Source organism: Miscanthus floridulus, chromosome 2 (assembly GCF_019320115.1).
Source record: "Miscanthus floridulus cultivar M001 chromosome 2, ASM1932011v1, whole genome shotgun sequence".
NCBI classification, from domain to species: domain Eukaryota; kingdom Viridiplantae; phylum Streptophyta; class Magnoliopsida; order Poales; family Poaceae; genus Miscanthus; species Miscanthus floridulus.
The window spans coordinates 125,692,762-125,763,726 of record NC_089581.1 but is presented as its reverse complement, the minus strand read 5'-3'; the positions used below and the strand labels follow the sequence as shown (position 1 = coordinate 125,763,726).

General features: G+C 46.7%; 8 protein-coding genes and 1 pseudogene across 8 annotated transcripts; 3 read left to right on the top strand and 6 right to left on the bottom strand.

Annotated features, from left to right (window-relative positions):
* Positions 1–25,527: 25,527 nt before the first annotated feature.
* Positions 25,528–29,548, top strand: LOC136539594 (3-oxo-Delta(4,5)-steroid 5-beta-reductase-like; annotated as a pseudogene).
* Positions 27,733–28,966, bottom strand: LOC136513532 (uncharacterized). Its single transcript, XM_066507513.1, has 2 exons — positions 28,862–28,966; positions 27,733–28,708 (listed from the first exon to the last, which is right to left on the bottom strand). Exon 2 carries the CDS (start codon positions 28,699–28,701, stop codon positions 27,733–27,735), a length of 969 nt encoding a protein of 322 aa, XP_066363610.1. The 5' UTR covers positions 28,702–28,708; positions 28,862–28,966.
* A 5,183-nt stretch (positions 29,549–34,731) lies between the features above and the next one.
* LOC136539593 (polygalacturonase inhibitor 2-like) lies at positions 34,732–35,791 on the top strand. Its single transcript, XM_066531556.1, has one exon. The coding sequence runs from the start codon at positions 34,752–34,754 to the stop codon at positions 35,601–35,603; it is 852 nt and encodes a 283-aa protein (XP_066387653.1). The 5' UTR covers positions 34,732–34,751; the 3' UTR covers positions 35,604–35,791.
* Positions 35,792–37,388: 1,597 nt separating this feature from the next.
* On the bottom strand, positions 37,389–38,145 carry LOC136539592 (zinc finger protein 36-like). Its single transcript, XM_066531555.1, has one exon. It carries the CDS (start codon positions 38,082–38,084, stop codon positions 37,476–37,478), a length of 609 nt encoding a protein of 202 aa, XP_066387652.1. The 5' UTR covers positions 38,085–38,145; the 3' UTR covers positions 37,389–37,475.
* Positions 38,146–46,453: 8,308 nt separating this feature from the next.
* Positions 46,454–47,557, top strand: LOC136539591 (uncharacterized). The gene is made up of 2 exons (XM_066531554.1): positions 46,454–46,706; positions 46,824–47,557. The coding sequence occupies exons 1-2, from the start codon at positions 46,454–46,456 to the stop codon at positions 47,555–47,557; spliced, it is 987 nt and encodes a 328-aa protein (XP_066387651.1).
* Positions 47,558–48,984: 1,427 nt separating this feature from the next.
* On the bottom strand, positions 48,985–50,619 carry LOC136539589 (uncharacterized). The gene is made up of 4 exons (XM_066531552.1): positions 50,418–50,619; positions 49,965–50,342; positions 49,640–49,888; positions 48,985–49,558 (listed from the first exon to the last, which is right to left on the bottom strand). The coding sequence occupies exons 1-4, from the start codon at positions 50,595–50,597 to the stop codon at positions 49,307–49,309; spliced, it is 1,059 nt and encodes a 352-aa protein (XP_066387649.1). The 5' UTR covers positions 50,598–50,619; the 3' UTR covers positions 48,985–49,306.
* A 5,544-nt stretch (positions 50,620–56,163) lies between these two features.
* Positions 56,164–58,105, bottom strand: LOC136537016 (vegetative cell wall protein gp1-like). Its single transcript, XM_066529122.1, has 2 exons — positions 58,048–58,105; positions 56,164–56,858 (listed from the first exon to the last, which is right to left on the bottom strand). The coding sequence occupies exons 1-2, from the start codon at positions 58,103–58,105 to the stop codon at positions 56,164–56,166; spliced, it is 753 nt and encodes a 250-aa protein (XP_066385219.1).
* Positions 58,106–58,545: 440 nt separating this feature from the next.
* LOC136539590 (zinc finger protein 36-like) lies at positions 58,546–59,380 on the bottom strand. The gene has a single exon (XM_066531553.1). The coding sequence runs from the start codon at positions 59,281–59,283 to the stop codon at positions 58,597–58,599; it is 687 nt and encodes a 228-aa protein (XP_066387650.1). The 5' UTR covers positions 59,284–59,380; the 3' UTR covers positions 58,546–58,596.
* A 3,686-nt stretch (positions 59,381–63,066) lies between these two features.
* LOC136539587 (zinc finger protein 36-like) lies at positions 63,067–63,972 on the bottom strand. Its single transcript, XM_066531550.1, has one exon. It carries the CDS (start codon positions 63,877–63,879, stop codon positions 63,166–63,168), a length of 714 nt encoding a protein of 237 aa, XP_066387647.1. The 5' UTR covers positions 63,880–63,972; the 3' UTR covers positions 63,067–63,165.
* Positions 63,973–70,965: the final 6,993 nt, after the last annotated feature.

Below are 70,965 nucleotides of genomic sequence, written 5' to 3'. Positions count from 1 at the left end.
TGCAAACCAAATGAAAAGACAAGGATGACATGGTGATTTTTATCCCGAGGTTCACTTGGTTGCCACCAAGCTAGTCCCTGTTGTGTTGACCGTTCACTTGGTGGTTCGGCAGCTAATTGGCACCACACGAAGACCACACGTTGGGCGCCGCAAGAACCCCACGAACCAAGTGAGGGTAGCTCAATGACACGCTCAACTAGAGTTGCTCTTCATGGCTCCCTCGGGGTGAGCACAATACCCCTCATAAATACTTCTCTGAACCACCGCACAATTTTCTTTGCGTGCTTCGATGGAGACCACAACCAAGCCGTCTAGGAGGTGTCAACCTGCAAGAGTAACAAGTACCACCGACTTGCAACACGAACACCTAGTGCCACTCGATGCACTCTCACAATGCAATCACACTAGAATCACACTCACACTCAATCGGATGATCACTATCAAACGTATGTGAGTTAGAGGGCTCCCAAGCACACCTACATAAGCCACCAAGGCTTAATGGTGCTCAGCAACCAGCCCAAGGCCGAGCTCCACCTCTATTTATAGCCCCTAAGGCAAATAGAGCCATTGGAGCATTTGGGCTGCTATCTGTGAGGGCACCGGATAGGGCGGTGCCTGGCACCAAACATGGTGGTGCCCCTTCCAGCGGTCAAATTCCAATGGCTAGGGGTGGCGGTGGCACCGCCCTAGGGGTGGCGATGACCACCTAGGCAAACCCCCGAGAACACTCCTCTCTAGATTATTAGGGCAGTGCACTAGACATAAGGCGACAGTGCCCATGGCGGTGACCCTCTTTGCTCAACACTAAAAACTCTAGCCTCAGAAAAATTGAGGCGGTGGCACCGGACACACCTCGGTGGTGCACCGTCATGCCTAGGGCGGTGTACACCATCACTGGCGGTGCCACCCTTAACCTCGCTGCTCGGGACCAAGGCAAGGTGGCCACCACCCTAGGGGTGGCGGTGCCACTAGACAAGCAGTGGCGGTGCCCCCCTAGGGCAGCACCCAACTCCTTCCTCTTGACCTGGGTCAGTCGGTCACCTCCCTAGGGGTGGCGGTGCATCGGACAGGGGGTGATGGTGCCCCTAGAGGCAGCACCTCATCCCCTACTTCATCTCCTTTGATTCCTTTGCCAACACCTTTACAAATGTGCTAACACTCCAAGTGATACACCACCTTGTGTACGTGTATTAGCTTTTCACAAATATTTCCCAAAGGGTTAGTCACTCCTTTCACCATGCCACTCGATCCTAACATGTATGCAAAGTTAGATCGCTCAAGTGGCACTAGATGACTGATATGCAAACAAGTTTGCCTCTCTTGATAGTACAGCCATCTATCTTAAATCCGATCATAAACTTCTCTACACACCTATGACCGATGAAATAAAATGCCCAATAGGTTATACCTTTGCCTTACGCATTCCATTCCATCTCCTCAGATGTTGATGCAACACATGCACCAACCATTCACAAATGATATGATCCACTTCGTATCATCATGTAACCATATTGGTTCATCGATCTTGACTTCACTTGCTCTTCACCGTTACTTTAGTCCATCGGCTCCAAGTATGGTAGAACTGCCTAAAATAACTCACTTCTGGAGGTGCTTGTCTTTCATTAGACACTAAACACCCCAAGAGTGAGCTAATTTAAACAGTTCTGTCGAGCACACCCCATGGGAGAACCCAAAAATCCACATTTTTCAATAGGATCATATATGGGAGAATAAAGCTTACAATATTATAGCCATTTCTTACATCACTTTCCCATGCAACATCTGAGTATAATATTTATTGTTTATAACAACGGAATATAACCATGTTATTAGAGTTTCAGCAGAAATAAAATCATTTAATGACAAGTTAAACATTAACATGATGATCCGTTATATACATCATAATAGGTTATAAGTTTTTCCATTGTAAAATATTTTGGGTGGAAGTTTCAAATAAACTCTATGTCCGCAACGTTAAGGAAATCCTCGCTGAGCCCACTAGGAGGTTTCCACATATAAGTGTCAGCTCCACATGTTCCTATCACCTGCAATAGGGTAGAACAAACCCTGAGTACTCAATTATACTCCGCAAGGCTTACCCATCAGGAGGAAAGAAAAGACTCCAAGGATATGCAAGGCTATCTAGCTTGTGGGTTATTGCATCTACAGGAAGCATTACTAAACGTGCATCCTTATATTCAATTTTATTAGCAGTCACCATTAGTCCATTATCTAACCATTCTAGGTAAGTACCTATGCTACTTTCAAGCAAGGGTTGAGCAATCAGAACCATTTTATCATCTTGCATATTCTAGTTCTTACTACGATGCTAGACCATAGCCAAGTCATATCGTATCACACGGCGGTTCACGAACTAATGTATCCTAGCTGGGTACCCTGAAACACAAGCCCTATTTGTACTCTGGGCACAAACAAGACCAACTCGTCTCACTCCTGTCAAGGGGTCTAGGTCCTCGTCCAAACTTGGACTCCAAGCCCCTACACCGGAGTCTCGGACTCGGTGTGGTGCTTAGACCTCCACCCAAAAGCCACCCCTAAAAGTTGGTCGGGAAAGAGCTGGAACCCATGACAAGAGAGTGACAAGTTTTCCCGCTCCCATAAGCAAGTATGTGCTCAGGATAGTAAGTCTACGACCTGACTACCATCCACAGCAACAGATGGTCCTCAATCGACATAGGCGAGACAAACGCAACCAGAGCCTCGCTCGGTTACCTAACCAAGTCCAAATCCAAATCCAAAGTATGGTCTCGCCCGGTCTCCAATTATTATCCACATATATTTCATGTGATAGTAACATGATAATAGTAACAATAATATATTTCCTATCTCTCGCGAGTGAGAGGCAATCACTCGACTTCTATCGGAGTCCTGTAGCATAGCAATCTACACAATCCTATCATACTAGTAAGACTCATAGGATAAGGATATATATATATGCAAGTGGGTTTCATTCAACTCCTTAAACTTAATGCACAAGCATAAAATAAAGTGTAGAATAATAGGGGTTATGCACCGAGGCTTGCTTGGGTAAGATATAACCAAAGTTAACATTCCATCATGATGAAACGATCGTCAAGGCACCATCTTCTCTGCTATTTTGGTTGACTTCACGATCCATTGTTGTCCCTATTATGATATTCGTGGATGCAACGCAGAGACGTAAATAATCAACGATGATCGCAACTCTTAAAATACGATTACGCCTCTCAAGCTAATGAGCTAGCTCTGATGACTAACGTACTAGACCACGTATCCAACTTGTCGAACTAGGCGCTAATTTCCCACAATGTTTTAGTTATAAAATCCCTAGGTGTTTCTTTATTTCCTTTTATTTACTATATATATAAACTAGGGCTCATTAGTTACCTCAACAAACTAATTATTCTGAAGCTACAAAAATTACATATGGCACATAATAATACTATGGAGCTACAGTAAAATTTTCAAAGTTAACACTACCATCATTTTATCACAAAAAATCCCACATATTTGCATCTTAATAATATTAAGCATCTTAGTTTAATTTAAGAACTCCTACAAATATTATAGAACTTTGTGGATAAGATATACTGGTGGATGGATCATGATTTTAGGAACCTAACAAGATTAGTTTCACAATTTTTGGTCGACTACACAAATTTATATTGAATTTACAATTTGCCTTAGAAACTAAATTAGAAAATGTTTTAGAATTCGAAACGGGTCGGCGGCAAACACTTTGGCCCAGCAGTCCAACACAGCTCGTGCGGAGTGAGCCCGTGGCATGGAGCCCGCGCGCGTGCCCACGCTTTTGTAGAAGAGTCCCCGTACTACGCGGTTATTTCACGGCACCTTTGCTCACTATTGCACAAGAGGCGCATTTTTCATCCAGCACCCGCAACAAACCCATCCTCACACTGAGCCGGTCCCCAAGACACCCGCTGCTCACCGGTGCCGCTCCGGATGGCGCTGCATGGCCACACCAGCCACCCAGGGACTGACTCGGTGCAATAAGCGGGCCGACAGGGAACTACGAGCCAATGCGCAACGACAAGGAACGAAACGGTGCACCACCGAATGTTATCCACAACAGCGGGTGAAATCGCACGACGGCGCTACTATTCTGATGATCTAGAGTTAGAACAAGGCGGTCGAGATGGTAGGGAGGCATCAGGAGCTCACCACGGTTCATGCTGCGGTGACGGTTGAGTCAGAGGGAGTTCGAGCCGAGCTAGCCACATGTGCCCGGCGACGCGGTGGTGCTATGGTACGGATGAGGTGGCATCAGCATGACGATGACGCACGCTCAGCCAAACGGAAACAAGCATTGGATAGAGGAAGTTAACATGAGCTCAAAAACACCCTCAATTTGATTCTTTTCCCATAGAGTGGGACTTACCCCAAACCTATGGCTACGGCGACGCCTATGGCCGGCGGCAACCAAATTGCCAAATTGGCCACCTACGAGGCGCACCTGTGTCCTGATATGAGTCAACCCGCAAGCGGTCGCTCTTAATTAGCTGCTAGAGCACTGATCTAGGGTGGTGTGCAACAGACCATGAGCAAGGTGAAAATGGCGTAGCTCTACTGATCAAGGCAGGCAGTGACCGCTATTCTTGACCTAGCCAAACCCATTCGAGGCCACTATAAATACACGAGGACAAGCTCACGGCGTGGCTTAGAGGGAGTGGTCGCGAGCTACCAGGATGGGATGGATCATCCAAGCGGACAATGTCTATGGCAGTGAAACAGAGCCAAGCGCAAGCCACCATGTGGAGTCAAGCCACGATGCGACATGAGAGGAGCGACGACATCCCGACAAGGACAAGCATGCAACAAGGTAGGGAAGACCACTAGTGACTCGATGGTAGCTAGATTGGATGGTGAGAAGAGCACCATGTCGATCCGATGGTGGCCGCCAAGGCCCTGGCCTGACCCTGCATGCGGCGCTGCGGCACGGCGTGACTAGGACAACACAAGGGCGCAGGAAGGCGAGGGGCGCGCCACGACATCGGCCGACATGCGGCAACAACACGCGCATAGGCCCGAGGAGAAAGCCATGGTCAACAACAACAGAGCCTGGTGCCCACCATGTGCGTGCACACGGTGACCGTGAGCCTGGACAGGAAAGTGACAAGGGTGATGTGCACGAGTTTTAAAGCAAATGAAAAACTATGCCTAACCCGACCCGAGATCGACCAGCTATCCCAACTCACAACTAGGACTATCAGCTAGCCAGTGAAGTATTCCCTATGCCCCAAGAGCAACTAGAGATGAAGATACAAGCCCGCCAACATGAGCTCATCGCCCGATCACGGGTTCACGAACAGAACATCCATGATGTAGTTCAACATGGATTCTAATGAGTTTCGGGTAATTTTTGTGAGAACAACGTTCTACCCACACCAGAACTACTCATACTACGCTGATGTACTCGCCGTGGTGCAATCAATCATGCAAAAACATAGACATACTGCTTACTCCATTTTTGTTGGAATTTAACCGCCAAAAACGACAATGTCTATCATTTCCCACGTAGAAAAATTAAGGGTTTAGTGTGATCTACAACTTTTAACACTTTTGCCATAATTTCCAAAAGGTCTAAGCCTTGTTAATTTCAACTAACTAACATACCATGACCTAGTCCATACTTCGTACTAACTCGTAGGAACAAAATATTAAAGCACTATTTAAGTATGTTCCACTATATAATTTACCAAAGATAGCACTTTAAACTTAAATTGTTTGTTTGCCGACTTAACCATGAAGAGTGGATTTAACTTCAATTTGATTTCCGAGCTTCCCAAAAATACTATATGATATTATTATCCTCCAAGATTTAAAATTGCATGCCTAGCTACGTAACTTGCCCTCAAATCTTTATTTTCACACTATACTCCAGTTATAATTGGTCGTTGTTCATAGAAATTGTTTCATGCCAATAATTAACACAACTCATTTTATTCTTTTTGTTAGGAGTTTTCATCACCACCTCTTTACGCTAAGTAAACGAACTCACTATATTATTAGATCTATCTCTCAGGCCATAATCTCAGTGCTTAGCGAGCTCGTAACACTAGAGGTGTTACACCAAGTCATCACTCAACTTGCCCTTCACGCTTAACCGGTCCATCAAGCCAAGTCTTGTCTTGATGTTCTCCACTTTAGTCATATGACTCAATGTCATGTCTCATATGCAATGAGCTCCTTCATCACATGCGTGAGCCTTCCAACAAATCCAAGCCATTCTACCTCCATGGCATGTGTTGCTCACATGAGTGTACTTGTGGACTAATCACCTGTGTATCTTACTCGAACACATGTTAGTCCACCTAGGTTGTCAATTACAAAAACTAAAAAAGGACCTTTCACACCTCAATCCACATGTGTTGGAGTGGAATGGAATGGAATTTAGTTCAATTCCTATGGGGGTATGGCCCCCAAGACATGGGCCGCACCATCAGGGGTGGCCCAGCCCACAAGATCAAGGTGTGCAAGCGCTGCTCGGTGTGCACCGCAAGACATTGTATAGTACCAAATAGGATACTTTACTTATAACCCTACCCCTCCAGAGTATATAAGAAGAGGCAGGGGTCCTCTACTCGATATCATGTATTCAATACAATACAACAAAGACATAGGACGTAGGGTATTACGTTGATCAGACGGCCCAAACCTGTCTAAATCGCTGTCTCTGCGCCCTGTGTCACCATCCGGTTCCTAATCACGTGCACCTCCACCGACAAATCTACCATCGCGAGATACCCCTCAATGGACTGTCGAGCATATTCTATCGACAGTTGGCATGCTAGGTAAGGGTGTGCGCTTGATCCCATGGCGAGCCAGATGGACCTCAAATCAACAATGCGTTCTCATCATCAATCTCGTTGAGATCCATGTTGGTCCACGACAATGATTCATCGCTGGCTACACCAGCCCCCACGATAGCAGATCCAATCTCAAAGCCACCTCTAAGGTCATCTTCACCAACAACTCACCGCCCGCTAGGTGCTCGCCATCAACGCCGACCAGGTAACACCATACATCGCCGACCAGACGCTCCATCCAAAGTTAAGTCACGCTTTAATATTTTCTAAATATTCTACAATCTCCGTATATCGCCATAATGTTTTTCCGAACTGTTTTCTCCATGTTTGCTCTCCAAACGATTTTCCGAACCCCCAAACAGTCATGTTAATGCTCGGATGCCTCCAGAGATGGCTCTGTCTTCGGCTCCTCCCTACACGTGCACGAGCGTCTGCCCTATGCGTTATGGGTGGTCAGCAGCAGTTCCTTGGTGACGCATGTTCCTCCTACACATGCACGGGCTCCACGCTCGACGTTATAGGCTATGGGCTAGCTAGGGCTGGAGACTCAGCTACACACTAACTGGTCGGGCGATTTATATTAAACATAAATATATTTTCACGCCAACTGATCGGTGAACTGCATACACCGTTTCATCACCTTGCTGATTTTTCTCTAGAGTTTATATATTTTTACATCATGTACTACCCGTTCTACATGTTTGTATTGCAAGGTCATCGTCTAGGTGATCGGACCACCTAGTGCTCGGACTTCTCCACCGATCAACTGGTCGGACTGCTAGGTTCATGGACTTCGTCGCCGACCAGTTGATCGGACTGTTCGTCGGTCGCTTCTAGTCAATGCTCACTTTGCCGCCGACCAGTTGACCAGACTATTCGCCCCTCGTGCTTCATCGCCAGCTACGCCGGTTACTCCTCAGCGCTCGGTTTCTTCATGCTCGAGGAGTAAGTGGGCACACTTCACAGCATGGACGTCGCCGGCTACGCCGGGGACTCCTCGGTGCTCGGACCTCACCAGCTTCGTCTAGGACTCCTCGGTGCTCGAACATCGCTGCCTACGCCGGGGACTCCTCGATGCTTGGTCATCGCCAACGACGCTGGGGACTCCTCGCTCCTCGGTGCTTGGTCATCGCCAGCGATGCCAGAGACTCCTTGCTCCTCGATGCTCGGTCATCGCCAGCGACACCGGGGACTCCTTGCTCCGTGGTGCTCGGACATCGCCGCCTACGCCAGGGACACCTCGCTCCTCGGACATCACCGCCTACACCGGGGACCCCTCGCTCCTCAGTGCTCGGACATCGCCGCCTACACCGCGGACTCCTCGCTCCTCGGTGCTCGGTCATCGCCAGCGATGTCGGGGACTTCTCGCTCCTCGGACATCACCACCTACGCCAAGGGACTCCTAACTCCTCGGTGCTCGGACATCGCCAGCTTCGCCGGGGACTCCTTGGTGCTTGGACATCGCCGCCTACGCCGAGGACTCCTCGGTGCTCGGTCATCGCCAGCGACACTAGGGACTCCTTACTCCTCGGACATCGCCACCTACGCCGGGGACTCCTAACTCCTCGATGCTTGGACATCGCTAGCTTCGCCCGGGACTCCTTGGTGCTCGGACATCACCGCCTACACCGAGGACTCCTCGGTGCTCGATCATCGCCAGCGACACCGGGGACTCCTCATTCCTTAGTGCTCGGTCATCGCCAGCGATGTCGAGGACTCCTCGCTCCTCAGTGCTCGGACATCGCTAGCTTCGCTGGGGACTCCTCGGTGCTCGGACATCGCCGCCTACGCCAGGGACTCCTCGGTGCTCGGTCATCGCCAGCGACACCGAGGACTCCTTGTTCCTTGGTGCTTGGTCATTGCCAGCGATGCTGGGGACTCCTCGCTCCTCGATGCTTAGACATTGCCGCCTACACTAGGGACTCCTCGCTCCTCGGTGCTCGGTCATCGCCAGCGACACCAAAGACTCCTCGCTCCTCAGTGCTCGGTCATCGCCAGCAACACCGAGGACTCCTCACTCCTCGGTGCTCGGTCATCGCCAACGACGCCGGGGACTCCTAGTTGCTCGGTGCTCGGTCATCGCCAGTGACACCGAGGACTCCTCGCTCCTCGGTGCTCGGTCATTGCCAGTGACGCTGGGGACTCCTTGCTCCTCGATGCTTGATCATCGCCAGCGACACTGGGGACTCCTCGCTCCTCAGTGCTCGATCATTGCCAGCGACATCGGGGACTCCTCACTCCTCGGTGCTCAGTCATCACCAGCGACACCGGGGACTTCTCGCTCCTCGGTGCTCGGACATCGCCAGCGACACTGGGGACTCCTCGCTCCTCGGTGCTCCCTTGGTGGTCGGATCTTGCTATGTCTCATCGGTGCGCTAACAAGCTGCTTCATGCTATTCAGATCAGGGTGCTGATCTTGGGCAGCACGTCTAGGGTCCTGATACGCGCATGTTAGATGACGTTGGCAAGCTTTCAGACTTCTTTTCCTTTGACCTTGCTACAAGATTCATTCTTCATCTTCCAGCAGGATCGGGGACTAAGTGGGCACACTTCACCTTGCAGTGAATGTGCTTGTTCTCATCTTGAGGCTATGCTCGGGGACTGGCTGCCTGCTCGGCTGGTTTTCTACTTTCTGACCCTGGCACCACGCAACTACGTCACCTACTATTAGGCTCGGGGACTAGCTATGGGGGTATGGCCCCCAAGACATGGGCCGCACCATCAGGGGTGGCCCAGCCCACAAGATCAAGGCGTGCATGGCGCTGCTCGGCGTGCACCGCAAGACATTGTATAGTACCAAATAGGATACTTTACTTGTAACCCTACCCCTCCAGAGTATATAAGGAGAGGCAGGGGTCCTCTACTTGATATCATGTATTCAATACAATACAACAAAGACACAGGACGTAGGGTATTACGTCGATCAGACGGCCTGAACCTATCTAAATCGCTGTCTCTGTGCCCTATGTCACTATCCGGTTCCTGATCACGCGCACCTCCACCGACAAATCTACCATCGCAGGATACCCCTTGGTGGACTGCCAAGCATATTCTATCGACAATTCCACTCTAATCCACTTCAACATATGTGGATTGCGATCAATACATGTGCATCCAAACAAGGCCTACAACGTAGAGAGGTGAATCCACAGGGGCATTTATAGGCACCGGCGTCGATCTTGATCACTTCGCCCCTTCGGTGACCTCTCTGGCACCACACAATGTGGAGGGATTAAGGGCAGGCTTAATAATCATCAATTAAGCTAGCTCTAAGTTTTTTATATTTTAATAAAAGAGAGAAAAAACTAGATCTTTTTTAATAATAATGGAACAAAGTTTCATTCTCTACCATCTGTGGATGATAGTCACAGAAAAACACCAAAGCCATAAGACTTACATGACAAAAAAAAGAAACAAAGTTCAGCCCAACTAGTGGGTGCAGCGACGAAGCAAAACACTAGGCTTCAATATGATTCATGAAGTTCTAGCCAAACTTCACAAAGACGGTCATGATCAACGTCTCCCATCTTCTACATCCCTCAAAGAACAATTGTCCCTCCTCTTTCTTGTACAGCATGGACCACTGTCGTATCCAATACGTCATCCTAAAAATTGCCTACATCAATGTATTAGGTTTAGCTTTGTTAAATAACATATCATTTCTATTCAACCAAATCGACCAACACTGTGCAGCAGCTCCCAGCAAAATCTGGTTTCTAAGTTTTAGACTTAAACCATGTAGATCAAGAGCTAAGCTCTTGCGCACATTTTGAGGTTATGTGAGAGTGTCATGTGGGGCTATCCATGTTAAAAGTTATGTGCTAAAGTTAGTATTATTGGAGAAATTGTCTTAGAGAGATAGTAATTAGCTCTAGACATTGCGGGTGTCTAGAGAAATTTTTATACTAGCTACTAATATGGTTCATAGTACAACTTCCAAATGTGCAACTAAGGTTTTTATAGGTGCATTGCTATCTCTACCGCTAAAGAGTTATGCACCCTAGCTAGGTCCCAATCCTATCAACTAGCCTATCAATCTAAGCTAGGAAAGTAAGCACACAACCAAGGTACATAATATAAATGCAGAAAGTAAAGGGCAATAAAGATGCAAACTCCTTTTGTCTAGTATTTTTGTCGAGGTATCAAGAAGCTCCTGCTTTCCCTTAGTCCTCGTTAGAGCCCCTCACAAGGATGCCCTCACATGGGCCAAGCTCCCGGTCAAGTAACTCAGTGGATAGCCCCTAGGTCTTCCCCATATGTAAGGGTGTCTTTGAGATGATCTCTCCTGGACTGCTCCCTGTCGTCTTCACTATCGAGCTTCCGGCCAAACTGTTGTGGGCCTCATTCTCAATGGTACATGGTGATGATTACACCACAAACACGGTTGGTATGATCTCACAAGACTACGTGCCTCTCTAATGTACAACAATGGTGCGCGCAAAACACTAGGCATGAACATAGAGCAATTGCATTAGTGGTGGTCTAACCAGCCTAAGCACTTCACAAAAGCACCTACACTAATCACCTAGTATTTTCCTAAGCACTTTTGGTCACTAAAACACAAATGGATGGGTCTCAACTCTCCACTCACTTCCCTCGGCTGTAGCACCCCTTTCTTAGCCAAATGGTGGGGGTATAAATAGCCCTAACTCCAAAAACTAGCCATTACAGCCTTTTTTGTCATCATCGAACAAAATTCGTGAGCATTGGACAAATAGGTGTTTTGCATCAGACTATAAGGGGTCATTGTTCATTTTAGTTTAGTGAGCATCGAACAAAAGGTGTGAGCATCAGACTAAAAGCATTGGACTATCTGCTGCTCAATTTTCAGCACGACACACTTTTATATTTTGGACATAACTTTTAGCTCTAAACTCCGATTTTGATGATCTTGGACCTTTCAGAAAGCTAATGAAAAGTTCTACAACTTTGAACTAGTATCATAATTTGTGAAGATAAAAAATTATGAGACAAATCTAATTCATCCACCTCTTTGTCTCGGCTTGAGTGGCTTCAACATTGTTTGTGTATTTGCGTTCGAGCTTCTACTTCTCGGTGTCTTAGGCCCTGTTTGGTTGGGCTTTTGGCTTTGGCTTTTGGCCCCAAAAGCCAAAAGCCCAACCAAAGGGGCTGCTTTTGGAGGGCGCTTTTTCAGAAGCAGCTGCTTTTTTGTAGTTTATTTTTGAAAGCTGGGTTGACCCTACTTTTGGCTTTTGGCTTTTTGTTTTTCGAAATTGGTGGAATAAAAAGCTCTTCCATAGTTGTTTCAAGAGAGATAAAGATAAAAGGTATATTTTATACTTGTTTAACCAAACAGCTTTCAGCTTTTCTACAGCTCACAGCCCACAGCAGCTTTTCCACAGCTCACAGCTCACAGCAGCTTTTTCCCACAGCCACAGCTCAACCAAACAGGGCCTTAGACTTCTAGCATGTCTTGTACATCTTCAACATAGCTTCTAATTTCTTGCTTGAGGTGTTGGTCATCCAGATCACTTCTTTGCCTAAGTCCAAGTCGACCATGCATCCATTTGAACTAGACCTTTTATACTAGAAAATAATATTTGCTCAAATGGTTATGTTGTTTATTAAACACCAAAATCCGAACTTAAATGGCCTCTGAGGTCCATTTTTCTTACAAACAAGAAGCCAAAAAACTATAAAATTCGAACATCATTGGACACCAGGCGATACAGTGGTTCGAAACTTGTCATGGGATCTCACCACGTGCTTAATGATTTTTGCCTTACCCCTCTACAACTAGGGGTAGGCATATAATCCAAAAATTTTGGGCTGGACAATTCGAGTAGTAGAAATTGCTGCCCAATTTGTCCCTAGAAAAACATTACCCAGAATTTTAGGTACATGATAATTTGGGTTCGAGTTTTATCCAATATTCCCAAAATTGACAAAACCAACAATTCGAACAGAATTCCATTAGCATTTTAAAGCAACAAACAACAATATTTCAAATCACTTCATGCCTTCATATAGATTAACAACAAATCTATTATCAAGCTAGCATAGATCTACATTGATCCATATCAAATAATAGATTTATATTGCACTAAACCACTACATATATTCATATTAGGAATAGAATAGAGAAAATTTGAGATATTTCGCTTAATTCAGATAGCTCAGGTATCGGGGAACATTACCTGAACTAAATGACAGGTCTTAAAGTTACAACTGAAATTATGATCGGGTATTTCGAGTTCGAGTAATTCAGGTTCTAAGATTAGGTATTGTGTATTTTGCCAACCCCTATCTACAACAATTAGACCTTGTTTGGTTGCACTATAATCCATCCCAATTCATATGTACATTAGAAAATTAGTTAATTTTCCACCTTCATACCCCAGATTTGGGTCAATTAGGGCCCCTTTGGCATGGCTCCAGCTTCAAGTGGCTATTGACATGGACCCAGGTCAAACGGTCATCTCCTGACTCCTCCTCACAAACTTGACACAAATTGTTACAAAATTGCCACTAGAGCCATTTTTGCAAACATTTTATAAAATGACTTTAACTCCACCAAAGAAGTTGCTCCACAAGAGGAGTCAAAGACCTGCAAAACTGGCCCTTAAAGTGCAGCCAAACAAACTCTTGGCTCACTTAATCTCATCGAATGAATCACTTAGTTCACCACAGCTTTTGCCTAGGATTTTTTCTAGGTCTTCTTGAGCATTTCTGCAAAACTAAGCTGACAGTTCTCGAGATTGATGATGTCACCATAGGTGCTTGTGATAGGCACCACTGTGCTAGATTCCCTAATCATAATGGGCCTCAACTTCCTCATAGTCATACATTTCATGTGTCTATGCATAAGCATCTAGGATGTGGTCAGGGTGGTATCACAATAGCTAGTTTTCCATCCAGAGATGACCTAGGTGAGGCTCGACTAGTGATGGCACCCTTGTGGGTATAAGTGTACACATTTGTAAAGTCAAATCTATATGTATAGCAACATCTAGAGAATTAAAGACATTCCTATGTTGCTACTTGACACTGACTAGTGAACATCATGTGCTTTTCTCCCTCTAGTTGGCTATGGTCTAGCCTGAGGCCATTGAGGCGAGAAAAGGGTAGAAACTTTCCCTTCTGGCTAGAGAGCGGTGAGGAGAATGGATGAGAAGTGTAAGTGTAGGATGAGTGGATGTATGTAAGGAGCTCAAGATGGTACCTCGATATATGTATACTACAAGCTTGTTAATGTTAAACTAAATCAGAGCCAAGTCGTAGGACTTACCCTTGTGTAACATGGTCCACAAAATAAGAAACCACATGTGGGATGTTGGCCAATGCAAATCATACTAAAATGTCTTAGTTTCAGGTAAGCCCAAGTATGACTTTGAGCATAATGAGTGATTGAGTGATGGGTCTACATCCTAAGCTCAAGGGAGCCTTGAGATGATGAAACCTCTCAAATATGTATGTGTTTTATGTTTATCATTTAAAACATATGCTAAACTATAAATCCCCAGCATATGATTTAGCATTTTATGCAAAAGATATTTAATTTTTTTTACTATTTTAAATGGTTCTAAAAAGGAGATGTTTCACTCTCTGTCTCAAAGGATCAACTCGACATGTTCTTATATTATTCAAACATGTCCAAAAGATGACTCAAAAGTAGAGAGACTTGTTGGCACAACCCTCTCCGCCTTTTCTCTGATAGGAACGTAGCCCCCTCTCCCAATTTTTTATATTTTAGCCCTTTTTTTGAAAAAATTTCACAAATATGCCCCTGGAGGTATGCTTTCAAAATCTGGATCTTTAGCTCGGCGCCATCGATGGTGGCACCGAGGTTAGATGTCTCAGCGCCATAGATTCTGGCGCCTAGGGCGGGGCCACATTGGCGGTGTGGACGCTGACATGGTAGCCAGCTCAGTGTCATGGATCTTGGCACCAAGCTTAGCGTCGTGGTTATTGGCGCCGAGCTTGTGTTTTAACTCGACGCCCAACCTTCTTGCCCAAGCCTTCTTCCTCTTCTTTCTCCTCCCTCTCGGGTTTTTTCTCTCCCCACTTTGCCCTACCTCACAAATTGGCATATTGGACCTTGGAAACTTTGATTTGATCTGTAGATCTTCGAGAGCAAGGTATCCTCGCTCTCTCCTAGTTTTTTTTCAAATCGATTCAGTATATATTAGTCAGATTTTTCAACTTAAGAATCATCATTACTTAGGGTTTCATGCAATTTTAATATTTATATTATACAACCGTAGGATGCCAAGGCGTGGAAAAGCTACCAAACTAAGGTAACCTCAACGCACGTTGTTATGATATGGATTCATTGTTGTGGATCAAATGGGAAACCCTAGGTGTAGGGTTTAATGTTAATTGCTTTCGGTTCTTAGAGCAAAAATGCCTAAATTGTAGTTATGGCCAGATGACCGGAAATGCCTTTGACCCATTGCCTCTGCCTAGTGGTGTTCTAGTTCCCATGTGCTTTTGCGGTGATCCTTGCAAGGTAGCCAAGTCCGATGAAGATGACACGTATAGGCAGAGGTATTAGATGTGTTCCAATTTTGCGTTTGAACCTACACTTCATCAGCACCGCATTAACAAGATGGTGAGAAATTGATGTTGTGTAATAATTATTTTGTGTCATATGACATCTTGCATGATTTTTTGTTTTATAACAATTGCATTTGTTGCAGACCCCTCCACCGCTCTGTGATTTTGAGCAGTGGATCAACACTAAGATCAAGCCTAAAGACAAGGAATGGATGCAGAAACTATTGTGGTGGGAGGTAGAGGACAAGGAGATGATGGAGAAGAGATGTGGAGAGGAGTCTGCAAAAAAGGAGCACAAGGAAGAGGAGGAAATGAGGCGTGTTGCTGCGTACAGGGAGGAGAGGGGGAAGAAGCTTGAGCATGCACGCCAAGCGAAAGCAGCGATGGAGGAGAATCTCAATGCCCTGAGGAAGGGAAAGTGGTCTCGTTGCACTCAGTAGTCTCCATTACTTGCTAGTTCTATGGTTTATTCATAAACAATGTTGTCTACTGTTGGACTTTTCATTGTGTTGTCATGTAATGCACTTTAAGTATGGGCATGCTTAGGTCATGTACTGCGTTATTTAGTTTGTCGGCATATACTTCTAGTATTATTGTGTTGTTTAATGTGTCATAGTATTGGATTTTTCATTATGTAGTTATTTTCAATATTTGTGGTCATAATATTCAGTTTAATATTGCGGACGTAGTGAAATATGATCACATCATGTGCTACAAACAAAACCAAATGAAGTAGGGCATTATATAATTCAACACACACAACAAATGAAATGGCATGTGAGAACTTGTACCGAACTATGGTACAGAGGTTCTGAACTAAACTTAACATGCCTTAGGTAATTCAAGCGAACAACAAGCACAAGAATTGGCATGTGAGAACATATACCAAACAAGGGTATATAGTTCCTTCAACTAAACCTAACATGCCTTAGGTAATTAAACCAAACAACAAACACATGGATGTGCCATGTGAATAATATAGGGTAGTCCTAGTAGTGTGGCCACATAGCAAATTGTGTTGCACCTTCTCCATAGTAGCCTCCCATTGTTGTTGGTGGTGGTGGAAGGGGTGACGGCGGAGGCCCCTTGTTCTTATGATTAGGGCAGGTGCAATATGGAACATTGTAGAGTGCCTCCTGTGAACTTTCACCATTGTTGTTGTCGTCGTCTTTGTCTTCCTTGTACCCACTGCTTACTTCCCTTTGTAGATCGAAGATTTGGTCCTGCATGTAGTAGATGTACTGCTGATGTGGATAAATTGGTCGAGGATCGACCCACCTAGTGAACCCACAGTTTTCTTCAGAATTAGAAGACTACAATAAGTATGTCCTATGAGTTGTAAGGGTATTCGAGAAACATATTTAACAAACAAAATCTAATAGCAATTACCCATGCTCATGGGCATTTGAAGAAGCGATGACCTCCGTCGATCCCCTCGGTGAACATCTGCACTAAGCAGTCCTCACCATGCATGCATTTTGGCCAATCTTCCTTCCTGTTATCGTATCCTCTACGAGGACACTCTTTAGTGAAATCACTCTTGCTCTCAGGGGGAAACTAACACACTAGTTTCTCAAAGAAATCAGGCACAAGAGACCCCTCCCACACAATGGGAGTTCCCTTCGTCCCCCCCTTTCCTCTCCCACTCCCAAAACCCTTTCCTATAGATGACCCTCTAGACATTCCTACTCCAACAAAACCGAATACTACTTTGGTTTTCCTCTCGGTTAGCAATGCATCGTAGAACGTATATATATAGGCGGAGGCAGGTTTGCTAGCCGTTGTATTGTGCTATAAATGCTCCTAGAAAGTCTACTCAAAATCACTGAAAAGCCTACATCGTAGGACACTGGAGAGCCTAGATTCCATGACTGAAAAGCCTATTTGATTTTAGACTTAAATCACTATTTCGAAGGACACTGAAAAGTCTATTCGATGGTGACATGACAAATCATTGTAAAGGCTATTTCCCCTAGATTCCATGACTGAAATGCCTATTCGATTTCAGACTTCAATCAATATTTGGAACCGATAAAATTGATGCCGCTGATTAATACGTACTTTAGGTAGAAAATTTCGACATAATTTCCCCTATTTTTTGATGCAATCCATACACACATATGAGATGAATATTTAACCTCAATACAACATGTTTAAACATACAAATATATGCCACATTCATCTAAAACCATATACATGAGCATATTAATAGTCCACACAGTCAATAATTATAGTCCATAGTAGTTCATATTCGATAATAATAGTCCATATAGTCCACAATAGTTCACAATGAAAGTTCACAAAGTCCATAATAGTACATAATAACATCTACCACAAACCCTCACTACCTCCTAATCTTACCCTTACCCTTGTGACCAAGAGTGTCGGTGCCTGGAGTGTAAGGGTCAGGTGGACGGTGTCGCCTAGTGCTTGAAGTCTGTATTGGTTGAGTCGAGGGACTGTCCTAGAGTAGAGACAGTCCAAGCTCCTCGTGCCTTAGGTCCACCTCGTCGTCATCCTCGTCCTCATCCTTGTCCTTGTATGCAATGCCCATTTACCCTATAGGTGTTTGGCTAGATGAACATAAGCCTCCTCTGCCTATGGAAGGATCATGCACGTCTTGCATCATGACTGTCCTGCAACCACAACGAGCAGCCACATGGCGTAGCCGATGTGATAGTCTCTATTGTACAAAATAATATTAACTGAAAGAATTTAATGTATTAATAATATATTTCAAAGAATATTTTGAATCTTACGTCTAGGAAGCTACGCGTGTCGTCATCCCTGACTCTTGGACAAAAGCGCTCAATGTCTTCAACCGAGCATTTGAGGGTATTGCCCTGCAACAAAGTTGACAGTAAGATTGTGGTGGACATTGAAAAATGAGGATGCTACTAATCTAGTATGGAGTACTAGTTAATTCCTGACCAGTTCCTCAACTCCATCTGTTGTATTGATTTATAAGGATGCTACGACTCGAAGGTTCCACTAACTAAAATAGAAACCACAAACATAGAATGTATTGGTATGCAACTTAACATAGAAAAATAAAACAATTGACTTACCACTCTATCCAATATTGGTCCTGCCTCCACCTGCCTTCCTACATGAGTAGTTTGGTTGTATGCCATGTCTTCGTCGGAGGAGGACTCGATGTCGGCGTAGTCATCTTCTGTCTATTGTAGCCTCAGCCTGCAACATGTTGCACGTTGGTACCAAGCTTGGTAGCGCCTGTACTCATGGTTCGTGTGTAGCTCATTGTTCTCGTCCACATTGTCATGCAACAGCTCCCATTATTCAATGTAGTACTAGTGGTGCTTCTCCCAATCAAAAATCTTCCTGTTCTTCTGATGATCTAACCTGCACGTCACGTAAGATGTTAGTTCCTGTCAGGTATGAAATTGATGCTATAAAACGATCCATGTACATGTAAGCTTCACTATGGAAAATATTACCATCTCAATCCTCATACATGTCACCATATTAAAAGTGCATGTATGTCATCATTACTTCATCTTATATAGGAATTAATGGAAATGGACCATCATGAGACAATTGAAATATCAAAACACTTACTTGTGTAAGTCAACGCAAGTCGAGAACAGAGGCATTGGCCAAAGCTGTCTTACTCCAAATTGGTGTGCAACTCTATCTGGTAGGTAGAACTCGTTAGCATAGAAATAGATTAGAGGGCACCTCATCCTCTAGAAGTCATCGTCGCACCCACACATGTTGCTCAAATGAAAAGGAAATGCCCCCTCTCCATCGTACGGCTCCCATAACACCTGCAACGTGTCCAAATAAGATGTTAGATGCTATACTAAACCATTTCAAACCAGCTTAGGAAATAAAATTTACTTACACTAAATGTTGTTAGCATGTCTAGCTCATTCGTGAATTCAATGTACACCCACTCCAACCTCACGTGCGGAACCCTAACCTGGTCCCAAAGGTATGCCCACATCAGTTGTAGACATGGAGGCTGACCTGGGAACCACTGACGACAAGCTAGAACCTCGAGATGGCCAACTAGTAGATGAGCCCACATCTACAACTGGAGCAGGTACATGCATCCACCAAGTGAAGATGAGGACGAAGTCCGATGATATGCCTCGCAAAGTTGCCGGTAAAGAAAGCCCAACACTATAGAGCCCCAGCTGTACTGACCCGCCTGGTCCCAGTCAGTGAGGCAGTGGACCCACATCCACGATGTAGTGTCACCCATGGCATTAGGGAAGAGAACACAAGCAAACAGGTGTAGGATCCACGCCCTACAGTAGTAACCAACTATCTCCTCATCTGCCTCCTTGGGGCACTGTTGTGAACTCTTTCCAGAGCTAGGAGATTAGAACTCTAGAAGTGCGAGCCCCTTGCTCGCCAACCTCACACCCAAGGAAGGCCTCTACTCGTGCTCTCCAACCTTCTAACCTACACTGCCCAGTCACTACATTGCCATGAATCCTTAGACCTAGCATCTTCTGATAGTCCTGGAGCGTGACTATCATCTCTCTGAAAGGCAAGTGAAAGCTATGAGTCTCCGGCCGCCACCTACATTTTAGACAAAGCAAGATTACATGTTAAAAAGGAAAGCGCATGAACAAATGCTCATGAATGGAGGCAATGATTGAAGATAATACCTATCAACCAATGCAGTTATGCCCATTGAGTTGAACTTGGGCAACCCACAACGAACCTGAAAAGAGATGACATCTAGGCCAGCTCTTTGTAGGAAAGGAGTGTATCTATTATCGTACTACATGTCCAAGAATCCATTGTGGGTTCTAGGACGAAGGAGCAGAAGGTTCTGCATGGAATAAAACATAGCCCCCCATTACTTCATGAACACATGTATGCTCACAAAATTTTGAACAAGACGTATAGATTATTACCTACCCCTCCGCTATGAGGCGTCCTCTGTGGGTCTCCTCGTACGCTGGGTTGAGCAGGTGGAATTGCGCCATCCTACAAAAAAAGTCAATGAAATAGAAATTCAATATACAATGAAATATAAACTTAGAAATGTACAAGTAATTGACATAATTACAAGCATAAATTGAGACATGCATAATTAATTGAATGAATATGACAAATATGAAATAATGAAAATAACCAATAGTCACACCTCACTAATCTGCCAATGGCAAGTGCGTGAATTGTGGACAGACTACCACACTTGCTGCACTTGTACTGCTTAGGGTCAATAACAAATGGGGCTCCTCTCCCACGCCTCGTTCTTCTAGGTATCTGATCCATAACCATCCTATGCCTCGTCCTCTTCCTTGATCCACGCTTGTTCCAACGGTAAGGTGGATCCGCAATGTACTTCAGCCCATTATATGGAGGCCACTCTCTAGGGTCCCGAAAAGACACAAAGCAGGGGCTCCATGTGTGCACAAGCGTGTCAATATTGAACTCATGAGGTATCCTGCTCTCGATATTATAGTTGCGATGCCTAGCTACTGCCACCAAATGGGAACATAGAAAGTGGTACTGTCTTGGTTTACCACAAGTGCATTTGAAATCTTAGAGGATAACCACATGCATCATCGACTCTCGAACCTCGTCGTCGGACGTTGTACCGCCCCTATGCTCCACCTGATAAGTCCCTATGGCGTGGTCAAAGCATGTAACCTATGTGTGCCAGCCCTTTCATTTGCCTTCTCTATGTGTGCCTTTGGTTTCGGAGCCCATATCTCTCCATCACTCCATAACTTCAATGCATGGGCGTGTCTATCGTTGAACCAGGCAACAAGCTTGTAGAAGGTGAACTGAATGATTGCATTCATGGGCATACCACGTATCCCCAATAGCAACTTATTGAATGACTCTACCATGTTGCTGCACCGAAACTCGTACCTCCATCCACCGACGTCGTGAGCTCTCGTCCATTTCTCCAAATCCCTCATCAAACATGTGAGCCATTGTCTACCTTCTACATTTGATGTGGTTCTGACCTGCTCCAACTTTTTCTAAAAGTACTTGTCCTCAAGCTGTTGAACAGACTCCTGGAACAGATCAAAGTTATCCTTCACACCATCCTTTTGGAGTAGATTCTTGGCAAGGTGCTGAGTACACCAACGATGGTGCAAAGGTGCATACCCCTCTATTTGCTCTCGCATGACATTAAGTATGCCCTAGTGCCTATCATATAAGATGCCAACCTCCCTGCCAGGCCCAACCACATGTATTTGGACCAGCCTCAAGAACCATCCCGAATTGTCATTGTTCTCCTTCTCAACCAAAGCAAATGCCAAAGGAACCAACTTGTTGTTCGCGTCACAGGATATGGCTATAAGAAGTGTGCCCTGGTATTTGCCAATCAAGAATGTACAATCAATGGAGAAGATGAGATGATAGTGCCTAAAGGCCTCGACACACTGAGGGAAGCACCAGAAAGCACGGAAGAATATCTGCCTCCCATCCTTCCATGCATTTGGTTATGGGATGTACTCATAATGCATGCCTAGATTCACTACTTTAATTGCATTGAAAAGTACTGGTAGCTGCTCATACCCATCCTCCCAGTCCCCATATATCATCTTCCACGCTCGCTGCTTAGCCCTCCAAGCTTTATCATAAGTTATCACATAACCTCCATACAACGCCTCAATGGTCCTGATAATTGTCCTAACCTTCATATTAGGTTCTCCCTGCAATATTCCCATCAACTGCTTGGTAATGAGGGTAGATGTCAATGACTGATGCTACAATGTGAGCACATGGTTAGCACAATTGTGTGGCCCGACAACTTTTGTGATCTTTCACTTTTTGGTGACCTTTTGCTTCCTTGCACAAACCCTTCATGGGTAGCGTTCCTTGTCACACACCTACAACCACCTCTTCAATGCAGGGAGGTCCTTGAATATCCTACCCTTCTCAATTACCATGTTAGGGCCAGCCTCAGGAGCTTCTAGGAGCCCATCATCATGTCCTTCTGCACATGCCTGATCAGAATGAGTAAGATCGTTGAACTCGTGAACTCTTAGATCATGGCGGCCGGGAAAGATACGTCTCAGCATCTCAACATCACTCTCTGCCAGCTCTCCCATAGGGCGATCATCATCAGAATCAAGAGCCCTTGCCATCTCATATGGCTCCGAATCATTCATAATTTCAATACTATTGGAGCCACGGAATCCATCTCCACAGCGCACTTGCGCAACAATAGGGGGCACATCCATATTGTCAGGAATGTCTCCTACAACATAAGTAGAGAAATGAGGAAAGAATGAAAAAAATGGATGTAAGGAAGGGGGTACGCTCCCAATAACCATGCGAATAAGACACTTACTCGGATGATTCTGTGTCAAAGGAATCTCATGAGGAGGATCTACCACAACATCATGAGTCTGACAAGCATCTCCAACTAGCTCATTGGGGGTAGATTGAGCATCGAGAACCGTAGGTGCAACCTCCACATCCATATCAGGTTCCAGGGTGGGAGGGTCGAAGTGTGCCTGCTGACCCATTGGTGGGGAAAAGCCATAAGGGATGGGATCAACTAACTCCCGACGCACAACCATGTCCAAACATTGTAGCTGGCTCTTCATAGCCGATCTCACATAGTTCTTCCACTGATCCGCACACCCAATTAGGATCATTTGCCTGAGGATGTTGGGAGGAGAACCTAGGTGCAGTACACCCTCAACTGCAATGCCATCATCATCATCATCATCTCCAAGGCAATGCTGCTCCTCCCAAGCCCTTACAACCATCTCACTAAATGAAGGCCTATCATTGAATAGCACAGGCACATTTTGCATGTCAATAAACTCAACATATCCATAGCGATCGCTTTCAACGGTGCCTCCATGATATATGGTCACTAGGTTATCCATCTAGTTCAAACACATAACGAAACACATGTCCTTTAGTCCAAATTAGACGATAGATAGTACCTAACAAGTACTTTCTAACTACAAACTAAGTAAACAAGATAATAACTATGTATATATATATATACAGTGTACTCACTAAATAGTTAGATCCTATTTAATTAATTAAATATATAACTACCTATCTAAGTAGCTATCTAACTATATCTATGTACCTATATACCTATGTATCTATGTTTCTATCCATCTACATATCTATCTCCCTATATCACTAACTAAATCAACTACCTGAGTCATCACATTAACCAGTAAATAACAAATAATCGAACTACTACACTACAATCATAGCTAACTAAGTACCTACATTGCATATTCATAATTTTGACCTGTCCGACAAGTTCAAGAGCTTGAGCAGGCGACGCTGTAGGCAAACAACCCTATCCGAACTGTTCGGGCATGGCGGCTGCTGTGGCCTTCTAGGCGGACAGCACCCCCTCCCCTCGGCCCTTGCCAAAGGCCACCGCCCTCGGCCCTAGGACGGCCGTCAGCAGGAATGTGGACAGGGTCGCGGACATCGACGGTGTCGCAGCGGACGTCGGGATCGATGGCCCTAGGACAAAGTCGCAGCGGACGCCGGGTGTGGGTGAGGGCGACGAGCTGGGCCGGCGGTGGCGCGGCCAGGGCCGACGGTGGCGCGCGGCGGGCGCGGGACGGCCAGTGCTCTGTGCGGCGAGGCGGCGCGAGCGGGCTAGGGCCACAGGCGGCCGACACGGCGGGTGCGGTGGCCGAGGCAACGCGTGGCGGCGGGCACGGCGGTGCGGTAGTGGTGGCGGCGCTCTGGCTCGAGAGAGAGAGAGAGGAAGAAAGAAAGGAATGGAGGGCCCATACGTAAGACAGGGCTTGCGCCAATAATCACAGCGCCAAGCTCGGCGCCAAGATCCATGGCGCCGAGCTGGCTGCCATGTCAGCGTCCACGCTCCAACGTGGCCCCGACTTAGGCGCCAGAATCTATGGCGCCGAGACGTGTAAGCTCGGCGCCACCAACGATGGCGTCGAACTAAGGGTCCAGATTTTGAAATCATACCTCCATAGACATATTTGTGAAAAAAATTCAAAAAAAGCTAAAAAAAAAATCGCCCCCTTTCCGACTTTTCTCTATGGGAAGCCAGCCCACTGTATTAGCCTCCTGCTCCTCCTGCCCCCGTCCCCTTTTTCTCTGATAGGGAGCCATACCACGGTCTTAGCCTCATCCTTCTCTCGCGTAGGCCTTCAGACCTTAGGCATGGGCTTCTAGGATACAGGACGTTGTCCCCTCTATCTAGAGGAACGACCATCCATTTTTTTCCAATAATCGTGTAGAAATTAAAGACTGTCTTACATTTACTTTTCTTTTAAGGTAAAATCTTTCCCTTTTTACTTTCCATACTTACCACTACATAGATCTCCTCCATTTACTACTTTTATGATATTTGGCTAATTTAGGCTTTATATTTTCTCTTTTTCTCTAGAATTTTCCTATAATTGTGTACTCCTAATATAATAGAATTGATAAACATAAAATATTTTTGCAAACATATTAACGGTACTACTCTGGTAGTAAATTCTATGACATATAAAGCTTATACTCACAATCAAACTATGAGATCGCATTTGCAAATACAGAGAGCGAATGATAGGACTTATAAATTGATACCGGAGTATGAGAACCTTCACACACAACGTGACTTGACAAATGATAACGGTAACTGTTTTGAGTGTCGTGGAAAGAGATAGTCATGTGAGTTAGCTATCACGTTACGACACAGTATCTTGTGGCTGTTGTAACTTATTTTGGAGAGTTGTGGCTTCGAGTTGGATGTTATGTGACCTTCTATAACTTTATCGTCAGACATAACGTATGCCAATCTAAAACTGGTTAAAAATTTCACCTATGAATTCAATATAGAAGATTTTCTAACTGTCACTAAAAAGTACTAAAAAATCAATACTTCTATTAAAAATATAAAACAAAGACTTGTGCTAATCCTTTATATTGAACAAAACTATCACTAAAAATACCATGGTTTCACTATCCTAGAGTGGATAGAAGAAATAGAATTCTTTGATGCCAAAAAGCTGAAAAGCCTCAGCTACGGGCATGCTCACGCTTCCCTGACCACCCCGAGTCCCCGCACGCACAAAACCCATAACCCACCTCCCCAATTGCTCCCCTCGCTCTGCCGATGCCGCTCCCACCCCACCACCCCCATTCGGATACTATATGTCAGTGAGGGCCCTGGCGCCCCTCACTGACATCACCGACCCGTTCCATGTGGGCCCCGTGCCACGGCTGGAGCAACGCCGAGGCCCGCACCGTTAACCACGCCATGCTCTCCGGCGTCCTCTCCGCCGTCGTCCCCAATGCCCTAGATCTCAAACACGTCGCGCTCCAGAGCGGCCGCAACCAGTCTGCCGACCCATTCCAGCCGCCGAGGACGGGTGGCTCAGCCCCTACTCCGAGGACCTCCCGCGCCCGGACTACTCGGACCTCGAGGACACCCTCATCGACGGCATCGCCACCCGCGTGGGCGCCGTCACTTGGTCCGTGCACCGCCCTGCCACCATCTTGGGATTCTCGCCGCGGAGCTCCAGGAACTTGGTCTCCAGCCTCTGCGTGTACGCCGCCATCTGCGGCAAGGAGGGTGCCGTCCTGCGCTGGCCCGGGTCCCTCGTCGCCTGGGAGGGGATCAGCGATGCCTGCGACGAGTGGGTCATCTCCGTGCAAGCGATCTGGGCGGCCATGATGGCGCGCCCTAACGAGGCATTCAACTGTGGCAAGGGGACGTCTTCAAGTGGAAGCAGTTGTGGCCGATGCTGGCCAGGCCCGGCCCTGTCAAATTACAGACCTGGAGCGAAGCTACAAGCGATGGGCACTTTAATACAATTCTAATAATATAATGACAATTCTAACAAGTGTAATGCATAAAAAAATTCTTATGAAACAAGTCATACATCTTATCTTACCTTAAAAATTTCTTCGAACATTTGCTGCTGCGAAGTCATTGATGGTGGCCTCAATATCAATTTCATCTAACAATTTCTTCTCGATGCATAAAGTTGCCAAACCATTTAATCTTTCTTGGGACATTACGGATCTCAAATAATTCTTCAATAGTTTCAGCTTTGAAAAGGTTCTTTCAGCTGAGGCTACAGTCACAGGCATAGTGAATAGGATCCGATAAGCAATGGAAACATTAGGATAACAATCTGCTTTTGTGACAAACTCAAAAATCTCCATAGCAGACATTGACTTACCTGGCAGAGTAGACTGCATAACAGCTAACTTAGAAATCATATCATTTACATCAACGTCCGACGAACCACCAGAAGAGATTTTTTTTTGCAAATTTAATGCAATGGTCTTTTAGAGCAACACCATCCAATGCCTTCAAGGATGTTGAATTCATTAGAAATCCAATTTTTTCATTGAATGACTGGAGTTCTTTAAATCTGCTTTTCAATGAACTAATTGCCATATCAACCATAACCAAAAAATAAAAAGCTTCAAAATCATTCTCAGCTTCCAAAATAGCTTCATTGCATTCAGTTTCATCAAACTGTTTCTTCCTAATAGAACGACGCTTTACTGGAAAGGATGGCTCTACTCCTATTTCAAGTGCAATTTCTGTGGCAGTAACCACACTATCAGCAAACCCAGTATTTCTATAGTTCTGAAAGTAATTCACCATACCTTCTATATGCTGCAAGGTAGAATCAATGCACATGGATGGTGACTGCAACTTCTTACTGACAATATTTACAGAGTATAAAATGTCATGCCAAATAACCATACCAAGTATGAACTCAAAGCTACCAAGCACGTCATATAAATTTTTTGCATCACTTCTATCCTTTGGTTCAGTATCTCCATCCTCACTTAGCCACAACAAAGCTGACCTTAGTTGAGGAGCTTGATATCTAATTGCTCGAATACTTTTGATGCGACTCTCCCAACGAGTATTGCTCAATGATTTTACAGTCAAATCTAGAACATGTTCAAGCAAAACATTTCATCTTTTGGTAGAACCAGAAAATAATACATATATCCTCTGCACAATTCCAAAAAATAAAATAGCTTTACTGCATGATTTAGCCATATCACAAAGAGTGAGATTAAGACTGTGGCATGCACATGGCATATAAAAAGCTCTTGGATTTATTTCAAGAAAACGGCTTTGTACCCCCTTATGTTTTTCTTTCATATTAGAGCCATTGTCATAACCTTGACCTCTAATATCATCAACATTAAGACCAAATGATTTGATGGAGTCAACCAATACATTGAAAAGCCCCAAGCCAGATGTGTCATCCACCTTCAAGAAACCAAGAAAGTACTCCCCAATTTTTATTTTCCCATCAGACATATCAACACATCGAACCAGTAAACTCATTTGTTCTTGGTGACTCACATCTGGGGTACAATCAAGGATAACTGAGAAATATTTGGCCTCTTTAACAATCTTTACGATGAAGTTTGTAATTCTAGAAGCCATAAGTGAAATCAACTCATTCTAAATTTTATGACTAAGATAATGATATTGCAGCTCTTTGTTTTGAATGCGTCTAAGGTGGTCTTGCATTACCAAGTCAAATTCAGCAACCATATCACAACAAGCTAAGAAATTACCATTCACATCATTGTAAAGTTGCTCACTAGATCCTCTAAAAGCTAAACTGCGTTTACCAAGAAACTTCACAATGGCAACAATTCTTAGTAGAACTAGCCTTATGCGTTCTTTCTCCTTTGTGATTTGATGTTGCAACTCTTTATCAATTGTTTCATGTTTGCTTAATCTAACTCTCAATTCATTCCAAGAGTTCATATTGGTCATATGATCCACGCTAACTTCATGCTCTTTTAGTCTCTCACTAACATGGCTCCAATCACTAAACCCATCATGCCCCAATGAACTCTTGAGGTTGCTAGAACCAAACAACTTACAACAGAAGCAAAACACTTTGTCAACACTTTTTGAATAGACCAACCATTTTCTATCACGTACCTCTCCATTGCTCATTCTTCTAGAATAATGAGTGTATGCAAAATGTCTTGATCTCGCATCCATAGGAAACACAATATTTTCTTCTCTTATAGGCCCCTTCTCCACTAATATGTCCCTTGATTTGTTATCAAGATTACCCCAATTTACTGGATCATACATATCAATAGTAAAAACTGGTTCTTCATCGACACGAGTAGATTCCATCGTAGGAGAATTAAATATGGGCTTATGATCACTCACGTTATTATCATCCGTGTCGATGCCAACATTATCTTGTATAGGGCCTTCATCTTCTTCTTCTGGATGTGTAGTTTGTTCCTCCACAGGAACTATTGCCCGCTCATCTGGATTTGTTGTAGTGCTTGTATTGCTCTTAAAAAATTTGTCAAGAGCTCCTCTTCGTGATTCTTTGAATTCCTCTATCCTTCTCTTCTTTTTTCTTTTCTCACTTTCAGATGCATGCTTTTTGGGCAGCATGAGTTCACTGTAAGTTTAGAAAAGTAGTAAGAAATTATTAAATAAAATTATGCCATACTAAATTTAACATGATCGCTGCATCATATGGGGTTCCTAAATCTGAAACCTAAATTAGTCGAGAATAAAGATCGGAGACATTGAGACAAGAGCAGTTTCGTACCTACCAAGACAACCCTGCCGAGCAGATTAGGGCAGGAACAATCGAACAGAGATGCAGGCACGGCACACTCCCATAGGATCGCCGTCGCCGACGGCCACTCCGATCGCTCGCAGCCTCGGCCTCGCGCAGGAAGGCAAGAAGTCGGCAAGTCGCGGCTGCGTCGCAAGGGCACCCACACGATGTCGCCTTGTGTGGAAGCTGAATCAAACTCACGTCTCAACGCTAGGCCTGTTTGCTTCTTTGCCTTTTGGGCTGTGTATACTAAGTATATACTATACCTACTAATATACTAGGGGTTGGGCCCCCTGGCCTCAAGGGCCCAGTTCGGCCGCTCCTCTTGCGCGCGCGCGCACACACAACCCCCCAGGGCCGGGCCTGATGCTGGCCAGCCACTTCGGGGTGCGCTGGGCTGGGTACGAGGGGGAGGACCAGCGCTTCAAGCTAGAGGAGGCCATGGTCGGGAAGGAGCCTGTGTGGGCGGCGATCGTCAAGGAGAATGGGCTCGTGGAGACGGAGCTCGAAGACATCACCACCTGGTGGCTCGTGGATGCCGTGATCAATGCTGACAAGGAACATGTGGAGACCATGAACAAGAGCAAGGAGTTTGGATTCCACAGCTTCTATGATACTGTCAGGTGCTTCGATACATGTATCAGGAGGATGAAGGCTAGCAGAATTGTTCCCTGATGCCTTTCTTTTGGCTGTCAAAGATAGCCGTTCTCTATGAACCTGGGGAGAGAGCTTTCAAACATTAAATAATCAACTGATAGTAAAGTTTCTGTTTCCGGCAATGTTAGGTGCTCCATCAATCGGCTGTGTCGATTAGACATCGATATTCTTCTATTTGTGCATTCTTGCATTGTCGTCACTCCTTAGTGCTATTTTATACTTCTAGCATCTTTTTTTTCGTAGCAATCTTGCTGGAGACAAATTATCAAACGACAGGGTAACAATGGTGTGGCATCAACATTTTCGAGGGACTATAGCCTTTTCGCATGCACTCCTCAATCTACTGGTGCTCCTTGCCCTGTATTAATTAGAGGAGATCATAGGTTCGATTCTTGCATCAATTTCACATATATATACTGTTTGCCTCCAGAAAACTAACCTAACAATATATAGTGTCTTGATTCATGTAGTCACTTGGAGAGCACAATCGATTCAGCTGTAACTGAAAGCATGTTGTCTCAATGTATCTTTCATACTGTTGTCTCAATGTATCTTTCATACTGATTCTTGTTCATGGAATTTTGGAAGTAGGAACGAACTACCCGAATTGCTATGGATTCCAGTTGAACTTCATACTCATTGATCATGCTACAATATTAGATTTGCTTTCTTCTGATGTTTGCAGTCCTCGATATAATCGCAAGGTATTGTCCTCTCTGTCACCTACTATTTAAGTTCATACTCATATCTTATATTATTACAGCTCGTTATACGACAACTGTGTGTTGCATCAGTTGCCGCTAAATTATAGCCCCCCATAACCCTTGTGGATAGCGGAAAGCCCTACCACCGTACCATATCAGCAATGGCGGATCCAAGATAAAAGTTTGAGGGGGGTTTCTCAAAATTGGCCCAAGAAGACAAACAAATGCGTCTTCCTCTTCCTGCCATTATCTTCAACCTCCCCTTTCTAATCTTGCTGGCTAAAATTTCAAAAGGGCTCCATGAGCGCACCCACAGTAATCCCCCCCCCCCCCCCCCCCCCCCCCCCCCCCCCCCCCTCTCCCAGCCCCGGCAGCAGATCCGCCCCTCCATATCAGAGGTCTTTTCACAGCGAACAATATAAAAAACTTGATAGGTCTAACAAATGTTGCTCCTCACATTTAGTTCTCACAGCTATACTATTAACTTTTTTTTTTGAGGGAGCTATACTATTATCTTTCTTGCATTATCGTATAGACCTGAAAGAAACAAATCTGCTCTAGTGGCCTAGTGCATTGGTAGAATCATGTATTAATATCCTAGTGATGATGATAGGAAACACGTATGTAAGTATGTGCATTGCCACCTGTACGTAGTAGGGGAAAAAGTCTTCTTGATCTCCTCGATTATTGTTGTGGTTCGATTTATATCCCTTCAAATTAGAAAATCAGATATTCTGATAAAGTCTATCTAACCCCTTCGAACTATTAGCATTATCTAATCTATCTTCCTCATGGCTGATGTGGCACCAAATCAAACTAAGTCATCTTGCAAACTACCCAAGGAGTAAAAACAATCAGTTTTAGTAGTTGCTGGAGTAAAAAGTATCCAGTTTTTTAGTTAAAGCAGATAGATCAAAGGCAAGAGGACATTTTCCTATAGTAGCCTATAAAAAAACATACCACTCTAGCCTCCGTCTGTGCAGTGCCACCCCAAAGGCAAGTGGACCACATGATCGCACTGCCAAGAGCAGAACTAGCATAAAGTTTGAGCGGTGGCCTGTTATTGATGGATCTCTATAGCTACACGAAAGAAGATATTTTAAAAAAAAAATAGGAATTTGAGTGAGAGCACATCAGCATGGCTCCTACTTGGCCAAAAAACGTGCTCCCGTAGGGCCCTACTAGGGCCCCGAAATTTGGCCGGGCACCCATATTCACACTCCAAACTCTATCCTTGTTGGCCAACACCCCGGGCCCAATCCTGCAGCGCGTCCGTTTCCTCTCCCGCACCCATGCGCCGTACGCAACCGCATGCGCAGTCACCCGCACGCCTCTGCGCGAGCGCAAGCACGGCTACGGTGGATCTCTCTCCTCCATCCGCCTCCCTCTCCTCCATTAGCCTCCCTCCCCGGTGGATCTCTCTCCTCCGTCCGCCCCCTCTCTAGTGGATCTCGCAGCAGGGCGCGACCTCCTCCGGTGGCTCCCTCCAACCCCGAGCGCAGCCGCCAAATGGGAGCGGGCCTCGGTCGTCCGCCATCGACGGTGTCGCCCTCTGCTCGTGCTCCCTCTGCCGTGCCACCCTGCTCGCGCGCGTCAACGCTCTCACGGTGTCAACAGAAGAAGAAGAAAGAGAGAATGACGAGCGGGTCCCGTTTGTCATTGTGCACAGGAATTGATTTGGGGCCTAAATTTTGGATGCTACTGTTGGAGTGGAAGTAAAAAAAATGAACCAACAAAAATAGAGGCAGCACCCAAATAAAAAATAGAGGCCTTAATTTGGGTGCCCTTAAGGAGTTATCTGAGTCACCCGGATGACGGGTCGCAATGTCGCGTCCCTGGAACGGACGTCCCAGAACGCGGTTCGGGGACGATGCGGTACATACGACGGGTCGCTGCCTGGAACGTGTCCCAAAGCACGTCGGATCGTCAATAGCATGAACACCGTCGTCCATGAACCGGCGTCGAAGCAGAGCTGCAGAGAGCGGCTGCGCGGCGCTGGGGCCGGCCGGACGGGTGCTGGCGGCGGTGCGGCGCTGGGAGCCTGGACCAGGTGCTGGAGGATGGCGGCGGTGCGTGCCTCTGATGTCCATCGATGAGAGAGTTGGTCTGTTGGGAGTCTATCCACGAGATAGTGCGTAAGTTAAATGGGCCTGCAGCCCAAGACAGTGAGGGAATGGATTTGTGCTTTTTTAATTAAATCTATACAGCCAAAAATTATATAGTAATAAACGTTTATATTGATAACGATCTCGTACAGTGATTTACGTGGCGTCTAAAAGATATATTGATCTAAAGTATCTTTGGATTATGTATGTCGTCTCAATACTTACGGGTCACGTTCCCATACGAACCAATTGTTCCAAAGAGGTATTAACGATCCACGTTCCACGTATACGTTTCTCGTAGCTCTATTAGGGCCTGTTCGGTTCCCAGGGATCGTTGCCCTGGAACAAATCCTAGCCGGATTACTTGTCTAATTTATATAACATTTGATGAACTGGAATGATTCCTAGCTGAATCCGATCTAACCGAACAAAGCCTTACAGGGAACATTGTGATTGTGGGGCACGTGCCCCTGCTCCTTGTGTATTGGATGGGCCCTGCGCCCTGGCTGCGTGAGTAGAACCAGACCCTAGGTGGCGAGTCCGGCCTCCGCACATGAATTTTTTTTCATGACCAATCGGATCTTGACGTACCAGTAGGTACCAGAGGAGATCGCTACGATCGTTACTGTATTCGTATCGAAGAGATGCGACAAAGTGTTCGGGTCATTATGCAATGTCCTAATCAAATGCCTAGTGGCATGATCAAAGCCGATGATCGTAAGCTACGATGCCTTCCCGGAAAGCAGAAGCAAATGCATCCAACACGCTGCGCTGCCTCTGCCTCTCAGGCTCTTACAATCTCACCCCCACAACCTTTTGCACCTGCACCTACAAAGTCCACGAGTCACTAAAATGACCTTGCCAAGAACCAGAGACGCTCACGATTCCTCATCTAGACTAGTAATGTCCCGAGTTGCTAGAGTGATAGACACGGTGATTGCCAAATCAATCACATGAAAAAAGAGTAACGTTCCATCGACAATTTTTACGTTTTAGCTTCACTATCTGCAGTGAACTGACGAGATTCTTTCTCATATCTTAAACCGGTCACACTATCTCCACTGGATCCTCTTTACCTTTTCTTTTAAAATTTGCTACAGGGGATTAAGAAAACAAAGTTCTAGCCCTGCGCGAGTAGATGCTGGTTCTGAATTTTTGATTAATCGCACTAGTGTCCATGCAGCATGCCCTTGCAAGACGGAAACCTTCCTCTGCATTTGTCCCCTTCTCTTTTTTGGCAGAATTGGTATTCTGACGCATTAAACTTGCATGGTTCTGGATGACACCATGGTTCTGCGAGCTCTCTGTATTGACTATTCAGAACTTCACACTCGTTTTTCTTCACGCTATGATATGAAATTTAGTTTCCTGTACCGTGTGCAATTTTCAGCACACGTTCAGCCTTTTCTCTTCATTTCCTATTTAAGTTCATAAATATTACTGTGTGCATTGTGCAATGGTTTCTGAAGCTCTGGGGTGATATTTGGTGGTAGGCTTGGATCAAATAATGGATTGTGTGTTGAGCAAGGGCTCAGATTATTTTTGCAATGATTCGGCATATGGTTGCCTTTATTTTCTTGGATGTCTGAAAAATAACGTCTGGTGATTCTGCCCCTGTCTGCACAGCAAACTGCAGAAGCAAGATTGATCGTGAATGTGCATGAGTATATTGTTTGACATGATCATGATCTCATTGTCCTGCTCATGTCAGGTAGCTGCAATTTACATTCCTATACAATCTGTTGGGTCAGTTGCTGCTAGAGCTAGATGACAACTCCACATGCAACTTCATCTCCGTCTGTAACTGCAATTCTTTGCTCTCTCGCTGCAGGTGCCGGAGAAGATTTTCTTTCAGTTCTGTATGCAGTAGCGCTTCTTCATACCGCACTCAGCCAAGTTTTTTTTTTTACATAAGTTCAGTCAAAATTTATTTGTAGTTGTAGGTCACATCGGTTGTAAACATGTCCTTGAGGTTGAGGAGATGTACATGGACTTGAGTATGACACGTGCATGTGTGTATCTATCTAGAACTTGTGGCCATACAAAGACGCATGTTGGTGCCATCCCGCCGGAAAATGACTAATGGACAATGGTCCACGATTCCGACCAGTCCACAATGTACAGCTAGCTCCATCCCTACATCTACGTAGCTTCTTCACTCTTCAAAGTTAAAAAAGAAAATGCCAAAAACAAAACAAAAAGCACCACGCACCAAGCAGCCCCGACCAAGATCGCGGCTCAAGAATCGCCGCCGCGAAGCCGTGACGACGACAGTGTTGGTGCCATCGGGCCGGACCTGACATGGCCCACGATTCGGAATGCACAGCTAGCTCCTTCCCTACATAAGGGTACGTCCTCCTAACAGACCCAGAAAGCATTACACCAAGCAATCTCAAACGAGACAAGGCCATCATGGAGCTGACGCGTCCTCGCGATTCCGTGGCTATGCTCCTCGCCGTCCTCGTCGTCTCGGCGGCCGTGGCGCGCTCCGATAGCGCCCTCTGCGACAAGTCCGACAAGGCAGCCTTGCTCGCCGTGAAGTCGGCGCTGGGCAACCCTCCGGCGCTCTCCGGCTGGAACTCCACCGTCGCCTGCTGCTCCTGGGAGGGCATCTCCTGCAACGCCACCACGGGCCGCGTCACCGAGCTGACCGTCTTCGCGCTCAACATCTCGGCGCCGGTCCCGGACGCCATCGCCAACCTCACCGCGCTGCAGACCGTCAACTTCGCCTACAACCGCCTCTACGGCAGCATCCCGGCGTTCCTGGGCCCGCACGCGCTCCCGGACCTCACCTTCCTCCGGCTCGACGGCAACCGCGTCACCGGCACCATCCCGCCCACGGTCACCGTCTTCACCCTCAGCCTCGTGGGCAACCGCCTCACGGGGCCGCTCCCGGCCACCTTCGGCAGCGCCAACTTCGGCGACGTGGACCTCACCGACAACCAGCTGACGGGCGACGCGTCGATGCTGTTCGGCGCCAAGAAGCAGCTGAACGCGCTGCACCTGTCGCGCAACCGGTTCAAGTTCGACCTCGGCCGCGTGGAGCTGCCGGAGGCGATGGACATCCTGGAGATCGACCACAACTTGGTGTACGGGAGCATCCCGGCGGCCGCGGCGGCGAGGAAGTGGCTGGCGTTCGACATCAGCTACAACCAGCTGTGCGGGCCCATACCGCAGGGGCGGTACACGCACAGGTTTGGGGCCAAGCACTTCGCCGGCAACAAGTGCCTCTGCGACCGCCCGCTCCCGCCGTGCAAGAGCTAGATGACCGGCCACCGTGCCAGATTGCCAGAACCCAGTGGTTCTTTGCAGTAATAATGTTTTTGTGCTTCTGCACTTATCTGCACTCTGTTTGAACTTACTGTAAGCTGATGGTAGCCCATTAATATATGACTACAATGACTACATTTATAAATAATAATAATGGAATCCCTCAATTAGAGGGGTGCTTAATAATTAGTCATATTGGCTTGTGATTTGGTTCAAACAAATATTGGCTTACGATAAGCAGGACAGAAATGCGTAAGATAACTTTTGTTAGCAAAAAAATGCGTAAGACAACTGACAAAGTGTCACGACTCACGAGTGTCCAAATTGCATCTCCTGTTTGGGCCGCGCATTCGGTTTCTGATTCAATTGGCTCTCACCATCAGTTGGCAATTGGCATCTCAAGCTGGTTAGGGGACTTGTTTATGTACTTTCGGTGTAGGGGGGCCATGGGCTGTTTACAAACAACTGGGCTTTTGGTCTTCCTGTCGGCGAAGAACTCTGGGCTGTGACTAGTCCTGCAAGATGTGGCTGCGCCTGGATATATTTTTTAGATAATGAAAAAATTCTGGCATCCTTTTCTTAGGAAAGAAGCATGGGTCTAAACTTATTACAGCAGCAGTACAAACTTATTACAGCAGGGCACTCATAATTAAAACTTATTATAGGTTCAGAACTAAAGTTCAAGAAGGTAAGGCAGTGTTCGACTGGACTTAAAATTTTACTGTTCATGCTGGAAAACACTGTTTATGTAGAAAATTTGTGAGAGAAAAACACTGCTCCGATTGAAAACTGTAACCAACCAGCTAGCCGATTCTGCCCAGCTGAACACGCTTTAAATGAAAAACCATCCATTGGATGCGAAGAACTCAGTGGCTCTTGATTCTAGTAGCTTATAAGCGTCAAGAATCTGCTCCTTGTCATCATCCGAGCGCCGTAATAGAGCCCAAAATCGTAACTAGTGTGTCCCCCTGAAAAGAACCAGCAAAATAGTTTTTGGGTGACCTTTATTGGAAATCACTGCAATCCCAAAATGATCTTGAGGAGATGATCTCAACCTTTTTTTTCTGCCAGGGTCCTCAACACAACACTAGAAGATCAGCGAACTCGGTACGTAGCCCACTTATGCGCGCAACACGCCTCGTCTTCTTCACGTACCTTTGTTTGGTTTGCTCTGCCTAGCTTCTTGCAGCAGTATCTACAGTTGACTGTAATAGCTCTATTTAAGCAGTGAAGCGATGTTCCCAAAAAAACACTACTAGAAACTAAAATTTCCCTGTCGGTAAGGCCTCCACCGACAGGAAAAATGTGTATTATCTGTCGGGTGTGCAAAACCGACAGAAATATTGCGTAGCGACAGAATAACTAAAAGATAATCTATCCACACTTGTGGAAACGTTTCTAAAGTAATCCACCTTTTTTTTCTTCGCCATAATTAATTTGGTAGCAGCTTTATTTTGGTGGCAAGCATGTTTTGTCTGAATGTTATCTTGGGTATTTAAACATTTTAATTAGTCGTACAATTTATGACCTCGGTAGAAAAATAACAGTTAATTCTATCCATGTAACCTAGGTAATTGATTGATTGAGGGGTATCACGGTTATTTTTCTTCATCCTTAACTTATCTGGAAAATGTTAGGTTTGTGGAGGAGAAGCTGGTTTATCTAGTTATTAGGTAGGTACGAGGTATCTCAAAAAAAAAATCCGAACCCAGCCCCAAACACAGACCATGATAAAAAATGAAGAAGTAGCGACAAAACTAAAAAGACAAGTTTATTATATTCACCACGCAAACACAAAACCAAAATCCAATTAAAAGAATGAAGGTAGGAGAAAGTCTACATGCCTCGTCAAATTCAAAAGGAACTCTAAATCGTTAAACTAAGGTCCAAGGACGGACCGGACAGCCGCCTCTTCTTGAGCGGCAAGGGGCTCTGCACCTCTTCCTCTTCTCCCCACCTTGTCGCAGCGTTGGCCGTCGCCGCCGGCGCCGGCACTAAATTCAGATCAAAGCCCCTCACGTTCGACCCGGACCCCAATGGCGCCGACGCGGTGAGCGACACCGAGAGCCCGTCCCAGTAATGGCACCTCTTGTGCCCGCCGAGCGCCTGCCCCGTCGCGAAGCTCCGATGGCACACCGAGCACCTGTGCCTCCCCTGCCCGCTGCTGCCGCCGGCCGACGAGGTCGTTATCACCGACGACGACGACGCGCCTCCTGCTGACGACGACGCCTGTGCCTGTACGGGCGTCGGTTTCCGGTGGCTGGCCTTGTGCCCGCCCAGCGCCTGGTGCGACGCGAAGGCCTTGCCACAGACGGAGCACCGGAAACGGAGCTCGCACTCTTGCGCCGTCGCCGTCGTCAAGGCAGCCGTGTTCAGGGCGTACTGCGTCGTTAAACCTGCAGCTTCTCCACCGCCTCCTGCGGCTGCGAGCGCCATGAGGCAGAGGGAGACGTAGTCGTCGTGGGTGATGGCCATCTATCGATCACACGGCGAGGCTTTGTTGAAAAGCTAATGCTGGTTAGGTTTCTGATGCTGGTTTAGCAAGTTCGATGAGCTCACCGCATAGTAAGCGTCTGTATATATATGCACAAATGCTGGGCCAAGCTAGGAGGCAAGTGGTGTTTTTATATGATATATATGATGGATCGAGGAATGGGTGGCCGAAAAGGTGAGAAGATGGGTCAAATTAGCACGAGGGCGGACTTAATCGATATGGATATGATGCATGCATCCGTACTAGAGTGAATATATTAGGGGTTTAGGGTGCAATTGGCACACGTGCATGCATGGATTATGGATATACTTCATATTGAGCTTATATATTGACCATGCATGCATTTTTCATATGCTATTGGCACGGACTTTGTTTGTTATATATCACATCGCGATAGGAAATTGCGCATTAGTTTCCTTCCATACTTCCACAGCCACAAGTTCTAGGTATTCTCAGAATGCCCTAATTTCTTCTTCGTCTTCTCCAAAGTGTTCCTCCTATTTTGCCAGCCAAGAGCAAGAAGCTGGATAAAATGCTCTTTCTAGTGACCCATACAAACGGTTGACTACATCTTTGCTGTCTGACTGCTAATAATTCTTGTATGTAGTTGAAGTACAAACCACAACATTTATGTACTATGTTTCATAGCAAATCAACTAATACCTAATATAAATATCTTACTATATATTACTATTGGATGTTTCTTCGGGAATATTCATGTTAATCCTATTTAACGCAGGGCACTAGAAAGAGAGATACATCATACAAATTCTAAAAAAAAGGGAGCATCCGATCATTTATCCATCATACTATTATCATAACTAGAGGATATATTATTTTTTGTAAAAAAAAAAATCCAAACTTTTCCGTTATGAGAAGAAATATATTAATGCAACCCCAAAAATTTGTATCTAAATTTCCCACAGCTAGAACTAGGAAAGAACATAAAGTGGCCATGAAAATTTGTATCTAAATTACACATGTATCTCGACCTGCGGCCGCCTCGGCTAAGCCTCGCCGTGGCCCAACGCAGCCTCCACACATCTGAAAGATCCCCGCAAAGCTCCACAACAGATGTTTCAACTGTCTTTCCTACTCGCATCGAGTAGCGAATTGATGGTTGCCACGATGTTGTCTGCGCTGTCACGGCTTCCGCCACCTCACCAGGGACTGCAAGCAGCCCAGGCGTTCTGCGAGGTCGATGGTGAAGGGTGGAGACTTGCCACGGCACTCTACTCGGGAGACACCCCACCGGCCTCACCCCACGGCGGTCCACCATGGTCGGACGGGGCCACGCAGGGTGCGGCGGGGGGCGTCGGAGGAATCCGGTGACGACGCTGGTGGCGCCGGAGTAAGCCGGCGAGGGACACCAGCATGGTCGCGCCTGCCGACCACACCGACAATGGCGCCGTCTCTGCTGCTGTACACTACTTCCCCGAGCCTAACCCGCTGCTGTTGGAGCCGTGTACAAGCGCGGGTGAAAGGTCATAATGGCTAGAGGGGAGGTGAATAGCCTATAAAAATTTCTACAACAACACTTAAGCCAAGTGGTTAGACAATTATGAAGCGAAGAGAGTGTTGCGTTAGTCTACTAAAAATGCAAGCCACATATCCACAATTCTAGTGATTATGATCTCTAATTTACACAATGGCTAAGTCACTACTCTATAAGTTAGTGAGCTCTCAAAGACTAACGAAAGAGCCTCACTAACCAAGCTAACAAGACATAAGTTAGCTCTCAAAACTAGTTACACTAAAGAGCTTCGCTATTCTATGAAAGTAAATACAAGAGAGGTAAAGGGTTTATACCGTCGTGGCAAGAGAAGATCAATCAAACACAATGAATACCAAATGAATTCCTCGAAGACAAGATGACACAATGATTTTTCACCGAGATTCACTTGCTTGCCGGCAAGTTAGTCTCCGTTGTAGCGATTCACCCACTTGGAGTTTCACACACTAATAGGCATCACACGCCTAACCCGTAATCGGGTGCCATGCAACCAACATAAGATAGGGATCCACAAGCTATGAGCAATCCACTAGAGTACCTTTTGGCTCTCTGCCGGGGAAAGGTCAAGAACCCCTCACAATCACCACGACCGGAGCCGGAGATAATCACCTTCCTGCGCTCGACGATCCTCGCTGCACCAAGCTGCCAAGGTGGTTGCAATCACCAAGAGTAACAAGCGAAATCTACAACAAAACACAATCACCAAGTGCCTCTAGATGTAATCACTCAAGGCAATGCACTTGGATGCTCTCCAATCTCACCAAATGATGAATCAATCAAGTAGGATGAGTGAGAGAGGAATGGCTAGGCTCACAATGTTCTATTCTCAATCGAAATGGCCAAGTGTGTGAGCCCAAGCTGGCTAAAGGGATTAAATAGAAGCCCCCACAAAATAGAGCCGCTAGGCTCAACACAGAGCACTCTGCGCGTTGATCGGACGCGCCGGTCGGGTTACCAGACACGCGACGTCCATTGTCCGGTCGCGCAGATGCTGCCACGCGTCCCTGCCTTCAAATGAGAGCCGCTGATCTCCAACGCCTACTGAACAGCCGCCCACAGTTAAGTTCACACCGGACGCGCTAGAGCATGACCGGACGCAACTACCCGACGTCCGCTCGCATGAGCCCACGCTACCTGCACACCAAGACCTAACGCACTGCCCTATGATCGGACGCACCGACGCTTGGAGTTTGGTCAGGGGCAAAAACTATATCAAGAGATTTTGGAGGTGATCGGACGTGTCAGGTCACCCATGGCCGAATGCACAGAGGAGTCCGGTCCTCCTTTGCCTCAACAGCCAGCCCACGTCAGCATACGTCACTACCGACTGGACGCGCCACCGTCACGTCCGATCATTTCCTTGCTCCAGCATCTGATCAAAGGCCAACCCTCATGCCTTCACTGCTCAACTGACCGGATGCATCGGTCCAGCGTCCGGTCGCTGTAAACAGTGCCTCCTCAACACCAACTTCTCCATCCTTGATCAAATGTGCTAACCACCAAGTATATCACCTTGTGCACGTGTGTTAGCATATTTTCACAAACATTTTCAAGGGTGTTAGCAGTCACTGGAATCTAAATGCATATGCAATGAGTTAGAACATCTAGTGGCACTTTGATAACCGCATTTCACGATGAGTTTTACCCCTCTTAATAGTATGGCTATCTATCCTAAATGTGATCACACCCACTAGGTGTCTTGATCACCAAAACAAAGAGCTCCTATCAAATATACCTTAGCCTTGAGCTTTTTGTTTTTCTCTTTCTTCTTTTCCAAGCCCGAGCACTTGATCATCACCATGGCCATCACCACCATCATGATCTTCATCCATTTGCTCCTCCACTTGGAATGTGTACTAACCTATCTCATAATCACTTAGAGCAAAGGTTAGCACATAGGGTTTCATCAATTCACCAAAACCAAAGAGCTTTCAATCTCTCACTTTTTGGTAATTGATGACAACCCATTCTCAAATATATGAATTGAAATTCATTTGAATCCATGTTGCTTGCCCAAACATTTTTGCCATGTGTAAAGGATTTGGACACGTTTCATTAACATGAATTGGTAGTATTAGCTCCCCCTACATATGTGCTAAGAGTTTGGATAGAAGCTTGCACATATGCATGAATTAGAGTTGTGGGAGAGTAATGTCTACCAAATGATGCTAAGATATATGAGATGGACCTTTGAAGCATTATACCAATCGAAGTGCACCAAATATACCATCCTTAGCACCATTGTTAGTTAGATACCTCTTGTAAAGACAAAGAACTAGTACCCCGTGAGATCAACATTATAAGCAAGGTTCTAGTACCACTTGTCAAAACAAATGCAAGTTATATCTAACTATCATCCTATACATGCTAGTTTTTCATTTCATCAATCAAATCTACAAGTAGCATACACCACACAAGCATGGATATTGAATTTAAAAACTTGTGCCATTCAAGCAAACATATGAAATGCACATTCAAATGCATCAATCAAGTTTATGAGCTTGCTCCCCCTACTTGTGTGCTCAAATTTTAATTGATCTCCTTACTTTATCATTTCTCTCCCTCTATGTCAAGGTTCTCCCCCTTTGTCATCTTTTTCCTATCTTTGTGCACTAATTTCTCCCTCTTTGTCATCAATGACCATAAAAGTTCAATTTTAGATAGGTTAAGATTATCAATGTCAATCAATGGGGTGAGGATCATTTTCCCAAATTTGGCCCAATCTAGAACACTTGCCAAAGATATTTAACTTGGTTTGATCCAAGGAAAAGCTTCTTCACATGTCGTTTCAAGGGTTATCTTGACCATATTGAGTTTAACACTTATAGCTCATTTTCTAGAGTAAATACTAGGTTCATAAGCTCACAAACATGCCATATGCTATCACTAGATCAAGTCAAGCATAGAGGCAATAGTGGTACCATACAAGCATCAAATTCATTTGAGTTTCATGAATGAACCTATAAAATGTAAGGAATGACTAGATGCACTAATAAGTCCTTAGCAAAGGATTTATGCATGTTAATCAATTTTTACCTTGGATTGTTCGAAGGAGAGGCATGTCATATAAGTGGGGGGTGCATCAACACCTATTTGAGAAATCCAATATGCTGAACTCATTCCTTAGCTTGCAAAACCTCTTCTCATCTAATGGCTTGGTGAATATGTCGGCAACTTGATCTTCAGTGCCCACACTCTCAATTGAAATATCCCCTTTTTGATGATGATCTCTTATAAAATGATGACGGCCATCAATGTGCTTTGTTCTTGCATGTTCAACCGGATTGTTGGTGAGTTTTCCTTTATTAAAATAATAGATTAAATCTAACCTTAAATTTTAAAAGTTGAAAACATATCTAACAGTAGCATGAACATGTAGATTATGAAATTACGAACCTAACGCAAGTTGAACGGGTCAAATCGGAGTTAAAACGAAGATTTTATGGCTAAAACAAGATTAGTGGCCAAACTGTAAATAGATGAAAACGTACTTTGGATCTAAACCGAAGATACTACGCTTCCAAAAGAAGAAAGCGCATCCTGAAAATACACTTTAGACCGTGGGTTTGAAAACAGAAAACTAGAGGGGTTCTTTAGCAAGATGGCCTAAGAAGGGGTATGGGATGATCTAGACCACTGGATCGGAGATGGACGGCTCAGATTAAAAAAGAGGGAGAAAGAGAGAGGAGACTGTCGTCTAGAATAGTAGCCGGCGTGGTAGTCGTCCATTGTCGGCGATGGAGTTTCGCCGGAACAACGATTCCAGGCATGGTTTACAACGGGAAGGGCATGAGCGGAGAGAGGGAGGCACGACGAACTTACCTCAGCGATCCTCAATGGTGTGGACAGGACGGAGGCAGCGTGCGGCGCGGTGGGGTGACGGCGGATGACGGCGCTAGGTTGCGGCACGGCGACTGCGAACTAAGGTGGGATGGGGCGGCGGGTACTCGGGTGGATGCGGGTGGCACATCGCTCCTATTTAAGGGGACGGGAAGCTTGGAGAGCATGGCACTAACGAGGCGGCTCGGAGGCGGAGACGAACACAGCGGCGACGGAGTCCGGCTTGGACACGCATGGGGAGGACGAAGTGCCTGACATGCGGGCCTGACATGTCAGCGACCAAGAGAGGGGAAACGGGCGACGTCGGCGTGGATTGGGCCAGCGCGCGGAGAAGTGGGCCGCGTGGTGGAGGAGAAAGACGGGTCACGGCAAGAGAGGGAGAAGCAGGCCAGGGCAGCTGGCCGGAGCACGAGCTAGGCCGACCGGAAGGGAGAAGAGTAGGGCAAGCCTTCGGGCCGAATCCAAAAGGGAGGAAATTTTCCTTTTCTATTTTATTTTCAAAACCAATTCAAATGTAAACCAAATCAAATTTGAACATGATTTCAAATACACTTTTCAACATAATTAAAAATAAGAAATTTTTGGTAAGTTATCAAAAATAATTTTTACAACCTTTTTAAATTCTTTTATTTTCCAATTCCCTTTTTCCCTCTTTTCATTTACTTCAAAGCCATTTTCAAATTTATTTTTCAAAAGCATTTTGAATGTTTTCAATTTGAATCAAATCCACACAATTCAAAGAAACAAATGCACCGGCATGTATGCACATCCATGTTGCTATGCCTTATGATAAATTTTAATTTAATGAAAATTTTATTTTCCTATATTTCATGTGCACAAAAATTCCAACTTAAATCTTTTTAGCTCTATTTCCAAAAATTCAAATTTTGGGGTGTTACAAAACCCTCATGCACGCCTCGCCAAAGCATGACTAACTGATGTCAACGCGTATCTGACATTCATGTCCTCGGCCCGGCGACCCAAGTGCTTGCGACACCTCGCTGTGACCTGGTCCAACCCCACCCTATGACTTAGTCAACGTCGTCTCCATTACCCATGTACTCTTGCTCTTCGTGTTCCTAATGTGAGCCACACACGGTTTGTTCTCCGGCCTCTGGTCCTTCGGCTCAAGCCTTCTCATCCGCCCTTCATTGCTCCTGGTCCATCACACATGGACTCCACACTTGACCTTCTCCATTGCCGCTGTCCGTCTTGGCACACCCAACACTTGCACATTCACAAGTCAAGAGACATGTTGCACAACACACTCAATGTAACAGAACATGATGCCTTCGTTTAACTATTAGCATAACCAAGCATATATGAATATGAACTCAACCAGAAAAGCCTTAAACCTCTCAAATCCTATGTCAATCATTCATCACGCATGGATCATGGATGAGACCAAGACACTTCTCAACTTTGGTCTCTCATATATGGTATGTCAATTTTGGTCTCTCATATATGGTATGTCATATATGCTCTGTTTCATCAATATATCTCTCATCGTTTTGTTAATAGGCAAATAGAGGTGCTTTATTGCATGACATTGCCTGATGGACTTGGGAGTGCTACCGCCCACTACCAGAAGAATTATCTCTACTATTTGTTGAACGCATGTAATTTTCGTCAATGTGACCAGCATTGTTGTTTGATTTTATTTCACACGGATTAGACACTGTATTGAGCATTATCCCCTATGAATTTAGTTCACTTCTATCTTGGAGAATAGGGGTCTACTTTGATTTTAGTTCACGCCATTCGTTTGACTCTATTCCACTTCGATTTGGCACTGTATGAAATATTGTTATTCCGTATGGTTTTTGCGGCTGATAAGCCAGCTGAAACTGATTTGTTGTAAGAGAAAAACATTGTTACATGGCTGATAAGTTCAAGCGAATAGGGCCAATGGGAAATTATTATGACTGCACTTCAATTTTAGTTCAATTTGACTATCTATCAACTTGCACTTGAATTTTATTGGTCTTGGTTGAATTTTAGGATGACTGCTTCAAGTTGAATCGAAATTCAGATCATCCGTTTTGTATTTGCATCTAGGGATATTCGTATCCGGTATCAAATTCAGATTACAATATGGCAAAAAAAATGGTATCTGAATTCCTACCTGAATGCGCTTGTGTGCGTTTGCCACCAACAGTCAGATATTTGTGCATGTTTCTGTGTCCTGTTTCGTCAGGTAGTTGATCTCTAGAAATGTATGACACTGGAGTATATATTAATCGATTGATCTTAGCCAAAGAATATATTCCATCTGTCCCTGAATAAATAGATTTCTAGAGTTGTCTTAAGTCAAACATTTTAAACTTTGATCCAATTTCTTGAAAAAAAACATTAAAACTTATGGTATCCAATTAGTATCATTAGATTTAACATAGAATATAATTTCATAAGGTGCTCATTTTATGACATAGATGTTATTACTCTTTTCGAAAAAGTTAGTCAATGGACACAAATAATACAGAAGTTGGCCAGAGCTTGATTAGGAAGATGAAAAGGTGAACGCTTTATTAGTTTATTACTCATTAATTAAGTAGTCGAGTAGTCAACTCAATTACTTGTTTGTTCAGTATAATCGCGCCGACCCAGCCATGATTACGTACAGGGCTTCCAACTTTTAGCATTGTACGTGATGAAGGATACAACGTAGGACGAGGATATGTCAACCTAGCTGCATGCGCAGGCGGCTTGCACGATGTATCCAGGTGAACGCAAAGTGTTCCTGAGTCCTGACCTCAATACGCGGCCAGCACGATGTGTTGGCGTCGCCGGGACGTACGCCGCGCGCGCCTGAGGCCGGGAGCCGGTTGCTTGCTTCAGGCAAGGCCAGCGAGACGGATCGGACCCTATAAATTGGCACCGTCCCCTGACCTGCCTCATCACCACCCAAGACACACAGCCATCTCAATTCTCAGATTCTCATAGCCGTCCGTGCCTTCACCTGAACCAGCCAGGTGAGGCCTGTAGTCACCGCCACCAATGGCCCGGGAGCTCGCCGCGGCGTGTGTGGTTGCCGCCCTGGTGGCCCTGTGCGCAGGTGTGGCTGCGCAGGCACCTGCGCCGCGCCCACTGCCGTCCAACTACCAGATGATCACCCCGGGCAAGTACAAGAGGGACCAGCAGACGGCGTGCGACAATCCCAAGGACAAGAAGCAGAAATGCATGGCCAAGTGCGACAAGCGCTGCCCCAACCAGTGCATCGTCCTCTGCCCCGGATGCAAGACATTCTGCAGTACTTTCCTCACTCGCACACAATCCTCACTCACTCGTCTTGCTCTGATCTTCACTACTAGCTAGTACTCCCGACGACCGTCATCGCTAGCTAATTCGCGTTTTTTTTGTTTCCAAGTGTGCGACTTCTACCCCGGCGTGTCCTGCGGTGACCCGCGCTTCACCGGCGGCGACGGCAACAACTTCTACTTCCACGGCAAGAAGGACCAGGACTTCTGCATCCTCTCCGACGCCAACCTCCACATCAACGCGCACTTCATCGGCAAGCGGAATCCGGCCATGAGCCGCGACTTCACGTGGATCCAGGCGCTCGGCATCCGCATCAGCGCCGACCGCGACCACCACCTCTACATGGGCGCGCAGAAGACGGCCAAGTGGAGCAACGACGTGGACCGCCTGGAGCTGGCCTTCGACGGCGCGCCCGTCACCATCCCGGCCGAGTCCGGCGCCGTGTGGGAATCCGCCGCCGTGCCGGGGCTCACCGTCACCCGGACCGCCACCGCCAACGGCGTCAGGGTGCAGCTCAGGGGCGTGTTCGACATCGTCGCCAACGTGGTGCCCATCAGCGAGGAGGACTCGCGCGTCCACAACTACGGCGTGACCGAGGACGACAGCCTCGCGCACTTCGACCTCGGGTTCAAGTTCTTCGACCTCACCGACGACGTGCACGGCGTCCTCGGCCAGACCTACCGCGCCGACTACGTCAACCAGCTCAGCGTCAGCTCCAAGATGCCGGTCATGGGTGGAGCGCCCAACTACGTCTCCTCGGATATCTTCGCCACCGACTGGGCCGTCGCAAGGTTTGGTGCCCGTCGCGCCGGCATCTCCATGGTTACAGCTCAGGCCAGTTAAAGCTGCATATTATGCACATTATGTCCGTGCAAGTGCAATAGGGCATGCCACGTACTGCCACCCACGATAACCGTTTAGCCAAGCTATTTTATTTAAACCATATAAATAAATTTGTCTCAGGATTGTGCAATTGTACCATTGGGTTTGTCTCGGAATTCACTGAGCAATCCATTTGTTATTTAATTTGTCGAGATTTTTATTTTAATTTCCTTGATGCACACAAATCTCAAATTATAAGTTCAAGCGTGTGGCTGTTCAATTGTTCCATCCACAAGCACTTTCCATGTCTGTATCCATGTTCTAAAACAAATTCAAATACAAATTTGAATATTCTCAAATACTAATACAACTATACAAGTCGGGTTGCTGAAACCTGATTCCAAGTTTGGATATCGTATATATACACCTTCATCGGTAGAATCCATTCGACATACCTAGTGCTAAAGATTTTCTTTTTTATTTAGGAGCAGAAACATAAAAAAAACAAACAATTAGCTGTTATAATACTTTAGATTTGTCACGGAGGAAAAAAAATCTAAAATTAGTATTTTGATCAAAAACCCAGTTAAGATTTTGACCCAATATTGAGTTAAAAAAAATATGTCATAACTAATATTTTTATTCATTTTCTGATTTTTAGATTGTATTTATTTATTTTACAATGTTCCTAATAATAGCTACAAAAATCAATGATTTTGCTAAACAAAGGCTAATATTATAATGAAATGTCAAGTTTTCATGAATAAAAAAACTATTCAAACCTAATATTTAATCTATTTATCAATTCTATCGTATTCATTTTACAAATATCAATATGAAATTCAACACAAATCGCGTGGAAGTGTGCATATTAGTTATTTTCTTAATTCCTACTAGATACACTACAGGAAAACGCCTCTTTGCCGACTGCTTGCCCCGGTCGGCAAAGGCATAAACCCAGTCGGCAAAGGCTTTGCCGACCGCAAAGCCACGTGGCAGTCGGCAAAGAGCAGTCGGCAAAGCCTGGGTCGGCAAAGGCGGATTTGCCGACTGCCACGTGGCACACAGTCGGCAAATCCTTTGCCAACTGCCACGCCAGCAGTCGGCATAGCCACGTGGCGCCGTCAGCACTGACGGCAGGCTTTGCCGACTGCTGTTTCCTCGGCAGTCGGCAACGATTTTTTTTTTCAGAAATTGTTTGCCGACTGGCCGCCAGCTCGGCAGTCGGCAAAGAAAGAAAATTTTTTTTTTTTGAAATGTTCTTTGCCGACTGCTTTCGGAGTTGCAGTCGGCAAAGGTTTGACCTCTTTGCCGACTGCCTCCCATTGCAGTCGGCAAAGACTCTGTCCTGGGGTTTTTTTGCCCAGCTTTGCCGACTGTAAACAGTCGGCAAAGCTGGAATTTTTTTTTTTTTTGCTTTTGTTTTCTGTTTTCACGCATCAAAACCCTGCAAAATCACAAATTATAATCCAATTTCACCAGAAGCACCGGTAGCACCATTTATATCACAATTTCATCATATTTGTCGCCAACATCACCACATATATCACAATAACGCACAATATCACATATATCTCACATATATGTCACAATAACAACCACACAAGTGCATTACAACCATCACATGAAGTCCAACACGTCGAACACCACAAGTCGACGTCCATCACACGAAGTTCAACATAACAAGTCTAGGTCCATAACGAAGAAAAGAAATACATGACAACAACTTCGACGATACGGTGGATACATGATAACAGAATCGACAAGTACCTAGCTCGTCGCGCCGTCCCCGGTCTCGTCGTCCGCTCCACCCCCAGAGCCCCCAGGGTTTGCCCACGGAAACCCCCTTGGACCAAATTGAGGCGCCTGCGCGTACTGCCACCCTCCGCGCACCGGCGGCCACGAGTACGTCGGAGGAGGGCCACGCGGAGGTGGATACGGTGGATAGGGTGCAGGTGGTGGATACGACATCATCTGATGGCCGGGACCTCCAGGAGACGGGTTCGAACCCGTCGACTGTACCTGCACAAGTTAAACGCCAAGTGATGTCATTAGTATCTGCAGCATGGACGCACAAGTTAAAGCAAGAGTCAATATACTCACCGGGGTCCCTCCAGGAGCGACAAGAGCAGGCACAGGAAAAAACTCTGAAGGAGGAGGCGGTGGAGCGAACATTGGAAGAGGAGGCGGTGTAGACGCCCCGGGCGTCTGCATGGACTGGAAGAAGCTGGCCATGTTCTGCATCTGAGTGTTGTAGTGCTGCTGCAGGCTTTGCTGGTAAGCCATCTGTTGCGCCATCATCTGCGCGTGCAACGTGGCGATCCTCTCCTCCATCTTGGCCTCCATCTGGGCCTGCAATATTACATCCGCAGTGTTGATTGTATGTACAGGTGCGAAACGAGTGAACGACGAACGAAACGGCACTTACCTGTGACGCTGACTGCCGCCGGGGCGCTACGGGGATGTCGCTGGAGCTCGTGGGCGTGGATCGAACCTGGGTCAGCGTAGGAACCTGGGACGGGTCGAGGGCGCTGTGGGCCATGTAGTAGCGGCCGTGCTGCTTCCCTGGTCCCAACCTCTGCAGGAGGTCTGTGTCCAGGGGCTCGGCGGTGGGGTCGAACGTCTCCCCGTAGCGCTGGCGAGCCGCGACGGTGTACTCGGTGGCCTTCTCGTAGGCGGTGGGGTTGGTGTACGCATCGGGCCCGTCCTCCGGGTTGTAGACGTTGTTCGGATCCGTCGCCTTGCCCTTGTGAGAGAGGAGGTACGCGGTGTACTCGTTGATTTCCTGCCCACCGTGCGTCTGCGTCTGCATTGAAAACACAAACATGGTTACAAGTATTGACAATTGAGCGCAAGGATTAAGACATGAACGGACGCATACCCATCTTGTCGCGAACTGGGGGAGGGGCTGATTCCCTTGGTGGTGTGACACCCCTCGCATCTGCGCGCGGCGGCCCTGACGGTCGGCGCGCCTCGCGTACGCCTCATCCGTGCGCCACATGCGCACAATCTCCGTCCAGCATTCCCTGTGGTTGTCGCACCACGACGGACACACCTGCATGACATCAAGTATTTGACATGCGAGAAGATTAGTGTAATGTTTCACTGAAGGAATCTGAACGAATGTTGTCATACTTAATTACCTGCTCATATTGCGCTTGGGTGAGGTCGGCCTCCCTCGAGTTCATTCTCTGGCGGATTTGGGGCTTCTTGATGTTCTCTCCAAGCACGTTGGCGTGGAAGTCGCGGATGGCCTGTATGCGCGCCTCATGGTACAGGTCCTTGAGACGATCTTTGCAGACCGCCTCCTGCACTCGCGCCGCCTGGGCTGCTTTACCCTCCTCGCACGTGAAGAAGTCCTGCACATAGACACATCATGTAGCATTTCCTTTTTGCAAGAAGTCCGACGAATGCGTACTATTTAGCAATGCGGTGCGATGAAAGACTCACCCAAAACTCCCTCTTTATCTTTGCCGCGATGGTCTCGCCACCCTCCTCGACGAGGTAGAAGTGGGACCACTTGGTGGGCACCTTCATCTCGCCGTTGACGTTGATAAGGCCAGGGTAGTACTCCTTAATCAGGAGGCCCTGGATGCCATTGATATGGCGTGCTTGACCTGCTCCACTCACAATCTTCCAGGAACTGCACGAGTCATTAAGAACAATTATTAGTCTTCAGTTCGATTTTTGACATGTCATATGAACAAGTAGTGAAATCAATAATGGTTACTTACGTCTGGCCCACGGGTGTGATCACCGGGCGCTGGTGGAATTGCGGCCGCACCCTAGGAAGCTACGTGGGCCCGCGCGAGTACACCTTGGCCACGCCTGACGAAGTCGAAGCCGTCTCGCCTGGTGTAGGCGCGTCGTCGCCGTCGTCGTCGTCATCGTCGTCGTCGTCGTCGTCGTCGCCGCCGCGCTCGTCGTCACGCGACGTCGTCCCCCCTTGCGAGGACGAGAACGGCAGCCTCCTGGTCGCCTGGCGACGTCCGCTGGGGGGCTGGGACCCCCTACTAGACGACCCGCGCACCAACACCTCCTCCTCCTCCTCGTCGTCGTCGGTGGTCTCCTGCGGGGGGACCTGGTACGCCGAGCGTACTGCTCGATGCGGCCGCTGCCGCCGTCCGCCTGGCATTTTGTCGAGTGCCTGCAATGACAAAGAACAAAACTGTTAGCATAAATAAATGACAAGTACTTGTAAAGGAACATAATAATAACAATATAGTATTACATGGCCTCGTAATTATCTCCGCGAACGGCAATATCTCGGGCGTGGAGTCGTCATCTCTATCACTATCGTCGTCATCGCTATCAATATTGTCGAGCTCCCTTAAGTCATCACTGTCATCATCATCCTCATTGTCTCCATAGTCATCATCATGTACCTCCTCCTGGACAACTCCATCGCGCTGCATCTGCCATCGCTCAAGCATTCTTAAGTCCCTGGCATCCTGCACCTCCTCACCCTCGTCCTCATCGATTTCGTTGTCTACTTCCATGCCCATGAGCGAACCAATGTCGATCTCCAAGGTACCTTCTAGCCCCTCAGGTTGATAGAACTCATCGGTGCTTGGGTCAAAGTTGTAATCGTCGTCGTTCGGGAGAGGCGCTTTGCCGCGCGGCGACACCAAATGCACAAGGCTCCACCCCGCAAGCTTCTCGTCTTTTTGGCACGCCCATGGGAGGTAATAAACTTGCGTGGTGTCTCGGTTGGCCACAATGTAGACATCGTCTCCTTTATAGCTGGAGTCCTGTCGAATCTCGACTTGACCTATCGTAAGGTCTTTCCTCGTGATATCAGGATCGAACCAATGGCATTTGAATACCACCGGCGCTAAAGTCCCGGCACCCTTAAAGTTGAGCTCGTATATCTCTTCGACTATGCCGTAGTAGTCCTTCCCATCCGTGCCGGGCGTACGAACTCCGCAGCACATGGTTTTTAGGTTGGGTCGACTCTCCTCATAGCTTCTCGTGCGAAAGCGATAGCCATTCACATCATAAACGGTGAATGACTTCACCCTACGGGAGAAGCCACGGCCCACCTGTTTCAATTCATCGCTCATTTCTGCATCCGTTCGGGCCTGCAAGGGTAGGAGATCGTTACATAACTCGCTCCGGGGAGCAAAGTGGAATCACAAAGTCGGAAAGAGGTTAGTTGGTTGGTACCTTTGTACAGAACCAGGAGATGAAATCGGGCACACCGTGTCTAAGAAGATTGTCTTCTTCTTGCTCGGTAGGAGCCCTATTGCCTTCCAGTATTGACTAATAAATTCCCTGAAAGAAGGAAGAAACTAGAGGGTCAGACCATGATAGATGGAGGATAGTGACGGCGTAGGTAACAAGCTCATTGAGAACTTACTTCTGATAAGGAATCACTTCATCAAGGTTGATCAACAATGTGAACATGATAGTCTGCCACTCCTGATGGTTCAACTGCTTGTTGGTACCTGTGCTTCCACTCCCGAGATCCCCTTGGAAAAGGCTGAGTATCGATGAGTTCTCGTCAGCGTTGTAACGAGGGGTTGGATTGTGCATGCTGGGAAGCTTCTCAGTATAGTACGCCTGTGTGAAGGTCGACACCTCCTCTAGAACGGAGGCCTCTCCCACGGAAGCCTCAATCTTGGCTTTATTTCTACAATTTTTCCGAAGAAGCTTTAGACACCTCTCGATTGGATAGCACCAACGGGCCTGCACGGGACCCCCCAACCGTGCCTCGCGCGGTAGGTGCAAGATCAGATGCTGCATGGACAGAAAGAAGCCGGGTGGAAATATCATCTCCAACTTGCAGAGCAACAGAGGTGCAGCCTTCTCCAGTTCAACACAAACATCTCGAGACAACTCCTTGGCACAAAGCTGGCGGAAGAAGAAGCTCAACTCTGCCAGGACGCGCCACACATGCTCTGGGAGGTATCCCCGGGTCATCGCAGGAAGGATCCGCTCAATCCATATGTGAAAGTCATGGCTCTTCATCCCTAAGACTTTCATAGTCTGCAAGTTCACACCCCTGCTCAGATTCGCCGCATACCCATCGGGGAACTTTAACGTCTTGATCCACTGCAGAACTTCCTTCCTATCTGCCCTTTTCAGGATGTAATCGGCCGGCCCCCTTTTCCATTTCCTGCCGGGCGCAGGGGTCTTCATCACCAGGTTTGGTCTATCACAGATCATCTCCAGGTCCAGTCTAGCCTTGACGTTGTCCTTCGATTTTTTGCCAACGTCCATGAGTGTTGCCCAGAGTGCCTCGGCCACATTCTTTTCTGTGTGCATTACATCGATGTTGTGTGGAAGAAGAAGGTCCTTGAAGTAGGGGAGCCTAGTCAAGCCCGATATATGAGTCCACATGTGGTCCCGAGCATATCCCTTAAACCCACCTGTTTCCTCAGGTTCGAGAGCCTGTATGTCGGCAAGGACGGCGGCAGGGCTCTTAACCTGCGGAATGGGGCCGGTGACTTGAACGCCTTTCGTGAAGTGCTTTACATCTAGCCTGAATTCATGGTTCTCAGGCAGGAATTGGCGATGCTTGTCGAAAGAAGAAAACTTGCCGCCCTTGGCCAGCCAGGTGAACATCACATCTGCCTTGCATGTCGGGCAAGGGAACTTCCCGTGAACACACCACCCGCTGAATAAGCCATACGCCAGGAAGTCATGCATTGAATACTGGTACCACACATGCATTCTAAAGTTCCTCTTCGTAGCCCGGTCGTACGTGAGTACCCCCTCTTCCCAAGCAAGTTCCAATTCATCCCACACAGGCTGCATGAACACACCCATATTGTCGCCCGGGTGTCCAGGTATTATCAGCGTCAAGAGCACGTTCTTAGGTTCAAACATGACGCCGGGGGGGAGATTGAGGGGGATCACAAACACGGGCCAGCAAGTGTACGGGGCCGCCATCATTCCAAACGGGTTGAACCCATCTGTTGCCAGCGCTACGCGTACATTCCGAGCCTCCATAGCCTTGACAGGATTCATGTTATCAAAGTGCTTCCATGCATCACCGTCCGCCGGGTGTACCATCTTGTCAGGATGGTATCTTTTGCCATTCTTGTGCCACGTCATCTGTTTCGCGGACTCCTCCGTCATATACAGCCGTTGCAGCCTCGGTACGAAAGGAAGGTGCCGTACGACCTTCTCGGGGACCTTTGACTGTTTCATGCTGCCATCAGAGCCTTCTACCAACATGAACCTAGAGGCATCGCACTTCGGACAGGTTTTTGCTTCCTCGAGGTCTCCCCTGAACAGGACGCACCCCTTCGGACAAGCATGGATCCCCTCATACGGCATCTTAAGTGCACGAAGGAGCTTCTGTGTAGCGTAGGTGTTCGTCGGCAGGACATGATCTGCCGGAAGCAGTCCCCCAACAATGCTCAACACGAGATCGAAGCTGTTTCGACTAATGCCCAGCTGCGACTTCAACCCTATCAGGCGTGAGACGGCATCCAGTTGCGTAAGCTTTGTCTTCTCGTGAAGGGGCTTCTGTGCCGACTCCATCATGTCGTAGAAGGCCTTCGCGGTTTCCTCCGGATCTTCCTCCACATCCATTCCTTCGCCAAACCGTGCTTCGTGGAAGTCTGTCATCATGTCTGCCATCCCGGCATCGCCATCATACTCCTCGAGGACGGGTCGCACCACCTCGTCCCTAATAGGATGGTATTCACCATGGTGGCGCCAACGGGTATAGTTTGGAACGAACCCGTGCTTGAACAGATCTCTCAACACCTGAGCCTTTACTTTCTTCTTCTTGTTCCTGCACTCGCTGCAGGGACACGGCATCCGAATCGACCCTTTAGCAGCTGGGCCAAATGCATGCTCCAGGAACTCAGTCGTCCCCCTGATCCATTCGTGGCTCTTACTTGCGAAGCCCGAGTACATCCACTCACGGTCACCCATGCTCTGTCATGCGGCAATGTTAACATGTGATAAAACCAGCAAGTGCATCTACAACGCGCTCCTACCATCTAATAGGTGAAGGATAGGTCCTAATCCCACCCGAGCATGCGCAGACGAGGTTAGCTTCCATGCTCCGCTCCCGTCCGAGACAGAATTTCGGCAGCACCTCCCCGCTGTTCTCCCGATACACGTCCCGGCGGGGAGAGTGTGTATCCAGAGAACAACGGGGAGGTCCTGCCGAAACTCCGACTCGGACGGGAGCGGAACATGGGAGCTAACCTCGTCTGCGCATCCTCAGGCTGTCCAAATAACGTGGACAATCCGAAACGGATACGGTTATACATATGCGAAGAACGCATACTTCCAACCGTATCCGTTTCGGACGGGAGACGCCTAACTGGGTAACGCGACCTACGACTACATGTGGCGGAAAGAGGGGTCATACCACAGGTGCCGGTGAAGAAAGGCTAGCGGGGCAGTGCCGAGTCGTGCTCCTCCGGCTAGCCTCCAATGGGAGCCCTCCTGAAAAAGAAAAACAATTAGTGAGAACGAAAAATTTCGGCAGCACCTCCCCTGTACGGGAAGGTTACCAAACCTGCAAGAAAAGACGGCACGATGGCCGACAAACACATATACATGTCAGGCACGATGGCCGACAACCACAAATGTATTTCCAATCCATGCAGAAGAATATAAGCAGGTATTAATAAAGTAAACTACTACTACTAGTAGTACTACTACCTCGTCGTCACGGACGGCGTCACCGGCGCGTGGAGCAGAGGCGCGCGCGAGGACGGCGAGGCGGGGACGGCGCGGCGAGGCGAGGATGGTGAGGCGAGGACAGCGCGGCGAGGACGGCGACGCAGGGCCGGCGGACGGCGAACGGCGCGCGGACGGCGGACGGCGGACGGAGCGGGGCACGCCGGATCGGGGCGGGGCAGCGACGGCGCCGGGGCGGGTCGGGGCGAGGCCGCGGCCGCTGCGGGGCCGACGCCGGAGCTGCACGCGGCGGCGCGCCTGGCCGGGGCCGGATCGGGGCGGGGCAGCGCCGGTGAGGCCGGGCGGGGCGCCGGCGCCGGGAGGGGCCCAGCGCGGGGGGCCAGCTGCAGGGGGGGAACGCGCCGCTGGGGTGGCCCAGCGCGGGGTGGGGAGCTCGGGTGGAGGGGGTGCGCCGCCGTGGAGGGACACAGCTCGGTGGGGTGCCGCCGGGGATGGCGAGCCGCGCGTGGAGGTCGCCTCTCCGCCTGGAGGGGTCCGCTGCCGCCGTGGATGGCGCGCGCGCCGCCGGATGGCGCGCGGGGCGGGAGGGAGCGCTCTGTCCGCCGGGAGGGGCGCGCGTCCGCCGGGAGCTCGCAGGGCGCCGGGGAGGGGGCGCGCGGGGCCGGGGAGGGGGCGCCACTTGCTCGAAACTTTCTCAAATTTTTATCACAGCCTCCGCATGCGATGACAAGACACGTCGTCAAGTTTCGTCATTTTCGGACTCCGTTTCGATTTTATAAAATTTAAAAACACTTTTCACGCGCGTGGCTCGGCGTGTTCCGACACCAACACGGTGGAAATTTCACGCGAGGCCCCGCACACGGCCTCAACATGCTCCAAACATCATGAATATCATTTTCTGAATGGCCGGATTCCATTATTTCATGTACCTGCAGTTCAAATCTGGAGCTGTCGGAAAAAATCAAAGAAACAGAAAAAATCTACGGAATATAGCAAAATAAATCAAAATGACCCCAAACTTGGAATATATCATGTACTTACTGTAGCAAGGCAACACAAAAAAACTGGGATCGAAAATCGAAAAAACAAATTAATTCTTTGCCGACTGCCATCAGTGGCAGTTGGCAAAGAGCCTTTGCCGACTGCCAGGGAGGATGGCAGTTGGCAAAGCCTGCGCCTTTGCCGACTGCTGACGGAGTGGCAGTCGGCAAAGGTGACGGCGTGGATGGCGTCAACCATGGCCTGCCTTTGCCGACTGCAATTCTTTGCCAACTGCCTGGCAGTCGGCAAATCCAGGCAGTCGGCAAATCCTGCTTTGCCGACTGCAGGAAATTCCAGTTGGCAAAGGGACCTCTTTGCCGAGTGTCGAAAAAAAACAGTTGGCAAATAAAATTGCAGTCGGCAAAGAGCCAGTTTTCTGTAGTGATACCACTATGATCGACATGTCCATTGAGATTTTCACTTTCCACATCACATATCCATATCTAAAATGAAAAATTCCAAAACTTTTGTATCCATATCCATTTGTTAATAACAAATGGATGTTTTGCGTATGAATGTTGTTTTGTCAATGATAAAATTGGACACTTTAGATGGGTTAGACCATGCAATATATACTTATTCGCTCGAGTTAATATTAAAATATTGAATAGAAAAGATTAAAAATAAAAAGAAATTATCCATCATGCCTCCTACTCTTTTTCTCACCCCAATGTTCTAGCGGTTGTTATGCCTGGTTTTCGCTGGTTTTTGTTCAAAAACCTCTAGTTCAACTGGCTTTCTTCGGTACAAATACATGATTGATCTTTTAATTGAACCAAAACAAATCAGACTTTAGTTCCAGTTTTTTTTCTAGTTGTACCGCCAGACCGGTCCTAATAACTAAGTATACAACATCATACCTCTACTCCAAAAGACTGAATTGACAACTCTCGAGATTAACAAAGTCACCGTGTTCATCTCGTTATTGACAGACACATCACTTCCCACTAAAGAAAAAGCATTGTTAAATCTTAAAAATAAACCTAGGAAAATGCGAGCACATCCAATTGAATCTTGGGTGGAGAGGTCTTATCATAAGAACCTAACCAATTGAACTAAGGGTAGCTCCTACGTACAAAAACTCTTATGTATACAATTTTATAAGACATAAAACATCTTGAATAAAAAAAAACTTTATTTGCAACAGTGAAAATATTGTATTATATCAACTACCATTATTTGGAACATGGAAAAAAACACAGAAGAAAAATACACGAGTAACACGACACAAATTGTTACCGACGTCTGAAGGCGCCAGAACACACGAATTAGATAACTGATGGAAATAAAGTAATGAATCAATGAATTGAAAGAATTTATGTTCAGAAACTGAACCGAACAAATCAACTAAACAATGGTGGCGTAGATCCATTTTTACATGAACCGACAGACACGACGAGATTGATCAGTCAATCCGACATCCTGCGCTTCTTGATGGGCAATGGACTCTGCACCTCCTCTTCCTCGGCCCACCTCCTAATCCCGGCGTTATTATTCTCCGGCAGTGGCGTCAGGTTAAGGTCAAAGTTCCTGACGGTGACGCCCGACGACCCCGTCCCGGCGGACGCCGAGACGGACGCGGACATGCCGTCCCAGTAGTGGCAGCGCTTGTGGCCGCCGAGCGCCTGGCCCGTGGCGAACCCCCTCCGGCAGATGGTGCACCGGTGCGGCCCACCGCTAGCCGCCCCTCCTCCTGCCGATCCCGACGACGCCGTCGTCTCGTCGAAGTCACCCCCGGACGCCGGTGTGGCAAGAGTAGCGGCGTACTGCTCCGGCGTGGGCGGCTTGCGGTGGCTGGACTTGTGGCCGCCGAGCGCCTGGTAGGACGCGAAGGCCTTTCCGCACACCGCGCACTGGAACCGGAGCTCCTGCTGCGCAGGTGAGTGGATCGGGCACCACTTGTTGGTCGTCTGGCGCTGCTCCTGCTCCCGCTCCCGCTCGCGACCGCCACCGAGCCCAAACTTGCGGGTGCCGGCGAGCGCGGCGAGGAAGATGGCGAGGTAGTCCTCCTTGCTGAGCGCCAGTGCCGCCGGCGCCGGGAGCGCAAGGGAGAGCGCGGTCGAGTCAGTAACGAGATCTTCCAGGCCGGCAACCATGGCTAGCAGCAGCAGGCAGCTGATGAGAAGAAGAAGCTGTTGTGTCCTTGGACTTTTAGCTCGATCTTGCGTTCGTCGTACTACGTTAGCCGCCGGCGATGAGTTGGAGCGATCGAGCTGGAGTTTGTGGATGGAGGCGGCGGCTTGTACGTGTGAATATATAGCAGGGAAACAGAGACAGACAGACCAGGTGAGAAAATTTAACGAGATCGACTGTGGCGTGTGATGCTTTGGTTGGTGGAGCAAGTGAACCAGTGGAGTAGTACGCAATCGCACGCACGCACGCACGCGATCCAGTCAAACATGCAGGCGGTTGGCCGTCGCTGCGTTGGTTCGCGGCGCAGCCAAGTTGCCCATAGGGGGTACCAGTATATATTTATGCAACGCCCGTTCCGGCCAGGAAGGCTTATATAATTTGTATAGGACAGCCTTCACCAGGAATTGTTCCCGGCAGGAATGATCCTAAAGGAACGAACGTTAAATGATTCGTCACGTAGGCAAAACGTTGACATAGCAACGTAATTAATGAAGGAAGAGAGCAAAAATCTTAGAAATGGTTTCCTCATGAAGAAATCAGGTCTTCTCTTGACCCAATGCACCAAGAAACCATGAAATCACCATTGGGGAGAAACCATCAGTTTCTAGGGAGCTCGTGCCGCACTCCCATTGGAAGGAAGAAGATAGAGTTGGAAGAGAGAAAGAGAAAATAATTATTACTCATAGAAACCATGAGTTAAAAAAAGTACTAGGTTTTTAGTGCAGTATTCTATGTTATAGAATCTACCAGTTTGTTAGTTTGTTTTATTGGAACTGCCCTAAGATTCCAAGTTGCCCATAGGGGTACCAGTAACTACGATTTGTATGCACGCATGCCGATGCAGTGAACCAGTCGCCTAATTTGGTCAATCAGTATGCAAAAAAGAAGCGAATAGATATGACTTCTTTCGTTGTCCTACGGCACTCTTGCAGCAGCTTCCCGGAAATGGCGAATTTCAGACCGGGGTAGCACACTCATCCGTTCTCTATAACCTGGGGCTATACAATATAACACGTGTTTCTGCGTTTCTGCGTGCTAGCCTTTTGCCATTTCCGGACGTACGAAAGAATAGAGACATGCAACGCATCTGCGTGCGGTCAATGAACAGACCAGCTTTCGACTGCGTACTTGACCTTATTTTTGCAGCAGCCCGCCGGCGGCGCTCCACGGTTGGGACTTTCTGCATATATACTGCCTCCTCCGGTCCATTTTATCTATCGCACACGTATATCAAAATTAAAACTTTAAAAACTTTGACAAATAATTAGCTAATAACTTTTTATTATTATAATACAAATTTTATATGATTAGATTTGTAATAAATTATACTGTCCAAAGATTATAAGTTTATAAGCATAAATAATATAATATAAAGCAAATGAATGGTCAAAGTGTAATCTAGGAGATCGTGTCATTTTAACTTGCGCCAGATAAAATGGAATGGAGGGAGTATGTGTTTGTCCTGACGTGTGCGTAGTGTTCGTTGCCATCCATTTCTTGCCAAATTCTAAAGCATGCCATGCTTTCACCGAGGAGTTATTATTTTGCACCATATAAATGATTTCAAGGGACTTAGGATTTAAATTAAAGAGGCAGGTATATATGGCCACCGCATCTAGAAATCAATTCATCATAGGTTAAATGGAAATATTCCCTATATGTAAATCAATTATTTTGAATTTAGAGGCGGCCTAAAGAGTAAAGAACCACCACTAGAAAAAAAAGTTCATAAGAGGACAAACCTCTCTATAGCGTGTCCCACCCTTCTTACTCCCGATGCCCTCTCCCTGATAGAGCCCCACTCCTAGCACCTCAGGCAACACCACACAACCCTCACCCCCTCACACTCTCCTTCGACGGTAGAGTGTAGAGATCCAACGCCAACGTGTGGAGATCTAGTGGAGGTACGCGGGAGCAACTACTCTAGAGGGGGTGGATGGTCCATTCCCTCCTTTGGCAGTCTTGCGCAAGCATGCACGTGCATGACATAGCCTACACCCCTGCTCTAGCAGTGGCGCATGCCCTCCCCACCTCTGGCAGTGTCTCGTGGCACACGTGCACGCAGGGATGCGACGAGGCAAATCCATATATTAATTCCAACTTCTTCACCCTTTTGAGTTAAGCTTCACGCAGGGCACCTTCTTCTCACGCCAACGCCCCCTCTCACTCTCCTCAATCACCTCTCACTGGTAGCAACACACAACCTCACCTGTTGAGTACCTAACAGCAGGGGCACATAAACTCCTGGATTAGCGTCATAAACTATGATTAACCCCTTGACTGATTTCCTTAACCCGTCAGGGGCTCGGGAGCTACACCCAGCAAGTGCACTCGCGCCCCCACTAGATAGTGGAAAATGGCCCAACAGGCCCAAGGTTGCCCTGTTAGAGAACAACCTCATGACCTTGAAAAAAATGACTTAGGACAGGCTAGCGACTGAGCTCCACGGACTCCTGAGCAACCCCGGCCTTAGCACCAATGGTCATGGCCGACCAAGGAGACTAGGAGCCGTGGGGTCATGCCCTGTCGTGCCGACCAACCTTCCACCCATAGTGACGCGAGGAATCTTTTGGGAGGCCCTAAAAACAGTATGAAGCCTGACAGGACGCCAGAGTTGCGGCACCCCTAGCCCTGCCGGCGTTCTGTTGCCTCTTGCCCACGAGGCTGTGTCGGCCACTTACTATGCAGGTGCCCCAGGGCATGACGCAACATGACAAGAAAATGTGTGTTGTCTCTCCAAGGAGGAGATGGGAGCGTGCCCCCAGCCTCTCTGGAGATGCGGCGCACACAGCCGATGCTCTCCTCTAGTAGCAGCATGCATGTGGCCCACACAGCCTATGCCCTGCTCTAGAAGTGGCGCATGCCCTCCGCCCTCTGGCGGTGGCATGTGGCGCTCGTGCACATAGGGATCCGAAGAGGCAATATCTATATATTAATTCCAACTTCTTCACCCCTTTGAGTTCTCCTTCATTTAGGGCACCTCCATCTCCCGCCAATGCCCCTCTCTCAGTTTCATGGCCCGTGGTGGCTCCATGACACCAACATGATGAGCTCGACAGCAAGCTCTTGGCTATAGGGTGTCGATTTTCCTTTTCTGATTTAGAGAGACGGGCACTGTAATCCACGTGTGTAATATGTGCTTTTAATTAAATAGATGAGTATTCAGAGATGGACGTTATTGCCGCCTCTAAATAAATCAGTTCTCGTGGATGACGTTGCCGCCTCCGAAGCTGTGTTGTAGTAGTGTGAATCCGGATAGACAAATTCCACTATAACTGTTTTATTAAATCGTCCTTGTTGACCTAAACCGTCAGAGATTCATATATGACTGAATACTTGATCCTTGCGACCGCGCTTTGCAGATTATCCACACGGTTAATGTTAGTTAAGTTACGTGGTTTGGTAAAATACCAGCAGGTGTTTCCTAGCTATACGTTGTAATTTTCGTGTCTGATCGGATCAGTTAAAATGTTCTCCATTTTCATCGATTGGAAGTCGGTGATTTGTTTTTTTTTTTGGATGATACTTCATCCAAGTCGGTGACTTCCAAATTTGAGTTATAACTTCCAGTTATTTTATTAATAAAAAGTCGTCAACACAACTAATTAAATGAGTTGAATCAGAACAGGGAGAGACACGGGAGTTGAAGTTGATTATTAAGAGAAGAGGAGAGGAGAGTTCAAGATCTTGATCGCAAAATTCTTAGTAAACACAGATGGGTAAGTAGGAACTTTATAGTAGAAAAATCGAATAATTTATTAGTGTATATAAAAGAACGAATCAATCATTTTTACATGAACCGAGATTATGGACACACGATCTCAATCACAGGCTGTGAGAGTTAATTAATCCAAGATCCTGCGCTTCTTGATCGGCAGTGGACTCTGCACCTCCTCCTCCTCGACCCATCTCTTCACCCCGGCGTTCTCCGGCACAGGCATCAGGTTGAGGTCAAAGTTCCTGACGGTGACGCCCGATGACCCCGACGCCGACGCCGACAGGGAGACGGACACCGACGACGTGGCGTCCCAGTAGTGGCAGCGCTTGTGCCCGCCGAGCGCCTGGCCCGTGGCGAACCCCCTCCGGCAGATGGTGCACCGGTGCGGCCCACCGGTACCTCCCGAGGACGACGTCGTCGTTTCATCGGAGTCGGGCGCGGAAACCGCCGCGGCCGCAAGAGCAGCGGCGTACTGCTCCTGCGTGGGCGGCTTGCGGTGGCTGGACTTGTGGCCGCCGAGCGCCTGGTAGGACGCGAAGGCCTTCCCGCACACCGCGCACCGGAACCGGAGCTCCTCCTCGTGCGCGGGGGCCGGCGGCAGTGAGCACCACTGCTGCTTACTATTGCCGTGTACCTGCCCGACTCCCTCCTGGTGCCGCGCGAACCCGAACCCAGCGGCGGCGGCCTTGCTGAGGCCGCTTCCTCGGGTGCCGGCGAGCGCGGCGAGGCAGATGGCGAGGTAGTCCTCCTTGTTGAGTTTGAGCCCCGGGCCCGGCTCCGGCGTCGGCAGCGCGAGGGAGAGCGCGGTGGGGTCAAGAAGAGCTTCGAAACCGGCGGCCATGGCTAGCTGATGACGATTGACGACGGCTGGTGCTGAGAAAACTCTTTGGCTCACGTCGCTAACGTTCTTGGACTTGTAGGTCTTAGGCTGGAAGGCGTGGATGGATCGGAGATGGAAGAGGAGAGGGTGACCGGTGTGTACTTATATAGGGACAGCGAGGAGGTGATCTACCTACGTTTGGTATGGAGGGCAAGCAGCAAGCTAGTGCAGAGGTCGCCAGCGGCCAGTCAAACATGCGGGCGGTGGCCGCTGCTGCGTTGCTTCATCGCGGGGCATTGGCATACAAGTTGCCAATAGAAAACTATTCCTACTACTATTTGCTGGTAGTTCAGCGGCGAGTGGCGGCGACTCGAACGTGGGCGGTTAGTTGGGGCCGCCGGTGGCTACCTGAGCTGCAGAGATCCGTTGGCGCAAAGCGTTTCTTTGGCATGTGCACGCTCTCGTATCGCGACGCCAAGTAGGCGGCGTGTGAACACCAGACCAAAGCTGAAGAAGAAAGGTGTGCACTGAATTTAGACTTAGACTGATGAAGGGATCAACCTGTACCCACTCATGTGTATACGCATGGAACGCATCATGCACGTGTTGATTGAGCTATCCATGCCTTATTAGAACCGGCCTACAACGGACAACTTAGACGCCATATATAGATTATTATGGACTACCTCTGTCGAATTGCTATGGCTTGTTGGAACACCCTGCACCTGCTTATTCTAGTTGGCGCCACTCCTCTCTAGATCTTTGAAGCTTTCAAAAATCAGCTTCAGCTGCCTTTCTTTATGGAGATTGTGATTACTATGTGCTGGTCCATTTGGGCAGAATGATGTGATCTTCAGAAGCGTACAGGCCTCGATGCAGCGTTGCAGGGCGATCTTCAAAACAGAATTTGCCTTAGTTATCCTAAGAGCAAGAACAGCTTTTCATCCCTCAATAGATTTAAGGCCAGAAGATTACGTGTAATCCTTTCTATCTTCTTTGTTTCTTGATCTTTGTATTGGGAACGCTTAGTTATTTAATAAAAGCACAGTAGGGGATCAAACCCCTCCTCTTTTTCCCTCAAAAAAAGAGTATCCTCACCCAATCTCCTTTTCTCTCTCCTTTACGATTTGCTATAAAGGGCTAAAAACGGTGACACGCTACAAGGCCCAATAGCCCAAAGACGGTGGGTAGAACATCGAAAACAGAGTCCGTATGCAACCTGGACGTCCATTTTAGTGCGGGCTGCTCTTAAAATCCAAGATGGACTCAAACTTATGGATTGGGTCTTCAATTTAACTTGGACACACATGCTGGTCTTCTAAGGTGGTGTCCAAGGAGGAGGACACCCTTGGACATCCGTTAGGTGTTCTCCCCATGGTTGGGGTGTGCCTCGAGTTAGGCCAAGGTCCCAAGGGTAACTAAAAACAGGCCCACGATGACATCGTAGTACCCGATAGAAACAACGACAAAATGTTTTGATGCTTTGCTGATATGATATTAAGGTGATATCAGATCTATTTGAAAGCTTATCAAACAAGCTTTACTTCAAGAGCAGATTTACCTTAATCGCACTTTGGATGGATCAGCTTTGGTCTTTCCAATAAAGTAATGTTGGGCTACCAACAAACTGAATGTTGGACTTCGATAACCTTGCGCTCCAAGATCCGTCTGGTGCATAGTGTATCCACACCCCATATTGAAAGTAACAACATTAGATAACACTAATATTCTTATTTATATCGTTATGCAAATATAGAAACAAGCTCACTTTATTTTTAATTTTCATGGGTGTGTCAGCAGATGTTATCTTCTATATATAGATGTGACCACATCAAGTCCTCAAGACCAAGTTAATTTACTCCAACAAATAATCCGCTAGTGGGAAAACCTTGCGTCTGTAGGGACTGAATCAGTCCATAAAAAAACACAATAAATGTATAAAGTACAAAATGTATTTCATTTTGGTAATATAAATGTTCCCCCAAAGGACTTATATCAGTAATCAGATACATAGTCTGTGTAAGATTTTCCCTTTACACAATTTGTCACAATTAATTGTATACTCATTTCTCAGTGTCATCATAGTCTAGCTAGATTAACGGTAATATCATTTATTAGACTCGCAGTTTACTTTAACTTTGTTCTAAGTCAAATTTCTTTAATAACTTTGATTAAATTTATAAATAAACATCGAATTAGTTTGGTTTGATTCTTCATATAATATATTGTATTTATTTAAACTTATAGACGATAATATTTTTAATAAAAGGTTAATTATATTTAGAGCAATTTAACTTAGTATAAAACTAAATTCTAAACTATAAAATTCGATATACTATAGTTTTGTTCGATTCTTCATAAAGAAATTGTCTTACTGTACATTTATTTGAACTTGTAGATGTTACTATATTTTTCAAAAATTAATTATACTTAGAAAAGTTTGACTTTTAGTAAAATAAAAAATATAAAGTATAATCAATAAACTATACTAGTTTGGAATGGAAAAAGAACTCTGTATTGTACGGCGGAAACCAGAGAAGAATGGCACCTTCCCAGAAATGGCAAATCGACATCCACTCAAAAAAGAAATGGCAAATCGACAAGATCACGTGTTCTTTACATTTCTGCAGGAGCACAGCCTCTACCACTGCGAATAAAACAGAAAGCGTGCCAGCATCAAAGACCGGCGCCAGACTAGTTTTTGAGTTTGACTGCGTGTAATTGACCTAGCAGCTAGAGCTGGGATTCCGGCCGGCAGAGTCCGCTTCATTTGGATCTCGGCTTTGCAACTATTCTAGATCTGATAATTGGCTTTGCAAACATTCTAGATGATGTTATACTAGTATTTATTTGTCTTTTCATAACTAGATTTTTTAGACAATCTATTCGTAACCGGAAATGCTACGGTTAGGGCGTCCGACGTCCCAGCCAGATTCGGACGGCTTACTCACCATCAAAACGCATCCCGTATGAATAAAAAAGAAATCCACCATGCTTATTTGCACCCCACTTCCTTCCTATGCATCCAGCAAAGTCTCATCCTCTTCCTTGCTCTCGTTTTGCAAACACAACATTATCCTCTCCCCTGCTGCTTCTCCTCCCATCGATGCCAGCGTCCGAGCCGGCGAGAATGGCAGTGGACGTTGTCTGCGGTGCAGAGGCAAAGGGACTCACCTCGTGACTCGCGCCCGTGCTCAAGATGCGCAACCGTCGGAGGGCGCGGCAAAGAATCCGGTAGACGGCGGATGGTTCGATGATGGTGGGGTGTGTGCGACATCTCCTTTTGTCCCAGTCTGGCCTGAATCCGCGTAGCAGCTCGTCGGTGGCCGCACAGCCACTCGACGGGGCCTCGCAACCGCCGGCCCGGTGGCATCCCCCCTCCTGCGCGGCACTCCACGGCATCGCGCCCACGCCGTCATCGAGCTCCGCGTCGATGGGCCTCCAACAACAAGTAGATGCTACGCTGAAAGCGCATGTTGCAAGCCTATGTTTCAATTGCTTCATATGTTTCATAGGTATGTTGCAAGTGTTTTATATGTATATTACAAAAGTAGATCGGGATGTTGCATATGTTGCAATTGTGTTTATTTAGTTGTCGCATATGTTTCACATATATGTTGCAAGTGTGTTTTATCTGGATGTTGCGTTATATATTTTGCAATCGTTTCAAGTGTTTTTCAGGTGTTTTTGCAAGTGTTCCACATGCATGTTTAAAGTGTTTTATCTGTCTTCAGACATATCTTGCAAGTGTTGCATCTAAATGTTTCGAAAGTAGATCGGGTGTTGCATCTCCCTCCTCGCCTTCTGTTACGTCGCCTCAGTGTCTTCTCCTCCTCCCAGCGTTAGCTGCGCATCCGCTGCCCCTCTCCTTCTTCTCGATGCTGGTGACGTTCGAGGATGCACCATCCGTCCGGACGTCCGGGCGCTAGCAAGCCCGTTTCATAACTAGATAGCAAATGGTTACACATTCTATGCTTAGAAGACATATTTCGTATTTTCCTAAATGAAGATTATTATAATAGGGTACAGAGAAGGAAGACACCAGCAAATAAATACATGAGCTATTTGCAGTGTCATGCTGCCCATACCCAGCTAAAAGGTGTGGACCATATTATGCAGTCCATCGTGCCGAGGTTTTAGGTACAACACGGAGCACGTTCATCTGCACTGTTCAGAAGTTAGTGTTGTGCTTTGGGCTGTGCTAAAAAATCATGTCATGACCCGTTTTCAAATAGCATGCATGGTACAAATCTCAGCTCTAACTTAAGGCCAATCTCTTGTCTCAATATTTACAGCAGCACAGCACTCCTCGGTTTTGACTTTCCACATGCATATTACAGGCACTCGTCACTGTCACCTCCATCCCTTTTATCCAACGCCGTAGTTAATGTTAATTGGTTAGAAGTCAATATCTCGATATTAAAATGGCACACTTAATTTTGACCGGCCGGTGCTTGGTTTTGGTTGGTTTCTGTCCCTTTCATTCAGGTAAGATGAACAAGAATGTGAAAAGCAGCACGAACGTTGAATGATAGCATAACCACAGTCCACTGGCAACGTAAACACTGTACATTTCATACGCGGAACATGGATGCAGCAACGAAATTTCTTCATGGAGTTCATACGCGGAACGCGCATGCAGCAACGAAATTTCTTCATGCGCCTCTTTAACAAAAATAAATGAGGAAAGTTTCTTCATTAAACCTTTTAGTTTAAGATAGATTTTACTTGGAATGTACTTATTTTTATGTACAGTGATGATGGATCTAGAGTAGAGAAGAGGCAAGGGGAAGGGCGCTATTTACCTTACTCATAACTTATCTTGAAATTCCTATAACTTTCTTTTTGGATGAAAGAGGAGGGTTATGACTTATGAGCCCCCACTTCAATACCTTATATTTCAGGATAGAGAGAGTATGAAAGAATTTTGCAAGGTAAATAGTAACATAAATCCTGTATTATCAGCCCATATGATTTTATATTAAATTAAAATTAAAATTTACCAATAAAAATCCCAAATTAGATATGTATCTGGGACCATATACCAAATGTTGATTCTAGCCCGTGTGGGAGTACAGATTGACGGGCTAGTTTAAATAACAGAAGAAACAACTCGTCAGGCTTAGCCTTGCATGGAGAAAAACCATGAATTATACAAAGTACTCTATATATTTGTATATATCTGAATATTAAACTAACATTTATATAACAAATAGTTGCCAAACCTAGTTTTGTAGGCTGCGGACTACTGTGGCTAAGTGCTGCTGCTAGCTGAAACGAGCAAGCTCATAATAATCTTTTTCTTTGGGTTGCATTGCAATCTATGAGAAAATACTTGCTACAATTATTCAAATCTGTTCAAAGGCAATCTAGTCCTAGCCTGAACCTGTTCAATATTCAGAGTTTCAGACTATGAAAACAAAAGAGCACTGCGCCGTGCTTGCATCCTCATGCGCTGACGCTGGCTGAGTGTCAACAGCGATCTACTTACTCAAGTAATTAATATACTAATAGGAGTATTATATTATGCGGAGAACTATTATAAAATTCTCTGGCTGCTTTAACGCTCCATGCATGTGATAGATCGATCGATTATTTGTTACTTCTTGTTAGCTTCCATCTGCATCTAACATCGATTCTTTATAGATTCAAAAAAAAACATCGATTCTTTATTTTATTATTATCGTTGTACTGCGGACTGGAACTCAGGTGGCGTATGTATTACCAAGAGTCCAACACCATTTGCTCAAAGCAACTTCCGTGTTCCGTATCTCACAAGTTGTTGATGCGATCGAAGTACACGGAGTTAGTTCATTAGGAGCAATCATGATTACAAAAAGATGTCTGAAATCATGTGCACTGTTTTCAGTTTAGTTTAATTAATTTATATACCAGTTGAAACGAGTCCAAGCTCTAGAATGGAGAGGATCATTTTCATATACATGAATATTTCCACACGTTGCACATACGGGTTGTTAGATGTGTATATATTTAGGGTCTAACGCGGGTCCATTTCAGCAGCAGCTAGCAAGCAATGTCAACATCAGCCATGTGGGAACTGGGAACCAAACGGCAGCCATCACCCTCAGGCCTCAGTTGCATCCTAATCTGTAATCATACACGATTTGTCTAGTCAAGAACAATCCACACCTCAGTGCAGCAGGTTGTCTTGCTGACCTCTGCATGCATCATCTTCATCTGTAGCTTTTTTCCCCTCTCCCAAATCACTGTGCTGGCAGCAGCAGCGGTATAATTCGTGAAAGCTTCCTACACAGAAAAATAAAAAAGACATGCCCATTCACGGCGACCGTACGGGAAAATAAAAGGGAGTTTGAAATCATCCTACTCCTACTCCTAGATTGAAAATTGAAATCCTTCCGTCAAATGGAGTATTTGGTCATCCATCTCCACCGACAAATTTATTTATGCCAGTTTGTTCAAGCTGTCAGGTGTGCCCATGGCATTATTAAATATACTAGTGTTTCACGTTCATTTGAATTGACGATCTTTGAGGTTTCGTGTTTGATTTTGTTTTTACACTTTGCGAGACCTCAATCTCTTCAAAGTTCAGGTGGCGTAAAAAGATCATTATTACAAGAGTTCAAACACCATGTCCTTTTTTATTAGTAACTGCGGTCACTAACAATGGTTGATGCGCAGCGCACGCCTCAAATCTGAATTAGAATCAACGTTCACAAATATATAGAAGTAGTATTTCGGGACCCCTTTCCTACGAAGCTTCATTCTGCTCATTTCATCAGATAAAATTCAGTCTGAATTTATGTGCCCTGTTTTCGCTAGGGTTTACCAGTAGACGCATGCAAGTCCGTCCGTGATCAACACAACTGATCGAGAGCATCATTTTCTGGTCTTACCTTCTTATAGATCAAGATGAATTCCAGAGGGGGTCCATTCAGCAGGCAGCAGCAGACATGTCAACATCTACACACATGGGAACGAACAGCAGCCACGCAGAGCTTCAGTTACATACTAATCATCATCATGCAATTAAGCTTGATTTGTCAAGAAGGATTAATCACATGATCAGTCAAGAACGATTCGTACCTCAGTGTAGTAGGCTAGTAGATTAGGTCGCCTTGCTGACCT

Bases quoted from the DNA above. Each gene is read 5' to 3' on its own strand.
- LOC136513532 (XM_066507513.1), bottom strand. From the start codon at position 28,701: ATGCTGCCCAAAAAGCATGCATCTGAAAGTGAGAAAAGAAAAAAGAAG.
- LOC136537016 (XM_066529122.1), bottom strand. From the start codon at position 58,105: ATGAACACGGTGACTTTGTTAATCTCGAGAGTTGTCAATTCAGTCTTT. The intron at 56,859-58,047 runs GTATGATGTTGT...TCGCATGCGGAG, and splicing joins TTCAGTCTTTTGGAGTAGAG to GCTGTGATAAAAATTTGAGA.
- LOC136539590 (XM_066531553.1), bottom strand. From the start codon at position 59,283: ATGGTTGCCGGCCTGGAAGATCTCGTTACTGACTCGACCGCGCTCTCC.
- LOC136539591 (XM_066531554.1), top strand. From the start codon at position 46,454: ATGGCCCGGGAGCTCGCCGCGGCGTGTGTGGTTGCCGCCCTGGTGGCC. The intron at 46,707-46,823 runs GTACTTTCCTCA...TTTGTTTCCAAG, and splicing joins CGGATGCAAGACATTCTGCA to TGTGCGACTTCTACCCCGGC.
- LOC136539592 (XM_066531555.1), bottom strand. From the start codon at position 38,084: ATGGCCATCACCCACGACGACTACGTCTCCCTCTGCCTCATGGCGCTC.
- LOC136539593 (XM_066531556.1), top strand. From the start codon at position 34,752: ATGGAGCTGACGCGTCCTCGCGATTCCGTGGCTATGCTCCTCGCCGTC.
- LOC136539589 (XM_066531552.1), bottom strand. From the start codon at position 50,597: ATGCAGGTGTGTCCGTCGTGGTGCGACAACCACAGGGAATGCTGGACG. The intron at 50,343-50,417 runs GTATGCGTCCGT...TTTTCAATGCAG, and splicing joins CCCAGTTCGCGACAAGATGG to ACGCAGACGCACGGTGGGCA. The intron at 49,889-49,964 runs GTAAGTGCCGTT...GTAATATTGCAG, and splicing joins GGCGGCAGTCAGCGTCACAG to GCCCAGATGGAGGCCAAGAT.
- LOC136539587 (XM_066531550.1), bottom strand. From the start codon at position 63,879: ATGGCCGCCGGTTTCGAAGCTCTTCTTGACCCCACCGCGCTCTCCCTC.